Source organism: Rhodamnia argentea, chromosome 1 (genome assembly GCF_020921035.1).
Source record: "Rhodamnia argentea isolate NSW1041297 chromosome 1, ASM2092103v1, whole genome shotgun sequence".
Classification (NCBI taxonomy): Eukaryota; Viridiplantae; Streptophyta; class Magnoliopsida; order Myrtales; family Myrtaceae; genus Rhodamnia; species Rhodamnia argentea.
The window spans coordinates 35,881,108-35,932,995 of NC_063150.1; the positions used below are offsets into that span (position 1 = coordinate 35,881,108).

General features: G+C 39.9%; 5 protein-coding genes, 1 long non-coding RNA gene and 1 other non-coding gene across 11 annotated transcripts; 5 read left to right on the top strand and 2 right to left on the bottom strand.

The window, feature by feature from the left end:
* Window positions 1-5,786: 5,786 nt before the first annotated feature.
* On the top strand, window positions 5,787-7,388 carry LOC115726364. The gene is made up of 3 exons (XM_030656203.2): window positions 5,787-6,000; window positions 6,076-6,265; window positions 6,636-7,388. The coding sequence occupies exons 1-3, from the start codon at window positions 5,848-5,850 to the stop codon at window positions 7,154-7,156; spliced, it is 864 nt and encodes a 287-aa protein (XP_030512063.2). The 5' UTR covers window positions 5,787-5,847; the 3' UTR covers window positions 7,157-7,388.
* A 7,345-nt stretch (window positions 7,389-14,733) lies between these two features.
* LOC115726351 (50S ribosomal protein L17-like) lies at window positions 14,734-22,479 on the top strand. 3 transcript variants are annotated; one of them, XM_048271033.1, is made up of 7 exons: window positions 14,734-14,739; window positions 19,027-19,084; window positions 19,173-19,227; window positions 19,322-19,372; window positions 21,045-21,136; window positions 21,211-21,288; window positions 22,050-22,479. In XM_048271033.1, the coding sequence occupies exons 2-7, from the start codon at window positions 19,029-19,031 to the stop codon at window positions 22,198-22,200; spliced, it is 483 nt and encodes a 160-aa protein (XP_048126990.1). In that variant the 5' UTR covers window positions 14,734-14,739; window positions 19,027-19,028; the 3' UTR covers window positions 22,201-22,479. The 3 variants fall into 3 exon arrangements, with proteins under 3 accessions (XP_048126990.1, XP_030512043.2, XP_030512044.2); XM_030656183.2 differs by lacking the exon at window positions 14,734-14,739 and adding an exon at window positions 18,368-18,523 and having other exon boundaries at window positions 19,026-19,084; XM_030656184.2 differs by lacking the exon at window positions 14,734-14,739 and adding an exon at window positions 18,603-18,704.
* On the top strand, window positions 21,295-21,947 carry LOC115726352. The gene is made up of 2 exons (XR_004013534.2): window positions 21,295-21,572; window positions 21,753-21,947. It is a non-coding gene; the product is annotated as an uncharacterized LOC115726352 (long non-coding RNA).
* Window positions 22,480-25,366: 2,887 nt separating the features above from the next.
* LOC115726353 (UDP-glucuronate:xylan alpha-glucuronosyltransferase 1) lies at window positions 25,367-29,567 on the top strand. 3 transcript variants are annotated; one of them, XM_030656188.2, is made up of 6 exons: window positions 25,367-25,422; window positions 25,573-25,805; window positions 26,282-26,379; window positions 27,202-27,408; window positions 27,536-28,164; window positions 28,247-29,567. In XM_030656188.2, the coding sequence occupies exons 3-6, from the start codon at window positions 26,282-26,284 to the stop codon at window positions 29,347-29,349; spliced, it is 2,037 nt and encodes a 678-aa protein (XP_030512048.2). In that variant the 5' UTR covers window positions 25,367-25,422; window positions 25,573-25,805; the 3' UTR covers window positions 29,350-29,567. The 3 variants fall into 3 exon arrangements, with proteins under 3 accessions (XP_030512048.2, XP_030512046.2, XP_030512050.2); XM_030656186.2 differs by having other exon boundaries at window positions 25,573-25,799; window positions 26,280-26,379; XM_030656190.2 differs by lacking the exons at window positions 25,367-25,422; window positions 25,573-25,805; window positions 26,282-26,379 and adding an exon at window positions 26,411-26,672.
* A 146-nt stretch (window positions 29,568-29,713) lies between these two features.
* On the top strand, window positions 29,714-29,785 carry TRNAC-GCA. The gene has a single exon. It is a non-coding gene; the product is annotated as a tRNA-Cys (tRNA).
* Window positions 29,786-33,270: 3,485 nt separating this feature from the next.
* LOC115726350 (probable pectinesterase/pectinesterase inhibitor 51) lies at window positions 33,271-35,825 on the bottom strand. The gene is made up of 2 exons (XM_030656182.2): window positions 34,786-35,825; window positions 33,271-34,077 (listed from the first exon to the last, which is right to left on the bottom strand). The coding sequence occupies exons 1-2, from the start codon at window positions 35,735-35,737 to the stop codon at window positions 33,380-33,382; spliced, it is 1,650 nt and encodes a 549-aa protein (XP_030512042.2). The 5' UTR covers window positions 35,738-35,825; the 3' UTR covers window positions 33,271-33,379.
* Window positions 35,826-45,059: 9,234 nt separating this feature from the next.
* Window positions 45,060-47,302, bottom strand: LOC115726349 (probable pectinesterase/pectinesterase inhibitor 51). The gene is given in 4 exon segments (XM_030656181.2): window positions 45,060-46,017; window positions 46,255-46,603; window positions 46,605-47,049; window positions 47,051-47,302. Coding segments are annotated over 4 exon segments (1,659 nt in total). The 5' UTR covers window positions 47,230-47,302; the 3' UTR covers window positions 45,060-45,331.
* Window positions 47,303-51,888: the final 4,586 nt, after the last annotated feature.

The window sequence follows — 51,888 nt, forward strand, 5'->3', positions numbered from 1 at the left end:
GTTCTTTGTTATTAATCCTTGTCTGACTTATCGAGAAAACCTCTACCATATTTCAAAGTTGACAAAATTATCCATATCTTACATTGATCTTAAGTAATGTGAGAATTGTTTATTTCAGGCAATATTCATGTTGAAAGGATTCCTTGTGGCTAAAGGACCTACGTAAATTAGTCCAGACAAATGGGAAGTTTACATTGACTTGGAAACATCATGGCCTTATGTCTAAAGGATTCATGGGTGATCGTTATTTGTAAATATAACTTGGGAAGAACTGTTTGACATTATCCAAGAAATCAGAATCAATGTCTAAGTGAATATCAGCAAGGTTACTCTATGATATTAGTATAGCTACTACGTGAATATTAGCAAAGGAAAGGGTTGGATATCACCACGGTATTGGGGAAAAGCGTCAAAAAAGTCCTAAACCTATTGCATTGGTATCAATTCAGTTCTAAACCTTTATTGATACCAACTCAGTCCTAAATCTTTTGCATTGATGCTAATCAGTCTTAAACCTTTTGTTGGTGTCAACTCAATCCTAAACCTTTTATATTTATGTCAATTTAATTCTAAACATTTTACATTTATTTTAATTGAGTCAATTTGGTCAATTTTGGATGAAAATTCGCGAACGTGGCGCCGACACCGGTTGTCCTATGTCGCACGACTAGCACTAACATGAATATATTCTAATATTATTTCTATATTTTTAAATAATGTTTTAATAATTTTTTTGTTTTTTCTTCTTTTTCTTTTCTCCCAATTATTAAAAAATTAAAATAACGTTAAAAAATATCCATGTCAATGTTAGCCATGCTATGTAGGATAACCGATGTACATGTCAATGAATTTTCACCAAATTTAATCGAATTGACTCAATTAACACCAATGCAAAAGGTTTAAAACTGAATTGGCATTAACAATAGGTTTAAGACCAAACCGGCACAAATGCAATAGATTTAAAACCTTTTTTACACTTTTCCCCATAGTATTGTGAAGGCCGATTATTAACAAAATGCCTATTTTTCCTTAGAAGAAATTCTTGACATAATCTTCAATATTATCACTTTGAGATATTTTATCTCATAGCTATACAGTTTGTGATTTGGTATGTATTCCCTCTTTAGAGGATCATGATTGACTATCAATTTTGAGATTATCTCTGTAGGATTTTCAATTACAAACTAATTGACAATCACCCCGAAGGCAAGGTTCTTTCCAAAACTGAAGCACTCTGCTGATGAAAATCAAGATTTGTTTGTACGGGCGATCAAATCTCTTGCGATCTCTGATTATTCAATATCAACGGCTACTCTAATCTTCTTGTCAATTGTGCAATGACTAGCTTGGAGATTGATGATAGTCCAACGGGAAGTTCTAGACACTGAGGAGAATAAAGAAGACCGAGGTGCCGAAGAGAGAGATATAATTGAGAGTTAAAAATTTCAAAGTTCAAGAGAGCTATTTTCATATTTGTCTTCAGTGAGCTTATCATTGTAATCTTTTGAGGAGCGTTGATAGAGCAATTGTTTGTGCTTAGGTGTGGGATAGAAAGTCCTACCAGTTTATGTATAAGCAAAGCCTACTTTGAGAAAAAAAGTTTAGGAATTGGGAAGCATTCACTAGTGTAATTTCTCATTGATTGACTAGTGGAATCTAACTAGTAGACTGTTAACGTGGAAGAGTGAATGTAAGCTTGTTCTAAGCCAAAACCACTAAAAAGCTTTGTATGCAAAGTCTTATATCTCTCTGCTCATATTTGCTTATAACAACTCTGATCATGTTCACTCCCTGCTCAAATTGATCCTATTCATTTCTAACTTGATTGTTCTAATTCCGCATTTATTTATCAAATTTACATAGAATCATTTATTCACCCCTTCTAAATGACCCTGCTAGCCAATATCATGACTTACTTACCAAATTCATTTTTAGAAGTTTATGTGAGTACGAAAGAGATAAATTCAAAATTGGATGAATTTGTCTCTTTTTTCTTCCCCTTAAATCTCTCTCAAACGTAGCATTGGCATGGAGCGAAAAAAGACGAGGATTAGGCTGCTAATTAAATGAATATTAGTGTATCGTCATCGCAAAGGATATTTCTCGTACATCAGTTTCGCTGCCTGCCACTATCATTGTCCCTCACTAGGCAATCTAGTACCTAGGATTTACTAGGATATGCTCCTTCCTCATCAGGCAATATCTAGGTTCATGGGATTCCCCTCTTTCCGGCCGTACGTCTAGTTCACTTTGACTCTTGTTTTTCTGTTCCTTTTTCTTTTTCTTTGAGATTATTTGTTATGCTTTTCTTAGGTGGACGGCCGGTTGGTGGAACCGCCGGTTCGGTTGACCGCCGGTTTTCGATCCTTTTTAATAATAATTTTTAAAATAATAAATAATAAAATAAACATAATAAATTATAAATTATAAATACAATTAATCGTACATTGTAATAAAATATGGGAAAAAGAAGAGAAGGAATGGGCTTGAACTTAATGAATTATCATAGGCCTACATATCTTTTGGGGATAGAAGACTAAAGCCCTTAGTTTTTTCCTTGAGAACACAACTTACCTATCGCATCGTTGGTTTCTTGTAAATTCGTGTTCGTTATCTGGTGTGATTTGCTCGTCATCGTTGTTGGTTCGTCGGGTTATTTTGACGACGGAGTCAATTAATCCTCCGCTAATGCTTGTTCGCACGTGTAATATTTGACGGGTGGGGCGATACTGGTATGATTTGGTGACTCTTCCACCACTTTAGGATTTAATCGTCTTGTTCGTACGAACTAATTGGTGGTTAATATTTTTATTGATACTACATGTTACCATTTTGTTTTTTTGTTATCTTAGTATTTACCTCTACTAAGTGAACTACCACCTCGCACGTGGGCGTGTTGTAAGATCTAGATCCTTAACCTATCTACTACAAATTCTCCTTATGTATATAGATTCTTTAACTCCTAGTATATTTGAAATATCTATTGAATCTTCCAATGTACAATCATGTAATACACATTCAATAATCTTGTAAACCGTCTATTTAATAGGGTCAAAACAATATCCTAATAGACAAGGGAATTTGCAATATATGATATTTTTTGCATTACTAAAATAGTTGTATTGGTCTTTTTATTACTAAAACACTACCATATTAAACACTCTATTAAAATAAATGCGTTGTGGATAATAATACGGATAAGTCTTGTAGATCATTAAAATTTTAATATCTAAATTTTCTTGAAAGTCCCATGTTGAGGGTAGTATTTGGGATTTTTGTGAATAAACATACTATAATTTTATATTAAAGTTTGGAGCACTCTACCTAATTCCGGTGATATCTTTTGAAATCTTCTGCCTTTCTTTGTTTAAAATTTTCCCCATGATTTCTACATGGGCGCCCTAATTTATTGTTTTATTGGGGCGGAGGTGTGGTTCGTACCATCTTGTCTATTTAAAACATGACACACATCTATGTGAATTGTCGAGTGGGTTTGAATATTTTTATCGGGAATAGGGTATTTGGGCGGCTTTGGGGGCATTATCAAACCAATTGAAATACTTTGTTTATTAAATTATATTCTTCTAAACTTGCCTATTATTTTAATATTATGAGCGATGTTTTATCAAACTCGGAATGCAATAGTCTTTTTGATCGTCAATGTCACCTATCCAATGACACGTGACACCCATATAGATGAATTTGCCAAGGCCCTAAAATTTTTTTTTTCTGTATTGAATTTAAAATTTTGCTAAGATTTTTATTTTTATAAGTGAAACTTTGCGTTTAAGAGTATTTTTAGAATAGTTGGGCTTGGACCTGGTTTATCAAATTTTTTTAAATTTTATTAAACGGAGCATGATTAAGGGCAACTTTACCTAATATTTGTTTTTAAAGGGTTTTAAGGAAAAAAAAAAAAAGAGGAAGTGGCGCCGGAAATTTGTTGTTGCGTTTGTCGATTTTATGCCGCGGAATGTTGCCTTTCGTAAATTTATATGTTTTTTATTTATAATTTACTTTTGTTTGGGGGTTTGGGGGGGGTTTCCTTGATCTTTGTTGTTGGCGTTTTGGTTTTTTTGGATTTTGGTTTGTGTTGTGATTTATATTGTTGGATTGAAATGGGGTGTATTTAGGATTTTTTAATTTTTTTTTATTTTAAGACGGGGGGGCTTTTTTTTTTTTGGGGCGCCACTAGCCTAAAGTGCCAATCATAAAATGAAATGAACTTTATTTTAAATAAATGATTAAATTGTTCTTATTTTAAAAAAAAGGATATAACTAAAGATATTTTTTATCATTTATTTATTTTAATTTTCTTTTCTTTACTTTTCTTTCCTTTTTTTCCCTTACTTTTCACCCGTGAGAGGCCACAGGCGAGGCCAGCTCTCGCTAGATTTAGGCGAGGGTTGTCAAGCCCTCGCAACAAAGAAAAAAAGAAACGGGAAAAAATTTAAAAAAATGCAAATGACAAAAAATACCCTTGATCAAGCCTATTTTTTTTTTTAAATAATGAGGGTAGTTTGAGCTTTTATATGAAATAACCTCTACTTTAGCCTTTTAATTAAAATAATAATAACATTTCAAATCATTATTTTGAAGTTTCCCAAGAAAATTTTATGCAAGCAATTTCCTTAGTCGTTGATTTAAGGATTGTAACGGGAAGCTCTTGAGATGATGACTTCATCGAGAGGATGCAACTGTGAGACCCGTAATCATGCCCAATCTCCTCGACGCGTTGTCTACTTTTCGAATCTTATTAAACTCGCCAATCTCTTTTTTGTTAATCCTTCGTAATGCTCAAGATTTGCATGGAATTCATTCCGCAATGGAAAATAATCACACAAACAGAATAAAGCAAGAAGCGAAACATAATTAATGTACATCTTTTGGTGTGTTTGCTTCGAGAAGAATTTCATGATAAAGGAAAAATGACTTTTTAGAAAAATTATTTTTCAAAAAAATTATTTTCCCCTTCTCAAGGTTGGAGAAATGATTTTCTCGACACTAATTACATAAACGGTTAATCATTGAATGATCGTTTTTTGCAAACCAAATGCGTGAAAGTCTAAAAAACTAGTTGGCAAAAAATTCTTTCACCCACACAAATACACCCCGTAAAGTTCTCCACTTTGCTTCTGCTGAGTGAATATGGTAATTTTTCTCGACAACGTTGCAGTCTCTCTTAGCCAATGTTAGATCCCCCATCGTCATCCATGGGATCCAAATTCACTCAAGATTGACTCATGAGCACCTTCTCAAGAACGTCAAGAGTGTCATCTCTTCTGGATAAGACGTGAAGGAGCTCAGAGACCTACATGAGATTCTGCAGCAGCAGCCAGTCCGAGTAAAGATTTCCATTATTGGTTCCTGATGAGATCGCCACCCAAAAGAGAAAGAACTGAACCATTGTGGACATGTTGGAACAGTTAGCCTCGAGCGTGTCATTTCATGCTGTAACATAAAGAAAAGAAAAAGAAGGGAAAGAAGGAAGATATTCTGCAGAAATATTCTCTCGATATACTAATCTGGTATTTACCATATATTTCACCTTTCTATGATGGGAAAACCCGGAAAAGAGATGCATACTTATCGTCATGACCTCATCTGTCACCACCTTACCTTTCTCACACTGTGTTAATATTTCCACCACCGCCTAACTTACCTCGTGTCATGTCGTCCCAGATGTATATCCCATTGCTTCAACCAACTCCATAGCCAAAGCTTTCACTTTCACCCACAAAGCACACTCCACAGAACCAACTCCATAGCCAAAGCTTTCACTTCCACCCACAAAGCACACTCCACAGAGAGAGAGAGAGAGAGAGAGAGAGGGGGAGAGAGAGAGAGATGGATAACATGGAAGAAGATGAGAAGCTGGTTCAGATGGTCCAAGACTTCATCGAATCTGATGACTACCCATCATCACCATCTTCATCATCTTCCTCCCGGTGCTTGGAAGCTTCTGATAATCATCACCACTCCTATTACTTTGCCTTGAGGGTATATTCACCTGCTTTCATTGGGTCTTCTCTTTTCCCTGTTTGCATACGAGTTCTGAACTCAATTTTTGTTTAGGGTGTGCTTGAAAGCGGAACACGAGCTGAGGTTGATGTCCTCAAGAGTGTGTTGAAGCACATGAGACGCAAGAGGGTCACAGAGAAGACCACGGGCTTGAAGAGATGGTTGGTGATGCGGCTGAAGATGGATGGCTTCCATGCTTCTCTCTGCCACACTTCTTGGGTCACCTCCTTCTGTTGCCCCGGCGGTGGGTCTCTCTCTCTCTCTCTGTGTGCCGGCAAATTCAACCAATTAGGGTGGTGGCGGGTGGGGCCGCGCGCCTTGTCTTGCTCCTCTTTCTTTTTTGTCTGTGTGTCCTTCAGGTGAAAGGGGGAAAGTTCGAGCGAGCGTACGGTAGTTTTCTTTTGTAGTGTCTGTATTTCAAAAACGAAGAAATAACTGGGAAAATTGCTTCTCTTTCGTCCATGAAATCAGTCGCTTTCTGCCAAAAACTTGACAAAACGAGTGATTTAGCACAAAAATGGAAGAGGGTGTCTTGAATTGTAACCTTCCATGCATCGGAAAGTAAGCTAAATGTGAACTAGCTAATCTTTAATTTCTCTGCGGTGTTCAAACAGGGGATTATGAGTACATCGAAGTGTTGACGAAGGATGAGGATGGCCATCAGAATCATCACCAGCACCATCAGACGAAGAGGCTAATAGTGGATGTGGACTTCAAGTCTCAGTTCGAAGTGGCGAGGCCCACACAGAGCTACAGGGAGCTCACGGACGCGCTGCCACTGATCTTCGTCGGGGACGAGGTCAAGCTCAACCAGATCATCTCCCTCCTCTGCTCGGCGGCCAAGGAGTCGCTTCGGGAGCGAGGCCTCTACTTGCCTCCATGGAGGACCACCGCTTACATGCTCTCCAAGTGGCTCTCCGAGAGCCGCATCGGAGACCCAGTTTCAAGAACCGTCGGTACTGCCGGTGGCGCCTCAACCGCAGGCGACAGAAAAGATGGCGATCCCGCGCACAAGATCAAGAACGGTGCTGCTTTCCTGCCCAAATCTATGGTGAAATCCAAGAAGGGCGATCTGGGTAATCGTGGGTCCGGCCTGTCTAGCCAATTCTCGAACATGAGCATCAACTGCTGCTGATTAGAGTGAATTAATTCTGACTTTTGATGTTTGTTTCGGACAAGGAAATTGTCCAAGATTTTGACGAATTTTGGGCTGGTGAGTGAGTGATCTGTCTCGAAGTGAAGAGGAAAACGTAATTTTCTTTTTGTTGATGAGGAGTTAATAAATATTGAACCGATTATTGCCCTACATTAATTGGTGAATAGCCTTTCTTCAATTGTCTAAATAATTTATTTATCCAGGATAGAATTCTTTAGGGCTATGCTTTTTTCACTTCCTTGATGGCTAAAACACTTGTTAACGAAGTATTTTGAGGAGAAGTGTCAAAAAAGTCCTAAACCTATTACAGTAGTACAAATTCAATTCTAAATCTTTTTTATGCCAATTCAGTCTTAAACCTTTTGCATTTGTGCCAATTAAGTTCTAAATTTTTATTGGTATTAATTCAGTCCTAAACATTTTATATTAGTGTTAATTCAGTCTCAAATCTTTTATATTTATATCAATTGAGTTAATTCCACTAATTTTGATCGGAAATCACTGATGTAGACATCGATTGTCCTACGTGGCACTACTAGCGCTAACTTGGACATTTTTTTAATGTTATTCTAATATTTCAAATAATTTTTAAGCATTTTTTTGGTTTTTTAAAAAATATTTTTAAAAAGTATTTAAAATATCAAAAAAAATATTTAAAAAATCTACATTAGCGTTAACCGTGCCACATGGGTTAATTAATGTTCACATTAGTGATTTCATGCCAAAATTTACCTAATTAACTCAATTTGCATAAATACAAAATATTTAGAACTAAATTGGCACTAATGCAAAAGGTTTAAAACTGAATTGACATTAATAAAAAGTTTATAATTGAATTGACACAAATGCAAAAGGTTTAGGATTGAATTGACACCCAAAAGATTTAGGATTGAATTAATACTAATACAATAGATTTAAGACTTTTTTGACACTTTTTCCAAGTATTTTGCCCATTTTACTCATGAGTCCGACCTTTCACCATCCGAGACTTATTCCCTTTTTTTTTTTTTTTTTTTGGGGGGGGGGGGAGGGGCATTTTCCTTCCTTGCCTTCCTTAACTTTTTCTCTCCTGGAGACAATTATCTTCCTTCCTCGTACTTTTTATAACGTTATTTTCTCGTGGAGTTGTAGAGGATGCCACAAGTGATATCAAGTGAGGCCACAACAAGCCTGAGGCGGCGAGGCTCCACGTTGGAGATCTCCATCTGGTACTCGCCATTGGAGACCTTCTTGGGCAGCATCCGACTTCGACATCTTCGATGTGCTGGTCACTATCCGCCCGACAGACCGTTGGCTTCGCTATAATGCCGCTTCGAGGGCCATGACATGGCGGAGAAGAGTGATATCTAGTTCTCCATCCGAATTGGCACCTGAGCCGACAACGCTTTCTCTAAGGCCTGGAGCTCAACTGCGCTGTGCGTGGCTCACACGCACTCGAAGGTCTACCAGTCTCCGAATCTGTGGCACATGTGGGTGATGGTGATCGAAGCTCAGGACCTCCACCTCGCTGAATCTGCCGCCAGTGATGAGGGTCAAGGAGCACTTGGAGTTCCGGTCCCTGTGAACGGGGCTAGGGTGAAAGAGTAGAGTTTCTTGACATGTTGATCTAATTGTTTGTTGCCCTTGATGACACCTCCATGACGAGGAGTTAAAGCACTTTTTTTTTTAAGGTGGTGTTTCAGCCTGGATTATTTTCTAGTTTCTGACACGAATATAATGAACAAGCGTGTCTGCAATTGAATTTGAGCTTCAAGCTGTGGGTGTTTCATTCTGTTTTTTGAGGAACTATTTCACCCCGACTCTCTCTCCCAGTCTTCATACCAAGTTTTACAAATAGCGTGGGAAGAAGAAAATTCCCTGGAGAGAGAAGGAGAGGGCAAGAAGACGAAGGAGAGTGCGACCCGCAAGAAAAGAAAATGAAAAACAATCGAGGAGAGGGAACGCTTTAACTTTCAGACTCTGTAATGTGGGACCCATGAAGCGCGATCCAATTCTTTATCCTTAAGTCTATGCTTTGTTTCTTTTTATTATCAAAATAATTTATGGAACATGTGGTGCTTTTTTTTAATGTATTTATGCCGTTAATGAAAGGAGTATGGAAGGCATGCATAAAGATGGAGGAAATGAACTATTGGGGGTGGATCACACTTCCCATAAACAAGAAAGCATGAGGGTCCCGCCATAGTTTGGATTTGGGCGCATGAATAACTGCTGCTATCTATACTCTTTTTCACTTGTAATTAAGTAATATAATAAGAGGTGCGAGATGCTAATTATAGTGTAATCATCTACTGGATGTAACTCTAGTTTAAGGGTAAATGAAGATAAAAACCTTGTGTCTGGATTTCTCTTTCTTACTTTTACGCTTTACTTCGTTGTAACCATGAGCCGAACCTTAACATGAACGAATGAAGAGAGGGTGAAGCGGGCATGATAAAATGGTATATTTGTAAATGAAGCCGCTAGCCTGATCGTCTTGTCATTATTTTTGACCATACGATATTTCAATTAATAAGCGTTTTACGCAAAACACGCAATGATGATGTGTGGATCTATGATAAAAAATAACTAACAGTACTATCAGGGAAACATTTTCCATCAGTAAATATACCATCACAAATAGAGAGGAGCATTGTTCCACTTTCCTTCTATTCGAACTTTGGTAAGAAGAGTCTATATTGATCAAATAATGGGCTCGAATTTAATGTTTTATTTTTTATTTTTTAAATTAAGTCATATTTGATTTGAACAAACCTTTCCTTTTTAAATAAATTGGTTGAGATCATTGCTATATAAATTAATTCTATTTTGTTCATACTTCATTGACATTTAAGTTCGGTGACAATCGTAGAATATAAGGTGACGGATCCAAATAGATTGAGAGGCGGCTAGATGAAGATCATGCAAAATATTTTTTGTTAGAAGAATAAATAGAAAACCTTTACAAGATGAATTGAAATGGACATATACCGGCCAACATGGCATGATGGGAGTAGGACCTGAGTAAGTTGATTTTTCTACTTTTGGAGAAAAGTAATTTTTTTTTATTTCTTCAAGTGATTCCAAAAGTACTTTTGAAGCAAAAAAATGTTTTAGAAATAGAAAAATAAAGCTGTGTATTAGTAGAATTTCTGCTTGAGAAGTGCTTCTAGAGCAGAAATTCTACACCAAAATGTTGTCATCCGCGCCCGTGTCTTCATGTTGTTCTATTGGGTCTCGTGTCATTGATCTTTTTCATCGTGAGTAATGTTGCATGGTAGTCTCGAATGAATTTTGATGGTAACAAAACTTAACTTATGGTTCAAATTCGAGAATAACATGAGTCGGATTTTGCTTAGTATGGAAAATTGCAAAAGGAAAAGGAAAAGGAAAGGTGTAGAGTCAAGGATAAGTCCTGCAATCGTTCAGACAGGGGGCAGCAGAACCAAGCATAAGTATTGCAATTAGTCATACGGTTGCAATACGTGCTTCTTAAGGATGGATTTTGTCCAAAAAATCTCAAACCTCTTGTACTATAAATTGTCATTTCAAATTTTCAATATCAGCGGATATTTTTTTGAAACATTCCTGATATTTTTCTGCATTTTCTTTTCTTTTCTTTTTAGTTTTTCTTTATTTTCTTTATTTCCCTTAGGCTGTGATGTCGTCACGTGTGGCCGACGACCTCCACTAGCCATCGCCGAGGCTCCAACGACTAGCAAGGTTTTGGATATAGTGTTTTTGAAGAATTTTATCGAGATTTTTTAAGGAGGATTCCATCGATACAACATCTATCAGATTCAATAAGGTTCAAATTTGGAGTGTTACAAGGCTGCATGTCGCAATCCGGACATTTTTGTTAGATAGAATAATATTGGATCGGATAGGATTTTAGATACCCATACAATTTTTGCTGACGTCCAGATATAGGATAAATTCATCATTATCCTATTCCATCCGATGTTTGTTAACGTCCAGATATAGGATGGATTCATCCTTATCCAATTGAGTGCACTGTTAAAATTAAAAATAAACAATGGAACTTGTAAAAACTATCCATCCGTTTACAATCCCCATCCATGTCGGACACCTCCCCTTCCCAGTGTTTTCGAGGGCTCCCTCTCCTTCTTCGACATCCCTTTTGCCACCCTCAACCAACCCGACGAATGAGGATAACCATTTAAATATTGTTTCTAAAAGTTTTACGGAATTGACAAAGTTGACAAAAGGAGAAAAATTGGGCATTCTTTAGGGGTTTTTGAATTCATCTTTTACTTAGAGATTGTAATCAAGATAACCATTTAAATATTGGTCCTAAAAGTTCACAAGAATGGCAAACCCATTTGTAAATGCACCATAGAGTGGTTGTTCTTGGGGAGAAGGCATTTGTCTATGTGAGAGATGTGAAGTACCCTCTGTAATCGCTAGGAGTGATCGGTTCCGGAGCATTTTGGTTCCCACACCGGAACCAAAAACCGGATCGAAGGGGCCGATTTCCAATTTTCGAAATTAGGGATAGGAACGGAGGTGCCTCGAACCACGGGTGGTCTTGTGGAACCCGGTTTCCAAGATAAAATATTACATGGAGGATTTTCAACATTATCTAAGTTCTCAAAGCATCTGCACTTTATTTAACATATGGGGATTGGTGATGAGAAGTTCAAGACAGATTCCGTCTGATCCCAACTGTCCCTGGCAACCCACACAAAATGTTATTATATACTACGTAGCCATGGGTTGGTGAACAAAGGACATCTCAAACCATATCAACCATATCCAAAAGGAATTCACATAGAAAAAAGCAAAAGAACAAAGGGCAGCTAATCAGAACAAGAGGGACATGGAAATTTTAATTCCACGGGAAAACCAGTGGCCATTGGAAAACAAGTGGCGTAAAACAAGGGGGCAGTCTTTGAATCTGGCGCGCCCTAAATGCAGTTTCCTTCATTTCTTCTGCAGAATCTGGTTTTGTCTTGTTGCTTCAAAGTGGACAATGATTTGACAGGACAGGAACATAACTTAGACGGTCTCTTCGAAGGTTGCAGGTAAGATCATGCGAAAGTAGCTAAAAAAGAGAGAGAGAGAGAGAGGAGGAGGAGAGCCTACTTCAACAATCTTGGTGTGAGTAACAATTTATCCGTTCGAAATTGGGCATGCATGATAACAGTTTTGAAGTAAAATTTTTAGAGTAGAAATTCATCTAATAACTTAATTTTTAGAGCAGTAATTTGCTTAGTTACATAATTTCATTTTACCACTTCTAGAACATTTTTTTTACTTCGAAAGTGATTTTGGAGCCATTTGAAAAAGTAAAAAAATCAAATTTTGACTAGAAGTTAATTTCTCATAATTAACAATTAACAGGTTCAAAATTTCCTAGGTTCCATACACACTCGGGAACAAGTATTGACACGAAAGATCTTGTATTTTTATTTGTATTGTGAATTAATTTCATATATATATATATATATAAATTTCCAAATTTAAAAGAGATAGTAAAAGATATCTTCTTCTTCTAAAATTATGAAGAGATAAAAAGAAGTAATAAAATAAACAAATTACCATGAGGCTGACTGATAGTAAAAAATGCAAACGAGGCTATTTCAACAATTTTTTCTTGGTTGGCATTTATGTTTTCATTATTTTCTATAGTTTTAAAATTAAACCTCTATTTACAATAAACGCTTATGGAAAATATATACAAGTATGATATGTTAGATCCTTTAATTTTTTAAGTAATGTTCACCGATATAAGAAATATTTATTTATTTTTTAATTTTGTAGAAAAGAAAAAAAGTACTAAAATGAGGAAATCCCTGGACTAGTAATATTGAGGACAGCTCCCCAAAGATGGATCTTCGTAGTGCTTATGAAGCAAGCAATGTTTCACAGAACAACAGCATCAACAACTTCTAATTTATTTACAAGGGTAAAAGGAGAGCTCACAAGAAATTCTCCTAGATATGATGATGAATTCTACCTTATAATAATGACAGAAGAATTATCAAAAAAAGCCATAAAACTATTGCAATTGTGCTAATTCAATCGATTTGACAGGTCGGCATCGACGTGGCAAATTTTTAATAATATTTTTTGAATTTTTTAAATAAAATTTTTTTTCTTCATTTTTTTTTCTTTTCTTTATTTTTTTGCTTCAAACTAGCAGCCTCCTGTCGGAGACCGGCCGAGGCTTGGCGGAGGTCGCTGGCCCCTAGGCAAGGGCCTGTGAGCCCTCACCCCTCTTGGTGAGGATCGCAGCCTTGCCCGGGGCTAGTGACCTTCGCTGGTGGCCGGCAAGCTACCGTCCCAAAGCGAAAAATAAAATAAAGAAAAGGCAGAAAAAATTACTAAAAAATAAATAAGTAATAAAAAATTAAAAAATATTATTAAAAATTTACCACGACAGCGACGATCGGCCAAATAAAATGAATTGATATAATTATAAAAGGTTTATGACTAAATTGATATAGAAAAAAAAAGGTTTAAGCATGAATTGACACAATTGCAATATGTTTAGAATTGTTTTGGTAATTTTTCCTAATATTGACCATTACATAGCCTAAGACCGATAGAAGGTCTTTCACATCTTCTAGTGAAATATATGCACCTTTTTGAATTGCTTGCCCATCAACTTTTGTTTAGCCTCCCGAAGTTGAAATTTGTGTACCGCAATGATGCCAAAAACCACGAAAGCACTCCAGTGAGATCTGGGGAACACATATATGTGCACGCCACGTAGAATGTCATCACTTTTTATGTGTCACATTGTTAAATTATAGTCTACCAAGAAAAAAATGGTCGTTGACAAGTTTAACCTCATCTTATCTCGAGCACTTAAGTGAATATTTATGAAAACATATTCAAAATACGAACCACCATTTTCAGATCATCATCACGCGGGTTAAAATTCCTAGTCTTTGTTGTTTTTTCCACAATCAAACTAGTGTTCCCTTGCCTAAATCAAGTAGAGGTCAATGCTGGTACTGTATATAAGGCGTTGCCACCACCCGCTGCCACCAACCAACACCATCTTGAAGTGATGCCACCACCAAAAGATGGCCCTTGCCCTCACTAGACATCAGTGAGGGTCGACAATTGATCCTCATTGAATCGCCAACGAGGGTCATCAGCCTTTGCCAGTGTTGCAAGGGGTAGCGGTGGGTGGCCCTCCTCCCTCTCCAATTCGTTATGCGTTTTATTAATGTGACATGTGCCGTAAAACGCGAAGTGGTAAATCGTCCCCACGTCAACAAAATGGATGGAGGTGACAAATGATCCAATTGTGGAAAGAGGTAAGTTAGGAAATTTGCTCGCACAAAACAAATAAGGGAGTCAATTGGGTGTATATAGCGAGAGTTAGGAGTTCACTAGCACACTTAAAACTCGTTTAAAAAAAAAAATTCTCTCTCCCTCTCCCCTAGGAGTGCTGGCCGGACCGGCGATGGGGGTGGCCGAAGGGATGGGTATAATATAATTATTTATTATAAATATAAAAAAATAAAAAAGGACGTGGGTTTATTGGGTTGGTATATAGTTATAGGTATGGGTATTGTTAATTAGCAGCACCGGAAGATCGGACTACGGTCCGCCGCCGCCTGCAAATTCTGAGGGCCCACCTTCTCTGTCTTTCTACCTCTTTGTCTATAATCTTCAAGATTTCTACTTTCGAGCGAATTCAAACGTTGAACATTTAGGAATCTTCTGTGAGAGTTCAAGATTTTTTTTTCTTTGCTTGGATTGTTTTTCTTTTTCTCTCTCACTATGTTTTGAGAGTTTATGAGTGTGAATAATTTTCTGCAATTGATCTTGTGTTAATAAGGAGACCAGTTTGGTTCTTCGTTTAGTCAATAGCCATCGATGAGGGTGTTCGTAATGGGATTTCACAAGCTCTTCGAGATTAGACCGCTCTCCTCTCCCGATTTAGATTTAGATCTAGATCCAGGGATTTTACTTTTTCAAACTAGATTTAGATATAGATTTGAGATTTCCTTACAAGTATTTGATATGTGTTCTTTCAACATACTGATATTGATGTTACTACTTAACAATGGTGATGGGAACGTCAGACCTAGACACGCACCACAAGCCGTTGTAATTGGTGTGGAAGTTCTTCGTCCGTGCTCATCGTTGAATCCGGTGATCACCCGCTGGAATTTTATGGTGGTAGATCTATTTTTGGAGGAGAAGAGTGTGCTTCCAGTTGTAGAATCTGCTTTGTTATTCACTTCCTAGAATTTGCCTTTTTTTTTCTGCAATTATTTGGGAGCTTGAAAGCATTTTGTATAAGTCTATCAAGTATTATCATGATTAATTAATGGAATATTTCTTTCAACCAAAAAACTAAAAAAGAAATGGTTACATAAAACTAGTTTTGCCGACCCACATAATTATCCCAAAAAGATTGAACCGATGTTTACTATTTTAACATGTCGAGAAATTATGCACTAAAGTTTGATTGAACTATGCTTCTCATTCCACATCATGTTTATTTTGGCTTTTCATATGATATACTAGACACATCTAGAGATGCTTTGTCGAATTTTCCTGTGCAATGACTTCTACCAGCAGTTTTTAAATGAGAAAAATACTGTTGCATTTAAAAGAGAATTTTCATTAGAATTTTTTTTTCCTTTTTTTCCTTTTTGTTTCGGAGATTTCTGTCGGATGTGTGCGAAAAGAAAAGAAAAGGAAAAGGAAAAAAAGAAGAAGAAATCTTATTCTTAGTATAGGGTTTTAAGACAACAAATCCAGGGGGAAATTTGTCCAAAAAGTCTAAAACCGATTATGATTATGCCAATTCAGTCCTAAACATTTCAATTGTACCAATTCAGTCCTAAACCTTTTGATAACTTGCTAATTCAGTCCTAAACCTTTCAATGATGCAAATTTGATCACAAACCTTTTAATGATTTACCAAACTAGTCCTAAACTTTTTTGCGAATCATCAATTTAGTCCTTTTGACAAATTACTCAAATAATAGGCTTAGGACTAAAATGGTAAAATTTCAAAAGATTTAGGACTAAATTAGCAAGTTGTCAAAAGATTTAGGACTGAATTGGCACAATTAAAAGATTTAGAAATAAATTAGCAAAAGTGCAATAAGTTTAGGATTTTTTTGGTAATTTCTCCCAAATCCGGGCTTAACCAACTTGAAGAAATTTAGCATCATAATTATTTGTATAATATAGGAGCTTAATTGGATACGGATGATCAATTTGCAACATATAAAATTTCTTCGTTTCCGATTGGGCACGATTGTCAAGTGAGGCTACATCACGGGAACAGCTTCACGGTCTTCTAGCGACCAATTGAAGGTGGTGGCCAAGAAAAAGGAAAATCAAAAGGTGCCTTAGCGAATGGAAAATTTTGCTAATGAAATGAAAATTGATGGCGACGATAGAAGACTCCCATGAACAAATTCTTATTAAAAAATCATCATTGATTGCCTTATTTACTTTATATATAGACCTATTCAGGAATCGTGTCCATGTTTATCGCGCCACCATCATGACATTATCTACTTGTTACAATTAAAAAAATGAAAGATAACCATCAATCACCATTTGAGACCATAGGTACAAAGTAATCAAGTATTATCATCTTTTGGTGACAGTTTTGTCAATGCTATGCCCAAAAGAATAACATCAGTGAAATTAGCTAGACTGTGACTTAAATCGATATCAATTGTCGCTATATTAGAAAAGTGGTATGATGAGATACAAGAATAATTCGAGATGTGATATCACTCTCGAATTAAAGAAATTATTAATCGAAGGTAAAAAGTGTGATTGTATAAATCTCGGAAAAATACAGCATTTATCGCTAAGAATCTAATATAAATCATGGTGACGAGTTCCATTAACTCATTACAAATAACTCGAGCTCGTTAGGAATCTAAGCTTTTAACCTAATTTATTAGGGCAATTATAACATAAGAAAAGTAAATACTTGGTACCCTTTAACTCGATCGAATTTGGCTCCATATACTGCATAACTTATCTAGTACAACAAGAGTAAGACGATACACTATGCAATGAGGGAGAGAGAATTACAAAAAAAAAATTATAAATTTAATGTAATTGTGCCAATTTAGTCTTAAACTTTTTTTTGTGTTAATTCAGTCATATATCTTTTGCTTATATATCGATTCAGTCCTCCCGATCAACTTTGACCGGCCGACGCCGGCATGGATGCCAATCGGAGTTGATGTGAACATCGGCACCGATGTGAACAATTTTTAATAATATTTTACCCTTTTACCCTTTTCTTCCTTTCTTTTTTGTTTTTGGTTTTTTCTTCTTTTTCCTCCATTTAGTAGCCGGATTGGCGACCGGCCAAAGCAAGCTAGGCCAACCTCGCCATGGTTGGGCGAGGTCGGTCGTCATGGCTACCCTTGCTCGAGCTCAAGCTCGCCCGAATTGGCGACTTCGGCGTCCACATGAGCACCAGCCCGCCAAAGTTGGTCGGAAGGATTGAATGAGCATCATTGCAATAGATTTATGATTGAATTGACACCATAATAATAGATTTAAGACTTTTTCGATAATTTTTTCCGATGAGAAACCATAGGAAAGATCAACGAAGAAGAGTTTGGAGAGATGTCATGTCTAAGCATAAATAACATAGAAATAGCATAAGAGAGGATATACATCATGCAAGAAAATTGTCCGGAACTTTTGGATAATCACACTCTTATCCAGTGTCTTAACTTGATACTCATGCGAAATCCAAATAATTTTATACATGTTTTATATATAACAAAACATATATGTAACGTGGCTTGCTCTTTGCATGAGCATCTATTCGCAAACAAATCTTTACATATGACTGTAGGGAAAATGGATTTGCGATCTGAATCGGATAAAAAAACGTACCTGAGTTATGTCACTTTGAATAAATGTGGTACAATATCAGATCAGAACATTGAACCCTAAAATATCTGATGATCTTTTCTTCTCTCAAGAATTCGACGGCATTTGATGGTTGAGAAATATTCTCTCATTTCCGGCTTTAACTATATATAAGTGGTAATAAATTAGAACTAGTTTTTTACTTGATTTATTATAAGAAAAAAAAAAACATTGCCCCGACATTCGACCCAAAAAAAAAAAAAAACATAACAAAAGAACATTGGCCCACATTAGCCCACCCAAGCCCAAACTAAGCATGCCTTTCTTCTCAGAATGGATGGCTTCGGCCCGACAGATACGAGGTCCAGGTCGACCCGACCCGGCCCGTCATCCGAACCGGCTGAGCCTAAAACCACCTCAAAACCCCAATTCACCCCAAAACCTCTTCGGACTTCAATCATCAAATCCAAAGGCCGCTCCATTTTCGCCTTCTTCGGCTGTGCGTGATCGGACTCCCGGTACGTGTTTTTCTCTTCTCATGATCTTCACGCGTTCTTGGCTTTTGGTTGCTCTTATGCTCGCAATTTCCCGGAGTAAATTTCTTGTTTGCTCAGCAAATTGATCTTCGTCCCGTTCCTCCTCGCCGCTTTTGTCGATTCGTTGAGTCCGAGAGACTGAAATTACACCGCAGTTGAAGGCGAGTTCGAACTGTCTACGCGAGATTTCCGAGTTTTGATTTGCTGAGATTCAGACGCTTTAGATGAATCCGTTTGCTTTGTGGTAGCTGAGAACGGTTTGTGGAGAATTGTTAATGAAGTTTGGTTTAAAAAAAGTAAAAAGACCCTGAAATGTTGAACTTGGCATAACCACAATGTCATACCCTATCAAGCATCACTGCACATTAGGAAGTTGCGATGTGTGTGTGTTTTTTTTTGTTATGGTGGTTATAGTGTTGAGAAAGCTACTGTTTTAATAAATTCTTGAGGATTATGCTCACTATGTCTACAATCTTTCGCCAGAAATGACCAAGTTTAGGAAACTTGGTAGGCCTGCCGCTCACAGAATGTCCATGCTGAGGTTTGTCGCAACCCTGTTCTAAGGATTTGAATTTGAACCTTTTGGGCTTGTAAAGTTTTTGCATTTGATGGAATTATTCGATGAACAGGACAATGGTATCGCAGTTGGTGAAACACGAGCGCATTGAAACCACTGTGGCTAAGGTAAGTTGCAATGCCATTCATTTTTGTGTCTATGGAGTGCTTGACAACGATTACCATTCTAACTACATATGTCGTATTGATCTTGAAAATGCAGGCCAAAGAGGTCCGGCGGTTAGCTGATAATATGGTACAGCTTGGTAAAGAGGTACGATGTGTGTAATTATTTTCCCATTATTGCCATTGATGATGATAGATTTTCGGTTACTCTGAAAGACGTAGTTTTTAGGTTCTAGCTAATAATATTGTCCTTCAATGCCCTGAGGTCTTGCGGGAGCTTCATTAATCGAAGTCTGACTCTAATTGTTGGGAATGGTTCACCTCTTGGCGCATGTTTGGACGTGATAAGAAAAATTTACTTCATTCTCATCTTTCTCCATCTCAGTTTTACTGGTTAAGTACTTTCCAGTGGCTGGTTAATCTGGGATTCTATAGATGTTAGCTGATGTAGCTTCTAGATGTTAGGTTGTCATGAAAGAAATTCTTTTGAAACTTGACAATCTGGTAAAATAATGCGGAAGTTATCCAAAAATATACTATTTGAAATACTTCACCTTGATTGGTACTAAACTTGTCAATTTTCAGAAGGGCTTGAAGTTTCTAAATTGCGAGCACTCATCTTTTGACATTGTTTCATTTTACCGTTCTGTTAATTACAATCAAGACTACTACTAAAAATTTAAAAAGACATTTTCTTTAACATAATTGTAATGGGTCATCTTTTGACATCAATTCAATAACAACATTCATTTTTTGAGATTGGTACTACAGTTCCACCGTTAGAACCTTCTTCTTTTTTGTCAAAGGAACATCTCATTCATTTTCTCAAAAAAAAAAAAAAAAAAAAGAGAGAGAGAGAGAGAGAGAGAGAGAGATCTCTGCTACAATTTCAAAACAAGATAAGCTCCAGATCACAAGATGAATCATCAAAACAAGGATAAGTGACATATGCTTAAAGAGCAAATTTATGACTTCTTCAAACCAAAATCGGCGGTCGATTGCCGAATCCGTGTTTAGTAATGAGCATACCCTTAGATGATCATTTATTGCTATGGCTTTACCTCTCGGCAGCATGCGCCTAGGTTCGGGATCCCCAATACTATCGCTATGTAGAATAAAATGGTTGAATGAGCACAGATCTGATAGTAAGAGTGAAACCTTCACGAAACTTCTCCGATCGCCTTCAAAACTGGACTTGTACACCTAATAAAACCCGAGGGAAGCGAAACCTCAAAAACATACACTAAAAAACTCCCTGAAACGGGAAAGAGAACCTTCTAAATTTAGACTAGATCGGGAAAAGAAAAAGGCTTCACAAACGGGAGGAAAGCAAGAAAAAGAAATAGAGAACTAAATCAGTTTATGAAGAGGTGAGGGGAGAGAGAGATCTAGCTCAAACCCTCCCTTCTATGGAGATAGGAGAAGGAAGTTGTGTGGAGATGGAGGGAGAGGAGAAGGAGCCTGGCGGCAAGGGTTTTCAAATCTGTGGAATTCAAGTTCACTGTTCAACTTTGACAATTTGGATATTCATATGAAATCTCTGTTTGTATCTTGACAATATAGTTTTAGAGTGATAAATTCAACAGAGTATCAAAAGTTGACTGGTTTCACTAATTCAAAGTGAAATTCAGTGAAGTTAACAGAAAATTTGATGAACAAAGAGTTTTACCTTAGTGTTTTGGGTACGCATTTTTGTAAACTTAATAGTTTGGTCTCATCCTATTCGATTATTCCTGTACTGTTGGCCAAGTAAAATTTGTGCTGTGTTCATGTTAGTTCGACTGTTCGACTCTTTTGTGATACTTATTATATTTTGCCAGGGTACCCTTCATGCTGCTAGGCAAGCAGCTGCTTTCGTGCGAGGAGATGATGTCCTTCACAAACTATTCACCGAATTGGCGTATAGATACAAGTGAATATAAGCTCAGAAGCCTTTCATCCCTTCATTTGTTATAAACCTTACCCTTTTCATGTATGTCAATACAGAGATAGAGCTGGTGGATATACGAGACTTCTTCGAACTCGCATACGAGTTGGTGATGCTGCACCCATGGCTTATATTGAGTAAGGACATAATTCTATTTCTTTCTTTTAATGTTTGTGGAGTGTATTAAAGCTGTCTTCCATGTCTGTCATATCTTGAGCTAGAACAGGCTGTGCAAGGGGATTAATAGTATGCAATTAAGTTTCAAGTTTGATCCAATGGCTTTTTAGTAGTTTCTGTCACTTATGAGGGAGAGAGGAGTTTGGAGAATCGTCAATGGAAGAATATGAAACTTCAAGTCATTGGTTTCCTGTGTTTTAGGGCCCCCACAGGGGAGGGAGGGTTCGTTACTCAACAATGCAAAGTGAGTGGAGAGAGGGAGGGAGGGTGTTCTTACTTATTCAATGATGCAAAGTGGAGGGAGGGAAGGTTTGTTACTTATTTCAACGATGCAAAGTGAGTGGAGCTTTGAGGAAACTTGAAAAATGATCCTCGCAAGAGTGGTTCGCAATGAATCTCGATGTCACTTTGGTGATTTTGTTAGGGAGGGAGGGCACATTGACACCTAGTGAAAACTGAGAGTGGTTCATAATGTATCTCGATATCGCTTTGGTGATGTTGTTAGGGAGGGAGGGTTTGTTACTTATTTCAACGATGCAAAGTGAGTGGAGCTTTGAGGAAGCTTCACGTGCACGTTGATATCCGGTGAAAGATGATCCTTTCAACAGTGGTTCATAATAAATCTCGACGTCGCTTTGCTGATGTTGTTCTGTGCATTCTGAGTGGGTTGTGCAATTAGATGTCTTAATAGGCTATATTTTGCTGAATGGCACTTGTACAGGTTTATTGACAGAGAAAATGAACTTAGACAATCAAAGCCTCCGGCTCCTCAACCTCCACAGAGACCTCCTATGGATCCCTGGACAAGATCGAAGCTATGCAAACAGTTTGCACCGCCTAAAGAGGAGAAATTCTCCGAGCCTGATGCATAAACTCGAGAAGAGGCCACTTGATAGTATAACAATGTCATTCCTTGATTTATCAAGTAAAGGGATTCCTTTACCCCTCATAATCTGTCATTGGCCATATACGATCAAGAGGAACCTCTGTGTTTTATATGTGATTGCTCTGTATTTGAGTAGTGGTTGTGGAGGCAAAAATGATAGCCTCTCCATTCTGCAGACATAGACATGTCTGCTGGAGAATGACGAATTTTAAACTTCTCATTGTTGTTCCGTGGCTGACATTCATGATCAAATTTAGTACATTCAGTCCTCTATCTTTTGGGCTGGAAGAAACCTGCCCTTAAAGTAGTGCGTAATGTTGCCGGCAATGTCAAGTTATTTAGCCAGGATTGATTGCCAGACTTTGGGTTTCGAAAGCAAAGAGACTTCCAGTTTCATGGGTTTAACATAAAAGGCTAGAGAAGCGTAAGTGCATACGATAGGCAAAAGGGGATGCATTACTGAAAGGGACGAGAGGCTGCGCATGGATATTAGTGGCCCACGCTTGCAAGTGTGTGATGAGCTTATTGGCAACTTCTCTCTCTCTCTCTCTCTCTCTCTCTCTCTCTGCTGTAAGCAATTATGAAGAGGTTCCTTAAAGCTTTATCTTTTTTCCCTCCCACTATGCTTTGGTAATCTTTGAAGCCACAATTAAGTATGGCTTAAGCATGATTCAGATGCGTTAATCTTAGTTGCTCCATTCGCGATTAATAAAACCTCGATATGTGGCGCTCAAATCATGTTTGGTTGTGGTATGGAAATAGGAGGAGAGGACCCAGATGATTGTGAGAGAAGAAACTTTAGAGAGAAATAATCATTTGTGTGCATACTGCAGACTCTTTTCCGCTCGTCAGGAACTGTCCTTGAATTCACCACGTAGACCAAGTATGGCCAAACATAGGGCCTATCGTAACCCAAAAATTTCCTAGCAGACACCTACCTATGTTTTTCTAGGTACATTTCGTTTTCCTAGATCTTAAAAGTGGTCCAAAAAGGCCAAACATCATACTTAGTCTCAATATGAACAAGGAAAAAGAAAATGGAAAAAACAGAAGATGGGTATACCCTTTGTGAATTACTTGTTAAAATAACTCAATACTCCATCACATCTTTTGGCTTGTATCGGTTGTGCAAGTGAAACATTGGTTAAAAAGCCCTCCCTTTTGCTTCCCAATGAATACATCGACAGCAGCCGCAGAACCACATTCTTTCCCTTGTGGTCGGTTTTGCTTTGCTTCTACTACAACATTCACACAGTGTCACATCTCCATTTATACTGTCTTTATATTTTTACAGATAAAAATGGCTTTTTTTTATATCATTTATTTGTATGGAATACTGTAGTAAGATAAGTGCATGGGATAGAGTAAACAGAGAGATACGTAGCGATGGGTGCACGGCTTCCATCCAAAAGAGCAAAAATTAGAATAGCCAAGTTCGACTCTCATCGGCATCACAAGTGTGCAATCGGGTCGCCGCCACGTGGACTTCTCCAGCTCCTTTTTCCCACCCTTTTCGAGGCTTGGAAGCCAATGTTCATGGTGGTCGATCCAATGTTTGGTTAATGGATTCAATCATTCAAGTGTATTATATAATTATAGGAGACTTTTCCCAATTGCGACTTTTGAGTTTGTACCTTTATTATCTTATTTCTGGTATAAGCTTAGCCTCACTTGAATGCTTAGATCTTTGGCATGACGATATGGTATCAGATGGAAAGTGAGATGTCCCTTTGGAAAGTGATAACTAGTGGTTGTCAACCAACTTAAATTCATTAAACATTCTAATTGTTTGTCTTTGACTGTGTTTGCATTCCCTCTTTCTTATTTTTATTAAGTTGGTTTGGTGAAATTTTGTTTGTATTATCGGTCTTGTTTGATCTTTCAATCCCACCTTAGTTAGTCTTACTTTAGCTTCAAGGAATATGGAGCAAGACCAAGAAAGACAAAATGGGTTCCTGTAGTTATCTCTGGTTGTTTATATTAGGGTTTAATAAGAAAAACTGCGAAAGAAAAGCAAGAGTAGAAAATATTTGACTTTACAATGTGAAAAGTTCTGCTTGAAGGTGTCATTAAGAAAATTGATTCGGGAAAACTAAAAGATATTAATAGATAAACACTGATTTTACCCATAGGCTCATGCAACTGATATTATTCAATAGTCCTGATTTTTTTTTTCATACTTCTTATATGCAAAAAATAAAGGGTTAAATACCACGAAAAACCTCAAACTGGTACAATTGTGACAAATTCACCCAAACTAATTTTTTTACTACCAAAAACCCCAAATTGGTACACTTATGACAAATTTACCCTCTATTAGTTTCCATTAAATTTTATCATTAAATTATTGAGTCGAATGACACGTGGCGGTTGACGGGTGTATCGGTTCAAGGTTTTTACCTTCCATTTGTCATATATGCATCAGTTCAGTATTTTTCGTGGTATTAACCTAATTTAACGACAACTAATGGATGGTGAATTCGTCACAAGTGTATCGGTTTGGGGTTTTTGATGGTCAAAATAGTTTATGATAAATTTATCATAGCTGTACAGGTTTGGAGTTTTGGTGGTTAAAAAATTAGTTTGGAGTAAATTTGTCATAGATGTACCACTTTGGGGTTTTTGGTGATGTTAATCCAAAAAAAAAAAAAAAGACCATATGGAGGTTTCACATCTCCAACCAATTTATTGCCCAAAAAAAAAAACCTCTAACAAATGACAGTACACCTTTTATAATAAAATAGTACCATTCACGGGATCTTTTAACTTAATGAAAAAGCATTGGCTATAATTGTCAATTGGTTTAACAGTCAGCTTTCCAACAGAACAAATGCAAAAAGCCTATGGTCTTAAGTAAAATAATAGGCCTCACCCTATTTGGTTAGTGAGATGGGACCTGAGTTGACTTGGCATTCCATTGTCATATGCATCAGGCATCATCAACTGATCTGTTCTCTTCAAGCTAATGTAGCAACTACCTCCAATGATGACAATTTTTGTTCAGCACTTTTGGAGAAAAAGGTAAAGATCAGGGTAACATATTTTTCCCACTTCTATAATGATCATTGTAAGCCTTTCTTGGGGTTTGGTGGCTTGGTACAAGCTGAGAAAGCTAGTGCTTTATCCATTTCTATAGCAATTGCTACTCGGCATGCCTGCACATTCCTCTCCTCTGCAATTTCCTAATGCATTTTCAGAGAATTTCAATGTAAGTTTATGTTTTAGTACTAACAACTAACATAAAAGCAGCGTGCCGTACCCATTTAATTGCCTTTTCCATCAATATCCGTGTTAGTGTAACCGCAACTCGAACTCGGCATCGACCTAGAGAAAATTACAGTTGATCTGTCTTGGCCAGGGCAACAGGATAAAGTGGGAGAGAAGTAGCACAAGCATACTGGGGCGAGAAAAGAATGAAAAAGTTGGTGACTTGTTATTGGTGATGAAGTAGTTCAACAAGCAATGGAAAGCTAAGTGTGAACAGGATTCAAGCAGAAGTCATATCCTCTCTATATTGACACCACTTGGACCTGTCTCATCTCATTTGCTTCTCCATGTCATTTGGAAGAGAACCCGGGAGCGCATTAGTTTGTGAGTCTCTCTCTTTCTCTCTCTCTCTCTCTCTCTCTCAACTGCCCGAATACTGTCGTTCTTGATCAAGTTTCATCTGATAGTTGGTGTTTCTTGAATTAGTCCTCTGGTTTTATTCATGTAATGTTCAGCGGTCCAGGATTTTCTGCTGTAGTTTCTTCTTCTCTAGGGAATTCTAGTCAGGGAAGTGTTTTTTCTTTCCCCTCTCTTAGCCAGGAATGCGGAATGTCGTGAATGTCGCAAAAGGACCTTAATTTGGTTTTCATCAAATTAAATGTTCATAAACAGCTTCTTGACACAACAATCTTCTCGGCTTTGAAATATGGTTGCTTGCCCTATTCTTGATTCTGTCATTCTTTATGTGGTACTAACATCCTTTTTAAATTAAGCTAATCAAATCGTCACGGCCAACCCGTCTGGTTTAGCCTTTTTCTGACCATGTTTGATGATTTTTCCCCGCTGTTTTTGTCGATCAGATGGTGGGATTCACCTGCTCTGGGTCAATCCAGCTGAGAGACGCAATGGGAAGTTCAGACGATAATCTCGACATCAAACACAGATTGTCATTATCAAAGTGAGTGAATTCTTCATTCAAGTATCAGATTTTGTTCCATTAAATCCATGGGGGAGCTTACTGACACAGAAAGCTTCATTTAAAACGTTGAAGTCCCTGAAACCTGAATTTTAATGGCATAAGCTACGCAATTCTAGTTTTGACATCTAGATCAAATACTTCAAATGGTAATGCTATGTAAAATTCCAACATGTTCTGGTTGCAATTGCTAACTCAATGTGAACTTCTATAGCAGCCTTAGAGAAAGAAAGCCTCCTTATAAGAGTCACAGTCTGCTTCTACCTACTTATGAAGTACACCAATGTCTTTTTCATGAAGAATGTAGATCGAAATTCATCCCAGACAAACACTGCTGCTTAGTTTTGCGCAATGTACATGTCGGTATAATGTCGCCAAAAATCTGATCACATGCTCAAGGAAATTCTTCCGCGAGCCGTTTAGTTGAAAACCGATTGGTCAACAATCTAGAAAAGCAGCTGGTGCAGCAATTTGCTACTCATGTGCAAATAGTTCGGCTTTAGGATTAGAAAACAATCGTAGTCTCGAAATATCAGTAAAAGCTCATAACTTTTACAGGTTCATACTTCAAACCATGCAATTTGAAACAAAAAATTTGTCTGCCAATGTACTTAGTATCCATCTGTTGTGACTAAAGATAGACTAAAACTTCAATTTACTTCACGAACATTTTTCCATATGTGCTACATCTATCGCACAAATTATCCATAATTCTGTGAAGCTGCTTGGAATCACATGCCACTTTGGTATACTTTCTCGTTTCTTTTGTTTGCTGACCCGTTCGCCAATGTCTACTTGAATCAGTGAAGAAATACACAAGAGGAAACTGCAGCGGAGTAAACCCAAAGGAATCAACAAATCTTTCCAGTTGCCCCTCCAATATAAGAGCGCAAACTGCAAGTTCTCTTCATTGAAATTCCTCCTTGCTATTACTATATTCGGCACGTTGGCAACAATCCTCTACCGTCCCGAAGCTTATAATGGTGAAAGTCTGTCATCTTCCACAATTCGGTAAGAAATAAGTCAAACACATGCAGTGTTCATATGTTGCTTGATGTACAAACACTTGGACAGGCATCTCAATTTCTTGCTCGTGTGCAGGCAGAAAGCATAACTTTCTTTGTTCTGTTGCTTTCAGGCCAAGTTTTGTCAACAGATGGATATGGGGCGGATCAGACCCGCGATACATGTCGCATTTGGACATAGATTGGGAGGATATAAGAGACGTAACAGACAGCCTAAATGGGAAAAACGACTATCGCGGAATCGGCCTTTTAAACTTCAACGACAGCGAGAACGCATATTGGAAGCAGCTTTTTCCCAGAGCTAATCCCATTGTTCTGCCCCTGGAATATGCTGCCAAAAGCATCACCTGGGATTCGTTATACCCAGAGTGGATCGACGAGGAAGAAGAAACTGAAGTACCCATCTGCCCGAACCTACCGCGCATCAAACCACCAGCTGTGCGGCTTGATCTGATCGCCGTGAAACTACCATGTAGGGACGAGGGCAATTGGTCGAGAGATGTGGCGAGGCTCCACTTGCAGCTCACGGCGGCACGGCTCGTGTCGTCGGCCAAAGGGAGCTATCCAGTGCATGTCCTCTTCGTCACTAACTGCTTTCCAACACCCAACTTGTTCACCTGCAAAGAGCTTGTCGTGAAGATAGGCAATGTTTGGCTTTACAGGCCAAATCTGAGTGTCCTGAGAGAGAAGTTGCAGCTCCCTGTTGGGTCTTGTGAACTTGCTCTTCCCCTCAATGTCAGAGGTTAGTTCTATAGCAATCTCTCTCTCGCTCTCGCTCTTACATTACCATATGTGATGACACAAGTCCGATTTCTTGCAAATAGAGCGGGTTTACACGGGAGATGCACGCCGAGAAGCTTATGCGACCATCCTTCACTCTGCTCATGTATACGTCTGTGGGGCGATAGCGGCGGCTCAAAGCATACGAATGGCTGGTTCGACCCGTGACCTCGTGATACTCGTGGACGATACCATCAGCAACTACCACAGGAGCGGTCTGGAGGCGGCTGGTTGGAAGATCCGCACAATACAGCGGATCAGGAACCCAAAGGCCGAGAAAGACGCCTACAACGAGTGGAACTACAGCAAGTTCCGGTTGTGGCAGCTGACCGACTATGACAAGATCATATTCATCGACGCTGACTTGCTCATCCTCCGAAACATCGATTTCCTCTTCGCAATGCCCGAGATATCGGCAACCGGGAACAATGGCACCCTATTCAACTCTGGTGTTATGGTGATTGAGCCTTCGAATTGCACGTTCAATCTTCTGATGAAGCACATCAATGAGATAGAGTCCTACAATGGCGGCGACCAAGGCTACTTGAACGAGATCTTCACGTGGTGGCACCGGATCCCAAGGCACATGAACTTCTTGAAGCACTTCTGGGTCGGCGACGAGGAAGAGAAGAAGCGGACGAAGACTCGGCTCTTCGGGGCCGAACCCTCGATCCTTTACGTGCTTCACTATCTAGGAGTGAAGCCGTGGCTTTGCTTCCGGGACTACGACTGCAACTGGAACGTCGACTTCTTCCAGGAGTTCGCCAGTAACGTCGCGCACGAGCGATGGTGGAAGGTGCACGACGCGATGCCGGAGGTCCTGAAGCAGTTCTGCATGTTGAACTCGAAGCAGAAGGCGCAGCTGGAGTGGGATCGGAGACAGGCAGAGGAGGCCAACTACTCGGACGGGCATTGGAAGATCAAAGTGGAGGACGCACGGTTGAGCAAGTGCATCGACAATCTGTGCGACTGGAAGAGCATGTTGCAACACTGGGGCGAGACGAACTGGACCGACGACGAGTTCCTACCGCCCTCGCCTCCGGCGATATCTTCCAGCATCTCTCTCCCAGTTGTGAGTAACCGAGGGATGCTTTGCCTTTTTCGGGTCCATGCCAAACTAAAGTTTCTTCACACGGAGTGTAGATGAGAGACCAATCTTCCTCCGGCGACCGGTTCGGTTCCAGTTTTCCTTTGCCGCCTCTTCCTATTGCATAAGGTGTCTGATAGAGACCCTCCTCGATTCTCCGAGATCGGATTTGATTGCGAATAACAACTGGAAGAAACAAATGTAACTTGGTTAGAAGAATCAAGGATGCCCGTTCATCTTGTCTCACAATGCTAGAAGAATCAAGCACCACTTCATCACTTTCTTTGTACTTCGTACCCGAAATTTAACGCTGCCCTTTATCATATAGACCGCACGAGAAACATGAGGACGTACTCTGTTTTGGATGGAGCAGAGTCATTGATTTATGGTTATAAATCGTTAGTATGACTAGTGAGGCAACAAGGGGTCCATAGCTCAGTGGTAGAGCATTTGACTGCAGATCAAGAGGTCACCGGTTCGAACCCGGTTGGGCCCTTTCATTTCTTTTTTGTAGGCCTGCCCACATTAATTACCCTATCCCTAGACGATAGACCTGTTTTTTCTCTCTCCTCCTTTTTGCTCTTCCCGAATAAAGAAGACCGCTCCTCCTCCCTCTCCCGGACGAGTTCAAAATTTTTGAATCTCTCGTTCCCTCTCTGCTCGATCGCTCGCTCCGTTAAGGGCCCTCGTTCCTGCGGACTGCTCCGGTGCTCAGCTCGCTTCTTGCTTCGGCCTCCGCTCCCGCCCTCTGCTCTGTCGCTCGAGGGCTCTTTGCTCCGATCCTAATTCCCATGGTCTGCTCCGGCGCTCAGCTCGCACTCTTCTCGGGCCTCTGCTCCCACCCTCTGCTCAGGCGCTCTCACTGCTCTAGCCTCAGCTCCCGCCCTCTGCTCCGTCGTTCCCGCGTTTTGCTTCGGCCCTCAGCTCGCTCTCTGCTCCGGCTCGCTGCTCCATCGCTCTAGGACTCTCAGCTCCGGCGCTCAGCTCTCACTCTGCTCCTACACTCACTCCTGCGCTCTGCTCCGACCCTCGCTCTGTCACTTGAGGACTCTTTACTCCGGCGCTCGCTCGCACTCTGCTGTATTTTGAGAAAATGACTGTACTGTAACGCATCCATGTCTAACTCTTATACTTTCTACAATCCGTTGCCAACTAAACTGTTAGTGGCTGCATTGCTAAGATTATTCTCTTGCTGGAGGTTTTCTAGGGAAAATATTCATTTATTTGGTGTTATCTCTATTAGGAAGTGCTTTGTTTTTTTTTTTGTTTCTGCTTCTTTATGGGATGCTAGATACGATTCCAGTGTGCGCGTCAACCGAGTTCAGAAAGATGTTGCCTCTGCGCTGTTTTTTGCTGGTATGCTATCGTGAAGTACTTAGCACTGTAAGCGTGCCCACAAACTGTTAATGTTGGGTGCTGATCAGAATATCAAAGAGCTCTGTTTTTGGGCACACATCCACTGTTTAATTAAAACGCAATGGAAAGCCCTCTTTCCTTGCTAATCACCTTTTCAAGTTTCGGATAGCTTTTAGGATGGCTTTTTGTAGTTGGAGGAGTACCCATACTCGGATCTCAAACCAGAATGCGAGGAATGTGGGGGAAGATGGAGAGCTCTTATGGTTCAATGACGGCGTAAGGGTGGTCATTGGGGTCGGTCTTAGAGTTTGTCTTGGATGAGGAGTCAAACTGCTTGTTCAATCACATAATTTGTAGAAATCAGTTAACTAGTGTTGTAGAGATCCTCTCAAATATTACCCTTCGGTCACAATCAGTGTCCTCCACAAGCGATTCTAGAGTCGATTATGATGACCATGTGTGGTTCGAACACTGTCTCACCAAAGTAAACCCAGGTTGTGGACTCCACTCAGGTTGATCAATAGAAAAAGAGATGAACAGATGAAGCGCGCGAAACCGCATTTCATTCTAACTTCAGCCTCTTTTCCTAAACCTGTCATGTATTGATGGAAAAATAGAATACACTTGTTCAACAAAAGCAGATTTGAACACCCGTAGAAAATAATCTGCAACAATCAATTGGAAAACTAAATGTCACTTGTTTTATGGTGGCCGCGTCCGAACTAAGCTCTGAAGATCGACCTTCTTCTACCCTCATCAAGCTTTCCCAACAACACAAGACAAGAATTCTAACAAGCATAAAAAGATTTTTTTTTTTACATTATGGTGCGTCATTCTATCTTCACCATTCATCATGCAAGAATTTGATACACCTATACAAGAATGACATCTAAAGCAAGTTTACTAAAAAATGTACATGTATAAATATTATGTCAATAATTCCACGTCAACAAGTTTGAACTTGTACACTAAAATGTTTCCATGGGATCTATTATGGTACTCAATATCTATCGACAACAAACCATTATCATTAGCATTGGAATAGTTTACTAAAATGAAACAAGGGATCTAACATGATTTGCAACATAAAGATTTCTGTTAATAATAAGCAACAAGAACCTACATAAATTAGAGTAACCACATTATAAGTGATAGCTCATTGCTAAGTTCATGAATTAGGCCATATTAGGTTCACGAATCCAATTACTTCCACTGAAATACTCGAACACAAAGCCCAAAAAAAAACCAAATCAATAATTATCTTTACTTCTTCTCCGCCATCGCTCTACTCTGAATGTATGTCGTCAGTAGTCATTTCGATAGTATTTGCGGACTATATTGTTCCGATCTGTCTATTCTTAGGTTGTCTCTAGTGATTTTTTTTGGCACTGCTCGAATCTCATTTAAAGACCTTTATACATGTCTTTCGGAATAAAAGGCCTTGAACAGAAATAAATTACTTATGGGCCTTCTGCAAGGGTATTAGATACTAACATTCGTGTCCACTCATCTAGGTACATTTTGCTCATGTCTACATCTCAATTATCATACAACCAGTATTAAAGACAAACTATCCAGCGCGCACGAACGCGAACTTACGTGCCATCAGCCTGAACCTCGCAACAAGCGGTTGCAGTCACAGCTCGCCGGCGCGAACGGGGCAGCCCTCCACGCAGGCGAGCCCGAGCTAGCGCCGCAGCGAGAGGGGCCATAAACTTGCTTTTTTGTCTACCGTCCATGGATGGTAATTAAGCCCGTAGAAACTTTTAATGAAAATTAAAATAGAATTTGTGCAGTCGTCCACCTACGTGGGTGTCCATTTCATATTTTGCTGTTCCACTACCTATTTTTACCCATAAGATGTCTCTGACCAAAAAAACCATGAAGATGTCCAATTAAATCATATTGAAGAAGGTGGGAAGAATTCTCTCTAAAAATTACAAAACCTGCTTTGGAGAATGCTATAATTAATAGTAGTGTTAATACCACGAAAAATTCCAAATTGGTACACTTGTAACAAATTTATCCTATATAATTTTTTTAACCATAAATTTATCCCCCGTTATTTTTCGTTAAATTTTAACGTCAAATTGCTAAGTTAGAACCGAGTACACCTGTGAAAAATTAAATTCCTTAGTTTCCGTTAAACTCTTCAAGCGTAAATAAATTTTGAGTTGGATGACACGTGACAATTACCGAATGTACACATTTATAATTTTTACTCTCTATTTGTCATAAGCGTATGCAAATTATCGATTTGTGATTTTTTGTGGGTATTAATCCAATTTAACTAAAATAAACAAAGAATAAATTTGACACATATGTACCAATTTAGTTTTTTTGATAGCCAAAACAATTAATTTGGGATAAATTTATCACGGATATACCAATTTGAGGTTTTTGATTATCAAAAATACAATATAAGGTAAATTTATCATAAATATAACCAGTTAGGAGTTTTTTTGTGTCAAAAAATTGTTTGGTGTAACTTTATTACAGAAGTATCGGTTTTTGATTTTTCGTGATATTAACCCTTAATAATATGATCCAATATTAATGAAACACCGATATTTAATTTTATTAATGTTTTAATGCATATTAATTACGTTATAACCGACTCGCCCACGCCCTACTATATCTCACATTACAAACCTCCTACAAGCTCATGCCGAGATTCTTACTACAAACACAACCACGTCTATTCCATCGTCCCCGACGTAATTTCGATTCACAGTTAAGAAGGGGACGACGACGACGGCGGAATCCAGTCGGTGCCCTGGATGAAGTTCTGCACGGAGTACTCATTCAAATGCTCCGCCGGGATGCGGCTGCTCCAGGAAACTCTCCCCGACAGGTCCGACCCGGGTCCTGAATTCCCATACTCCCCGTAGTAAAGCGTCTTCAGGGCGAAATCCTGCCTGAAAGGCATCCATCCCTCCCGGGTTATGAGCTCTTCCATACGACATTGGATGAACACCGTCCTGGAGTACTCCTTCCACGGCCTGCCCAAGAAGTTCTTGTGCACTTTAGGATTGCTGCGGTACAGCTCCATGTACCTCTCGGTGCCGTTGATCGAGCAGCCATGGAAAACGAGGCCCGTCGACTGGGCGGGGTCCGTCCTCCCGCTGGCCGTGACCGCGTTGTTCTCGCCCTTCTCGGGGTTGACTTGCCGGGGCCGCACCAGGATCGTGCAGTCCTGGAACACCGCGGCGGCGTTCCCGAAGATGAAGTCCACGTTGCCCTCGATGCGGCAAGACTTGTAGAACTGGCGGAGAGAGTGGGCGTAGAGGGTGTCCTGATTGCCCAAGAACTCGCAGTCCTCGACCACCGACAGGTCGCTGTCCGATCTGAAGGCCACGGCTTGGTGGACGTCCGGACCGGCCGTGTTCTGGAACGTGATTCCACGGGCCATGAACCCGTCACCGAATACACCTGCGCATGTCGGAACAAATATCATGCCATAACTACACTTTCCTGTGAAGATTTACTACAATTTTTTCTTCAGCACAGAATCATATCCAGGAGCGACAGCCAATCATTGATCAAGTTGAGCAGATCAGAACAGTACATCACCCCTAATTTCAATTTCCACAACGTAGGTGAAAGCAACAGGAGCAGACACATCCATCCACAACCACAAGTTTCAAAAGAAAAACAGTAGAAAAGATCGGTGAAGGAAGGCCCATAAAAGCGAATGGTCCACCAGGGAAAGTCACTCCAGAAACACTAGTCTCAAAAGCAGGACTCATTCCAGCTAGAAATAATGATTCACCATCACATCTTCTTTTCTTTTGCTGCAATCTTTTTGTAATTCATTGCGCCACCACTTCAAACAACTTTTTTTTTTTACTGTTTTGCCACGCAACTTATCTTCTTTAGATCCTTCCACTAACTTGGTTAGACAAGGGCAAATGACACAAATAATTCTTAAATTAGCATACAGTATCATCCTAAACTTTCAATATAATTCAAATTCAAAGATAATATTAAATATTTTCGTACAAGGAAGCAAATTACATGAATACGAATTAAAAATTCAGAAAGGCAGTTAAAATTTATATTTTATTCGTGTAAAGAGCAAGCCGACAAAATTAAAAGCCTCGGACAAACCGAGGACATGAAAAGAAAAGCAAAGCTTACCAACAGTAGCCGTATTGTAGGTGAAGATTCCAGGCATCGCCGCGTTCAGAGACCCTGTAATTACCGTCTTGCCCACGCCGTCGCCGACGAACACCACGTTCTTCTTCTCCAACGGGACCCTCACGATCTCCTCGTACACACCTTCCTCTATGTGGATCACGAACCTCCTCCCTCTCTCGCCGTTGTTCGGCGCCGCGTTCACGGCCTCCTGCACCGTCCGGTGACACCCCCGGCCGCCGCCCTTGCACACCGTCGCGTCCGCCGCCAGCCCCAGCGGCACCCCGCCGGGGAACCCCGAGGCGGGCCCTCGGCCGGGGCGGGATTCCCAGAACCCGGCCCGCTCGGTGGCGGGCGGGCTCCAGGAGCCCATCGCGGTCCCTCGAACGTCGTACGCGACGATCATGCTCAGGGCGTTGCTGGTGAGCGACATGAGGGTGTTCAGGTACGACATCGTCTGGTCCACCATCTTCGTTTCGTTCGAGTAGCTCAGCTCCGACCAGCAGTCGTACTGGTACTCCAGGGCCGCGCTCATGTACGCGCGGGAGTCCTTGATCCTGCCGCGCGGCAGCACCGCCACCGTCAACCCCATCCGGTGCTGCGACAGGGGGAGGATCTGGAGGCAGTTCTTGGAGTGGACGGTGAGGTTGAGGCTGCGGTGGCCGGAGGACGAGGCGAGGACGGACTTGACCATGGACTGGGCGGTGTTGAGGCCGTCGGAGGAGACGGCGACGGCGGCGAGGATGACGGAGAGGGGAGGGGAGGCGAGCTTGGAGCGAGAGAGGGAGGAGACGCAGAGGTCTTGGAATCTGGTGGCCCTGCAGGCCTGGGTGACCTGGGGTGGGACGAGAGAGAGGGAGGAGTGTGATGGATCTGTGAAACGTGGACGGTGGTCGACGGCAGTGGAGGTGGCGAAGAGGGCGAGGATGTGGAGGAGGAGGAGGAGGACCGCCATGGATGAGAGAGGATGGAGACGAAGGCCTGTGAATCAGTTGTGCGGTGTGGGCAGTGGCGAGTGTAGAGTAGACATTGAGCGGAGTGAACCTCGAAACTGTTTTCCGACCAAAAAAAAAAAAATACAAAAAGGAAAAGATGTTCCTTTTATAATGGGAAACGACGACAATGGTAGCTAAATGTCGCTTTTAATTATTCCAACATGAACTTTAGATTGATGTGCGGTATGATCGATAACTTTTTAATTTATTTAATATAATCTCGAGATTTTTGGTACTTATTTAATTTAGTTTTTAAACTGTATGAAAATATTTAATCTTGTCCATGATCTTGATTTAATGGAACAACAATGTTAAAAAATTTACATATAGTTCGGGAGCTATATCGAATATTTACTAAATATTTTGAGGTTATATTGAATAAATTAAAAATTCATGAGACCACATTATATATTAGATTAAAGTCCAAATATCATATTGAACAAATTAAAAGTTCGGAGATAACATTACATATTAAGTCAAAGTTCATAAACTATTTGTGTAATTATATATGTCCACTTAACCAATGTCCAAAATACTTATTTAGCCTATTAAATAAAGATTTATCTATTTTTCAAACAGTAATCATACGTGACATGGAACTTTTTGGTGCATTCGAAATGGCAACTTTTTTTTTTTTTTAATTAATGCTTTTCTTCTGGGGTCGGTGTTGCTACGCTTTACTTATGGCGGGGTTCTGGCTCTTGGCGTTCATTATGCTTTGCTGGTTTCGCCGGCCACGCAAAGGACATTCATTTTTGCGGCTAAAAATTAGGTTAAATTTGGAGTTGAGGAGTCTAATCCAAGGCAGGCATAATGATCATTATGAGATGGCCGATCCATAGATTGACTAATGTCATCGTACAAAGCCTAAACCACAAGGGATTTGCACTTAGGGAGAGCCGGAGGTGCCACTATTGGTTTTGTGTTGGGCTGTTGTCGCTGCGTTTCGAGGTTATCATGGAGTGTCAATGAGTACCGGTATCGGAAAGGATGAGTACTGTTCTAGGATAGACCTTGGAATCGGACTGGACCGATCCTACCAAGCCGGGGTTCTTGTTCCGTTTTTAGGTATGGAACCAAACCGAACCGATCGGAGGAATCGGTCCCGACCAAAGAACCAGGTCGAGAAACCCGAATTTCCTCATTTTAGTTTTACCTTGCATTTTGTATTTTTTGTTATATCCGGCATCCACCCCTTGTAAATAAGGTGGTGTTTTACTTAATTTGTCCTTTCAAAGAATGAAAAAAAAAAAATGAAACCACAAAATAAAGGAATTGGCCAGTTCGCGGATAGACCCCGAAATCAAATTGGGCAAACATGGTCGGGTTTAGAGTCTACAAGGTAGGTTTCAAGTTTTAAAAATTGGGAACTAATTCTGTTAGGGTAGGTTCTAGGTCTGAAAACAACCTATCCTAAAATAGCTCAACCGTGAATAACAAAGCCCATTTTCCCCAATTAAAAGAAAACCCAAGTTGGTGTCTTGGGCCTCCGACTAGACAATGTGGGACGGGCCGAGACGGGGGGGCGAGGCGAGGCAGGGCGGTGACCGAGAATGGGTTGTCTTCAGCCTGCAAGTTCGATCCTGCAAAAGAGCCCGCCTTGCTCAAGAAAAAGAATTGCACTCGCCGGTTATCATCACCTTAACAAGGAAAACAAACGAAGGTACTATGAATGCAAACACAAGAGCCGTGATCGCTCTCGCATTACAAATCATTCAGGTGTGGCTCGTTGCTACGTCCCAATCCCTATTGAGGTTGAAATTAGAATAAACTATTACGCTTAAGAGTCATTATCTATTATCAAGGCGCTTTTGCGAAATTTTTCCTTGAGCTTTCCAAAAGTATGAGCTTCTTTCACATGATTTCAAATGATTTAAAATTTTTAATTTGACATACTTGTGATGATCCTAATGTTAAAAGTATTGGGGTGTGGTTAATACTTCCCATCGACAAAAAAAAACGGGGATATCAAGGGGGCAGTATCCTCTGGACATCGGAGAGCTTTTATAGTTTAAGCTCATTTTTTTTTTATAGTTTGGGTTTGGACATATGAATAACTACTTGTTATATATATTTTTTTTCTTGTAATTGAGTAATGTAACGAAAGGTGCAATGTGCTAATTATAATAGAATCCTCTGCTAGACATAGCCCTCATTTAAGGGTGAATCGGAATAAATTTTATGTCGATTTTTCTTTCTCGCTTTATGCTTTACTTCGTTTGTAGTTTGTGCCGTAAATCCTAATAAAAAGTGCCGAGTGCCTCTTGCACATTAGTTTATGTTAATAAAAATAGTACTACCGCTTGTCGATATTATGTTTTTTTTTTTTTGTTACTTGTTAGCATCATAAGGGAGCATTAGGGCGCACATGTTAACATTTTTGAAGTAGAATTTCCGCTCTAAAAGTGCTTCTGAAGTAGAAATATCTTTGGTAACATAGTTTCTAGGGCAAAAATCTGTTTAGTTATGGAACTTAATTTTTTATTTCTGCAGCATCCTTTTGCTTCAAAAGTAATTTTGAAACCACTTAAAGAGTAAAAAAAAAAAATCAACTTTTCTCCTAAAGCAAAAAAATTAACTTTTGCTTAGGAGCATAAGTGTTGCTATGAGCGCCCTTAGCATACACACTTATCCCAATTTTTCTACTATTTCTAAATCAAGTGTATAATTTTCATTTGTCAAAAAAATTAAGGGCAAAAAATTTCAAACTCTCGTTGACTAATCAAATGGATTTCCAAACTCCTTGACTAAACTTCGATCTCTTTTGACAAATTGCTGCAAAAGATCAATTATTCTTTCAATTAATTGTCACATCCACTGCCTTACCCACCACATGGCGCCAGGGACGGGGAGCCACAGCCACTAGCGACACGTCCGTACACATTGCACGTCCTAAACCTCACATGCATCGTGAGACGTAAATGCTGACTTTATGGACATTTCTCCCATTTACATAACATAGAATAGAAGATTATTTTTTGGATTAGTAGTCAATAAGTAGATGTGTCAAATTGATGGATCGAATTGAGTATGATTCAATCTATATTGACCAGTCTAACATCTTTTGATCCATATTTAATTATCCATACTCGATCCGATCCGCAACTAACTTATACTCGACCCGATCCGTTTTGAATCATATAATCAAAACACACTAATATTTTAAGAAAATCTATACAACTAGTTTAAACTACTTTAAACTCGTCACATATATGTGTCACCAGAGTGAAAACTTCACATCAAATAAAAAAACAAATAAAAAAATAATAAATTAGTAAATAAAATAAAAAATGTAAAAAATCTATAAATATAAATACGGGAAATTCGATTCACCATGTGATGATTTAGATTTTTCAGAATCTACTGTTGCAAACTCTCATTTTTCAAAAGAAGTTACTTGGATTATCATAATATTAATGATGATAAAAAAAATCAATACGTATCTCCTCACATAATGACTTTACGACAAGCTTTCCTTTCGAATTCTCAAGCCATGTCCACTAGAAATTCAATAAAGACCACCCGAAATAAGAACGATCTAGAGAATTATACAAAAGTTCTTAATTTAGTATATTTGTGCCAATTCGGTCATTTTTTTTTTTTGCCAAGTGAGTTTTAAACTTTTTGTATTTATGCTAATTCAATCCGTCGGGCCAATTTCGACCGAAAATCTCCGATAATGACAACTTTTAATAATATTTCAATTTTTTTAAATTTTTCTTCCTTTTTTTCTTCCCTTCCTTTTTCCTCTAGTCGGTCGCCAAGGTCTTGCGACCGACCAGAGACCAAAGTCAGCCTAGCCTAGCCACTGGAGGATCTTCACCCATTATGCAACAAGTCCATCTCTGCAAAACACACGCGAGCGCGCACGTAGAGGAGGCGAAGTAGGAGGGGATATCTTCGTCCTCGGCCTTGCCGGTGGCTAGGTGAGGTCGACCTCGTCGGCTCTCGCCTTTGGTCGATCGTCGAGGTTTGGCGAACACTCGGAGGAAGAAAGAAGGGAAAAAAAAAAGAGAAAGAAAAGAAAAAAATAAAAAAAATTATACCAAAATATATTAAAAATGGTCCACGTTAGAGGTCGGAGTCCATGCCGGTGATTTCCAGCCGATGAATTAGCACAAATACCATAGATGTATAGCACTCAATTGGCTCAATTGACAGAAAAATATTTATAATTGATTCGGTACAAATGAAATAGGTTTAAAATTTTCTTTTTAATAATTTTGAAAGATGAGCAAGTGCTTCAAGAGTATTAAATCAATTATGAAACCGATTATCGAGCGTTTAACGAAGGGTCACGTCAAGTGGTGCTCCGAAAAGGTCAAAAGCGTTGTGGGGGAGGCAGTTAAATTTAGGGGCTACCCAATTGAAATCTCTATCTACCATGGCAAAGCCAATCAATGCGCCTTACCTGCTCTTTCGAAGTGGTTGAGAATCGAAAGGGGTTCAGGTTGCAATTTCGTTTCGCTATGTACCTACTCTCCTCTGCCCTTTTGAAAATGCTAAGGATGTGCGGAGGCTGTTGATCGAGTTATTGATTTGAAAGATAAAGAATGGAGGATTAGGAGATTCCACATACAGCACGATTGATTAATTGATTGTTGGCATAACAAATTTCCCTAACCCCTGACCGTCGACTTGAACCGGAAAAAGATCGAGTCGGGGCATGATTGATTCCGATCGGCAACTTTAGGTGATTGATAAAGCTGATGAAAAGTTTAGAAAATTACCAAGTGTTGGAGCCATGAGCAGCGGAAAAATGAAACTTCGTTAAGTCGATCAAGGAATGAAAGCTGAAGTGAAGATCGATGAATCAATAACAAGACGAGCTTTCAAGTCACGAAACCAACAATTTCGGTTGCAATCATAACGACTCATTCAATTGTGAAGCTAGCACAATCACCAATTCGTGGGTCCGTAAATCTTGATAGCCACAAATGATAATGGCCGAGAAACATAGGCTGTAATAACTGTCAAAAAGAGGGGTTGCAAGCCGTGGAAGAAACTGTCGACATGGGGCAAGTGATAAGGCCATGATCGTCGAGTGATGGGTCTTTTGATAATTGCTTGTCAAACGTGTTACGAAATTCTAGGAGTCACGTAGTTTGTTATTTTATTTCATTGTAACTATTGTTATTGTTAACCGTGACTAGTAACTATAAGTATTAGAATTGTAATTCGAGCAAATGAGGGCAAAAAAATAAAAAAAACAAACAATTTTATTTTTTTTTTTTTTAAAACCTTTCTTTTATTTTTTTTTTTTCTTTTTTTTTAAAATTTTTTCTTACACCCCCCCCTTTTTTTTTTTTTTTAATTTTTTTTTTTTTTAAAAAAAAAAAAAATTTTTTTTTTTTTTTTTTAGAATTGTAATTCGCCAAAAGTGGTCACGTAAAGCATGTATGAAGATATGAAATCTTAACGTAGTTATAAATTAATTAATTTCAAATGAACTATCCCTACCGGGGTCGCCGAAAAGCGTAAAAGGAAGATCCCGCGGCGACGTATTCATAAAATCAAAGTCCGGCTTCGACTAAGTTCCATAATTGATGGGCCAATCCGCCGAAAGTTTTGCAATGCACCAATTTTAACGCTTCCATGAAACTCGACCAATTGACCCGTGAAGATTTTTCTCCAATTCCCAAATGTTCACGACCAAGAAAGGCATCTTAGAAAAAGCAAAAGCCCTATGCGATACGAGGTCCCCTCGTCTTGTCACACCTTTTGGCTGATTGGGAGAACTTCTTCTGTCCTTTTTATCCCGTGATTTTAGGTAACGGGGTCGGTCTCGGTCTCGGTCCGACCGATTGAAGTTGACGTGGGACAAGGGTCCCAAGTGGAACGGTCGTTCAGGGTGAACATGTCATTGAGACGGCTCACCCGATTGGGAAGGGAACCCACGACTCCGCCATGCCCTTAACACAAGGTCTAGCGTCTCGTTCACTATTTCCAAAACTTGCGACTTATGACTCGTTGACACTTGGGACACTTTAGAGAAAGTGTTGGGACGGAAGGAACGGTACAATGTCCCTGTCAATTTGCACCGGTGCTCCTCCTGCCATCGGCAATTTCCTAATCTTCCATCCGCATCTACGAAACAGATACTAGTGTCCCGATCAATAAATTATTGGCCGCGAAATATCCGGTGCGGCGTTTGGTGAGCCGAGAATGTAAGATCAATTTTTTTTTCTTTTTAAAGATCATTCTTAAGGACAGTACGACAAATTATTGGACCCAAAAGAATAATTTTAAACTTTGGAAACTAGGAAAAAGAGCATTAATAGAAATTGAAGAGAGAGAGAGAGAGAGAGAGAGAGAGAGAGCTTCTTATTGAGAATGCTTTTAAGGGATGTGACTTTGTGCTTTGGCTTGATTTACAACTCACGATTCCATTCCTTTATATAGGAATTGGATCTTACAAACGTCCGTGACGAGAATTCAATGAAGAAAGCCAAAAAAAAAAAAAAAAAAAACCCATACGCGATTATCAAACTCCAAAGGGTGTTTTGCTCTTCTAGATTTTCCAACCGAAAATGATTCTCGATGTTATTTTTCAACAAGACATCCTTTGCATGCGCGATTTGGATTGTTAATAAGAGGCATATCCGTGTCACCATCTTTTTTGGGACTAATAATTTTAGTCCGCCAAAATTTTAAATGACCAAATCGAAGATGCCATAACTAGTTTGCATTTTTCATCACCACTTGAAAGCTCAAAAGATTCTTCGTATGAAAAGTTAGAGGGAACATTCGATTCTTCGTCATTTGCACCTTCGTAATCAATTTGTTGTTTACACCTCTGATGGTGCAAACTCCATTTTCAATGTAGATTTTTTGACCTTTTTTGGAAAGTTGCCCAATGCTCAATAAATTCTAAAAAAGTTCTGGTACAAAGTAAACATCTATAATGATAACATTAGTACCATCTTTTGATTTGATATTAATGTTATCTTTGCCCATTACGAGAATTTTTTTTATTTATTCCCGAAATTAACTTCACCATGAATTGTCTCGTCCAACTACGAGAACAACTCCTTAGTGGCCAGAAATATGATTACTACACCCAATATCAAGGTACTAGATGTTTCGATGTCCACAGTGCTTGAGTTGTCCTTCTTGCATGCTAGCACTATGTTTTCCTCAACATCGACGGCATGCATCTGTTCTACCTGTTCATACGCCACCTTCGCTAGGCATTCGGACTTGCAATGTCAGAATTTATTACAATTAAAACACTTGACCTTTGATTTGTCACATGTTATATATTTTCCAATGGACTTCAAATTTCCACTTCTGCGCCCTCGATTAGCTCCACGACCTTGGCCACTTTGATAGCCTCCTTGGCTTGTTTGAGTGACCCAACTTTGTAATGCTTGCTTGGGATTCGAATTGACAGACTTTTGATTCATTCTTTGATCATGCGAGCACAATGAACCCACCAACCGCTCCATTGTCATGGTTTAACACAACTTGCCCTTCCTCGATCGCCACGATAATGTAGTCAAATCTTTCGGTCAAAGACCTCAAGATCTTTTCTACGACTTGATTATCTTGGAGTTCTTAACCATTAACTCTCAATTGGTTAACAATGGTATGCACACGATCAAAATACGTTGAGATTGATTTAGAGTCATTCATGCGTAAAGACTCAAAATCTCCTTGAATTGTTTGAAGTCGCACACGTCTAACACGATCATTGCCTTGGTAGGATTGTTGCAAAATATCCTACATTGCTTTTGCAGTCTCGGTGCTTGATATTTTTTCAAATATCTTTTCCTCTACGGCTTGAAAGATCACAAACAATGCTTTTTGATTTTTCTTCCGGGACTCCGATAAAGAATCTCTCTCCTCCCTTCTTAAAGCATCGAATGCTTTGGTATCGGCCACTTCGGTGTAGCCGTTCTCCACTAGATTCCACAAATCATGCGATTTGAAAAGAACATTCATCCGGGCGGACTAGTTATTGAAATTTCTTCCATTCAACTTTGGAAGTTGTAGTTGAACGGAACTATTGAACGCCATTTCTAGCTCTGATACCAAGTGTTGAAATCCAAAGAATAATTTAAACTTTGGAAACTAGGAAAAAGAGCACAATAGAAATTGCAAAGAGAGCTTCTTATAGATAATGCTTCGAGGGATGTGGCTTTGTGCTTTGCCTTGATTTACAACTCACAATTCCATTCCTTCATATAGGAATTGGAGATGAGAACTCAATGAAGAAGTAAAACAGCCCCATACACGGTTATCATAGGTATAAATTAAACACATATCCTTAGTAAAGAAAAATAAGCAGCTTAATCTATCAATGCATCTTGAAGTCTTCACGCCTCTTCTTTAATGCTTGCAAGCTTCTCATCTTGCAACCGACGTGCTCAATAAATTTTATATTATTCCAACACAAATCTCATTCTCACACTAGCTCGTACAACGTCTAATTTAGCTCGGGCATCCAATCCTTCGAGCATACAAAACACTTCATCTTCACATTGGATCGTACGTACCTTAGTTTAATTTGGACATTCAGTCCCTCAAGCAATACAAAACAATTCAGTACAACAACTGATTTCGGCATACCATAATCTCATTAGAGGAACGGCATTAACTCCTGACTAGTTTATGTGTGAGAGGCCAACCCCGCCTTCAAATATCCTCTAAGATGGTATCATTCCACTCCTAGACTCCTAACACAAGCATCATGGTGTCACTCATACAAACCGGTTGTATTATCTCTCTCCACCCCAACGCCATGAAACTCTGTTCTTCAACTCACAAGAGTACAAGAAGAATTCGGTCCGTGACATTAGCCAATGTTCAAAAGAGCCATTTCACATCCTTTTCAGGGGGAAAACATGACCTACCCATTCCAATCCCGGAAGCTTTGTGTGGCCACAAATGAATGAACCGATCATTACGGTCCTTTCATCTTTGCCTGCAAGTCAAGCAAGACGCATGCGCTACCCCGCGTCACCAAACCAAATAGTCCCATGCTCCCACTACCAAGTGTTACCAATCTTAGTGGTCGGTCTGGTGCCATCGGAACAGATAAATATAGACATCAGCACATCACGCCATAAAAAGACAACTTTTGTAGTCATGGATAGCGTATGTGCTTGAGTTTACATGGTACAACCCCATTTGAATCATTGCAGGAACTTCTTTGCGTGCTGCTGTCTTCATCCAATTGTAGGAAAACAGAAACCTTCAAAGTCCATTCCTGCTAGAGACACAAACAGTTGCATCCAGCGATCAAGAAACCAAAAGGTGCCGTAGAAGAAAATGGTCTACAGAACCAAACACTGCTGTCTTGCTCTATTCATGAACCCAACACATCCTTCAATGGACAATGTATGTAATTCCACTCACCCAGGTTGTTAACTTGATCAAATCAGCCGATGCCACTACTTGATTTAATGAAACTAAGACAACTTTGATAACTTTTCATGTACATCGAATGGGTGAGACCTGCGGTGTCACGGGTTCGAAAAATTTCCCCATCTCAACTTGTCGCTAGGCTAGAAATCTTGATTTTATTAACTTTCTCTCTCTATCCTCTCGGATCAAGAAGATGTTGGAATCCACTCATCTCCTTGAATGAAACTCTTCACCGAGTAGGTATCGACGTGTTCGGCTGGGACCTGACTACTCCACGACACTCTGCTCGACGCATCGGACCCTGGCCCGGTGTTCTTGAACTCCCCGTAATAGAGTGTCTTCAGGGCAAAATTCCCGCTCCAGGGCATCCAGCCCTGGGGCGTGATCAGGGCCTCAAGGTTGCACTGGATGAAAACCGTCCTTGAGTACTCCTTCCACGGCCTCCCCAGGAAGTTCTTGTGCTTTTGGGGATTGCTCCGGTACAGCGCCATGTACTCCTCCGTGCCGTTGACCAAGCAGTTATTAAACACGAAGCCCGTCGACTGCGCTGGGTCAGTCCGGCCATGGGCCGTCACCGCATTGTTCTCGCCCTTCTCGGGCTTGACCTGCCGGGGGCGGACCAGGATCTGGCAGTCCTGGAAGTAGGATGCCGAGTTCCCAAAGATGAAGTCCACGTTGCCCTCGATGCGGCAGGACTTGTAGTACTGCCGGAGGGAGTGGGCGTAGAGGGTGTCTTGGTTTCCTAGGAACTCGCAGTTCTCGACCACCGAGAAATCGCTGTCCGACCGGAACGCCACTGCCTGGTGGGCATCCGGACCCGCGGTGTTCTGGATCGTGAGCCCGCTCGCCATGAATCCGTCGCCGAGCACTCCTGCAACAAGTTTGTCAATGCTAATCAGATTGGGCAGACTTCTACGACAAAGGCTGGTTCATCTTTCATGAAGCTGAACCAGAAAATTATCACTCGCCAGCATGAATCAAGAACAATTCCTATTAGATCTTGTCAGTGTCCAAGGACTATTAAGAGGGCGAATCAATAGTTAAATACCAGAAGATTGCTTAAAAAATTACTATTAATGTGTATTAAATGCGGTTGAAAAAAACTCACCAACGGTGGCAGTGTTGTAGGTGGAAATCCCAGGTTGCCCCACGTTCGACGACCCCGTAATGACGGTTTTGCCCATGCCGTCCCCCAAGAAGACGACGTTCTTCTTCTCGAACGGAACCCTGACCGTCTCCTCGTACACCCCTTCCTTGATGTGGATCACGAACCTCTTCCCTGCGCCGACGTTCTGCGGCGCGGCGTCGACGGCGTCCTGCACCGTCGCGTAGCACCCGCCGCCCCCGTCCTTGCACACCGTGGCGTCCGCCGTGAGGCCCGGCGGGACCCCGCCGTCGAACCCCAGGCCCGACCCCCCGCCGCCGCCGCCGCCGAGACCGTCCTCCCAAAACCCGTCCTCGCTCCGTCGCCGGCGGCCTCCACGCGGCGGTGTCCTTCCCGAACCGGTCGAGCGAGACGAGCATGCTGAGGGCGTTGCTGGTCAACATCGTCAAGGTGTCCAAGAACGCCATGGTGCGGTCGACCTGGCTCGTGTCGTTGGCGTACTTGAGGGCCGACCAGCAGTCGTACTGGTACAGCAGGGCGGCGGAGAGCCAGGCGCGGGCGTCCTTGGTACGGCCGCCGGGGAGCGCCTCCCCGGTCGCCGACTCCGTACGGCGGCGGGAGAAGGTGAGGACCTCGGCGCAGTTCCTGGCGGCGGTGGTGCGGTTGATGTTACCGGCGGAGGAGGAGAGGATGGAGTCGACCATGGACTGGGCGGAGGCGAGGCGGTCGGAGGAGATCTGGATGGCGGAGAGGAGGAGGTCGAGGGAGGAGGGGGCGGGGGGGGAGGCGGTAGGGCTGGGAGGCGCAGAGGTCGGGGAATCTGGTGGACTTGCAGGCTCGCAGGATCTCCGGGGAAGAGGAAGAAGGGGAGGAAGGGGGCTGGTGGGGGAGGCGGGCGGAGGCGGAGGCGGAGGCGGAGGGGGAGGGAGAGAGGAGGAGGGAGAGGGAGAGAAGAGAGAGGACGAAGAGGGAGGCCATGGAGACGAAGATGAAGGAGGAGGTAGTAGGCTTGAAGGAGGAGGAGGAGGAGGAGGTGGGTTTTATAGGTGATCTCTTAGAGGAGATCATGGCGTTTATGGGTGGATGGACGATGGTTCAGTGGGACTTGGAAGGTAGTGGAATCAATGGTGGAGATAATGGGCGTGATGTTGGTTCACGAGTGGAATTGGAGTCACGGGTTGGTTCCTTTCTTGGTTATGGAATTGGAAAGCTCGCCGGATTCATTCACTGTTCAATCTCCTAGAGAGAGAAAGACGGGTCGCCGGAGTTCTTCGGTTGCAGCGTTGCAGGGTTATCGGGGGTTTCGCCGTAACAAGAAAACGAATCTGTAACTTCGGTTCTTCCCATAGCGGAACGTAGAAGGAAGAGTCTGTTTGAGTTTTTCCCCCTTTCTTTTTGCCAAATTCTTTTCTTTTTTTTTCGGCATCGGAGATCGACGCTCTTATTGAAAAAATGATGCAATGTGAACTCTGTATTTTTAAGTTTATTAATATAATCCATAAATTTTAGTTTAATGTGTAATTTGGTCCCTAAAATTTCAATTCATTCAATATGATCTCCAAATTTTTGAAACATATTCAATTTAATCTCATGAATTATAAGAAAATGTTCAAAGTTAATCCTAAATTTGAATTAATGCAAGCACTATATTAATCATCTTTCTATGATTCGGAGATTAAGTTGAACATATTCCAAAAATTCGGGGATCATATTGATCAAATTAAAAGTTCAGAAACTACATTGCATATTGAGTTAAAGTTCGATAACTATATTGGTCAAATTAAAAGTTCGGGTACCACATTACATATTGAATCAAAATTCGGGGACTATCCGTGTCATTAACCCTCGTTCCTACTTTGTTTCCAAATACCAAATCTATTCTATGGCTTGTACATTTGAGATTTCGTGACTTAACCAACTAATTCCATAACAAATAAAAGTTAGAAATGATTTTTCATGATGAAAATTGACATGGAAGTCTATAAATGTTAAGTATATGTTATTTATTAGGATTAATGCCACGAAAACTTTCAAACTAGTGCACTTGTGACAAATTTATCCAAAACCATTTTCGTTGAGAGATAAAGGAGTAAATTAATTTTAAGTTTTTTCACGTGTGCACTTTTTAATAATTGTAAAAAATGAAAAGAAGAGAAAAGAAAAGAATGATATTACGACTCCTTTGTTTCAAGGTGAAGTGTGAGGGGATACAGAGCAGATACAACTCCTTTGTGAAGTCAAGTAAGAGTGTTTGTGTTAGGAATTTTGGGATGTCATGGTTATATCCTAGGGGACCTCTAAAGATGGGTTTGCCTTCCGTGCGCAAATATGTCAAAATGTGATCCTATCTGCAAATAACTATCATGACAAAGCTAGATTAGTTATCGTGTTAAAGTGAATTGTATGTCTCCTTCAAGGGACTGGATGTCCCAATTGAATTAAGTGTGGTACAATCACTTTTGAGGGTGCGATTTTTCATATTGTTGTTGGAAAGGATCTATCGAGGAAGCCTAGCCCATTGTTCCCATTCATGGGCGCCACACGGGCTTAAAGCTTTCGGCCCATGACACTAGTATACCTCATAGACTTCCATTCATCATCTCTCTTTATTATTAGAAGTTTGGTAATGATAAAATCGAAACATATCACAGGTGGAGTATAAATTGTACGAATCGCTATAACCAAAAGTGAGGATCCTAGTAAGTTATAGTGATTTCAATTTAGGCAATTCAATCATAGTTCTTCCAATCGACTTGATTCCATCTTTGAATTAATGGGTAATTGCTATACGGAAGTCCACTCTAAGTCCATGGCATTGGCTTAGTTAACAGACGGAGTTTTGCCTAAAGATTAGCGCGAAACATACGTTCGATTTTCCGCCCCGGAAAGTGCAAATAATTTCACGTTTGAGCCGCTTATCCGATCGAGCTCGTAGCAAATTATACTTATGTAGGTTATTTTGTTCACTTGTTTTAAGCGGTACTTCACTTATTTTTGAGAAATTATTCGGTGATTAGCGAGAGATCACCATGTCATCAGCTTACGTGGCATGCTTGCCTCACTCAAATAATGGCACATGTCTGGTGACGTGGGCTGATTGGAAAAAAAAAAAAACTAAAACCAATCCTTTCTTTTCTCTCTCCTCTGGCAGCCGCAGACTGAAAGAAGACGTGCACAAGCAACATTTAATGCTCCCATTTAAACTCTCTCTCCTCTTTTCATTATTTTGAAGGGTCTCCATTTTACGGGTTTTTTTCAATTTAATTTTTTTTATAAAATATTTACAAAAATATTTTTTAAAAATAAATATTTATGGATTTGGGTATCTCGGCTTGGTTGCTTTAGGTTGGGCTGCCGCCGGCAAGCCCATCTCCTTTTTTTTTTATTATAAATTTCTTTTTTAAGTGTTTTAATTATTTATATTTATAATATTTTCATATTTTTTAACATGTTTATATTTATTTTATTTATATTTTTTTGGGCTTATCTTTATAACATAATTAGTAATAATTAATACAAAAATTATTAAGATCTATAATTCATAAATAATGTTGTAATTATGTAATTAATTGAAAATATTCACATAAGGAAAATCCTCAATACCAAACGAAAAGAAACCCCAGCCGTAGTATAAAAAATAGAGCCCAAAAAAAATTTTTGGGGAAAAAGCCGGGTAATACGACATCCTGCTATGTTTTCTTGGGAACGGTTTTGAGAGAAAATCATTTTCCATTAGTCCAAGCATATATGTGTGTGTGTGAAAGAGAGAGAGAGAGAGATCTTAAGTACTATATAAACATTGCAATAACGCTTGTACAACACAAGATTCATCGGAAGAGTTTGAAGAGTGATGAAGAGAAATTTCGGAGAGTTCTTCCTTGGTTTAGGCGAAAATCGTAATACGGGTCTCTCCCTAGTTCATCAATTCCTCTTTCAACTAACTCTAGCATATTAAAAGCCATAATCAAGTGCCAATACGTCCAGTTGCTAGTGCTACAAATAAACCGCACCCAAAAAGTTGAAAAAAATAAACTAATTACATGATAATTCAAGAAATAAAAAACATGATTAGCGATATGACTCTGATAATTCAAGGAAAACAGCATTTTTTACGGAAAAAGCCGGGCTTTTTTGTGTGGGAAAACAGCCGTTTCCTTGTCAATTTAATTTTTTTCCCTTTCGATATTAAATGAACCCTCTCTTCTCATCTTTCAATCTTTTAGCGATCGAATTGCATAATTACAACATTATCTATATGAATATTTTACCAATTTTATATTATGAATATTTTCAATTAATTTCATATATTGTTAAATATGTCTTGAATTTTATGTACGTTTATGACCCGACCCACATATTTTTGTGCGCCCAAAAGGGGAGGAAAAATTAAAATTTTGTCAGACGCGAAGAATTGGGCCAATAGGCCCTGGATAGCGAACAAATCTTTGCAAAAGATTTGGTGTGGTTTGGGGCAATGCCCCGAATTTTTTTTTTTGGCTCTATTTTTTATACGTGGTAGGGTTTCTTTTGTTTGGTATTGGGATTTTCCTTATGTGAATATTTTCAATTAATTACATAATTACAACATTATTTATGAATTATAGATCTTAATAATTTTTTGTATTAATTATTACTAATTTGTTATAAAGATAAGTTTCGAAAAAAATATAAATAAAATAAATATAAACATGTTAAAAATACGAAAATATTATAAATATAAATAATTAAAACACTTAAAAAAGAAATTTATAAAAAAAAAAAAAAAAAGGAGATGGGCTTGCGTTTGGCGGCAGCCATGCTAGCCCACCAGGCCAGCCGCTCGGCGGCCCAACTGTCTAGCGAGGCCCAAATCCGTAAATATTTTTTTTTTAAAAATTAAATTGATAAAAAATCCCCATTTTACGTTCTTTCTAGTGAAGGACAGCAAAGACCAAGGCCACATCCTCTCTTTCTTTCTCCGGCACCTCCCACCGCCTCCGCCTCCCCCCAAAGTCTTCCCCGGTCGTGGCTGCTGCTTAGGCCTGCTCTGGCACGTCGCATCCCCCAAGAGCCTCGCCAGTCGCAGCTGTTGGGTGCCAAGCCCACTCCGCCTCCGCCGTCGCCTCTTGAGCCCAATCGGCGGCTACGATTCATCAACTAACTCTCTCTCTCTCTCTCTCTCTCTCAGGCACTCATGATCACGCCGACGGGCCATGGACGGCGCCACATCCATGGCTGTTTCCTACGTGAAAGTGGTAGGCACAGATAATGGCTATTGGAATGTTTTCTCTGTTGATGTGGGGCTGCTTTTGGTTTTATTGTGGATGGAAGAATAATCGAGTATCAAAACCCTCTGTTTAGTAGAGCGTTGGATTAGCAGATTTTTGACAAAAAGGAAGTGTTTGGTTTTTCTGAGTTCTGATGATAAGGTGACTATTCCTCTTGTAGTATATCATTCCCTTACAGTACATGGATTTGCCAAGTATTCTAACTTCACGTCAGATGAAAGAGGAAGATAATCCATTCGGCTTATTGTACTTTTTAGGCTGTCAAGACTTTAGAGGAGAAGCTGAATGCTTCTGGAGTCCCTCACGAGGTGCACATTTATCCGGGCAACGAGCACGAATGAACAGGTCTCCCGATGGTGCTAAGTGGAGG

Excerpts from the sequence above, each read along its gene's own strand:
- LOC115726364 (XM_030656203.2), top strand. The coding sequence starts at position 5,848 with ATGGATAACATGGAAGAAGATGAGAAGCTGGTTCAGATGGTCCAAGAC. Across the intron at positions 6,001-6,075 it reads CCTATTACTTTGCCTTGAGG|GGTGTGCTTGAAAGCGGAAC; the intron begins GTATATTCACCT and ends ATTTTTGTTTAG. Across the intron at positions 6,266-6,635 it reads CTCCTTCTGTTGCCCCGGCG|GGGATTATGAGTACATCGAA; the intron begins GTGGGTCTCTCT and ends GTGTTCAAACAG.
- LOC115726351 (XM_048271033.1), top strand. The coding sequence starts at position 19,029 with ATGACCAAGTTTAGGAAACTTGGTAGGCCTGCCGCTCACAGAATGTCC. Across the intron at positions 19,373-21,044 it reads TGGTACAGCTTGGTAAAGAG|GGTACCCTTCATGCTGCTAG; the intron begins GTACGATGTGTG and ends ATATTTTGCCAG. Across the intron at positions 21,289-22,049 it reads GCACCCATGGCTTATATTGA|GTTTATTGACAGAGAAAATG; the intron begins GTAAGGACATAA and ends GCACTTGTACAG.
- LOC115726353 (XM_030656188.2), top strand. The coding sequence starts at position 26,282 with ATGGTGGGATTCACCTGCTCTGGGTCAATCCAGCTGAGAGACGCAATG. Across the intron at positions 27,409-27,535 it reads CTGTCATCTTCCACAATTCG|GCCAAGTTTTGTCAACAGAT; the intron begins GTAAGAAATAAG and ends TGTTGCTTTCAG. Across the intron at positions 28,165-28,246 it reads TCTTCCCCTCAATGTCAGAG|AGCGGGTTTACACGGGAGAT; the intron begins GTTAGTTCTATA and ends TCTTGCAAATAG.
- LOC115726350 (XM_030656182.2), bottom strand. The coding sequence starts at position 35,737 with ATGGCGGTCCTCCTCCTCCTCCTCCACATCCTCGCCCTCTTCGCCACC. Across the intron at positions 34,078-34,785 it reads CTACAATACGGCTACTGTTG|GTGTATTCGGTGACGGGTTC; the intron begins GTAAGCTTTGCT and ends CGACATGCGCAG.